Source organism: Miscanthus floridulus, chromosome 3, assembly GCF_019320115.1.
Source record: "Miscanthus floridulus cultivar M001 chromosome 3, ASM1932011v1, whole genome shotgun sequence".
Taxonomy (NCBI): Eukaryota; Viridiplantae; Streptophyta; class Magnoliopsida; order Poales; family Poaceae; genus Miscanthus; species Miscanthus floridulus.
Genome location: NC_089582.1, coordinates 50668143 through 50739515, shown reverse-complemented (window position 1 = coordinate 50739515; position 71373 = coordinate 50668143). Strand labels below are relative to the sequence as shown.

General features: G+C 46.1%; 4 protein-coding genes and 1 pseudogene across 7 annotated transcripts; 1 reads left to right on the top strand and 4 right to left on the bottom strand.

Annotated features, from left to right (window-relative positions):
* Positions 1-5422: 5422 nt before the first annotated feature.
* Positions 5423-12122, bottom strand: LOC136543733 (pre-mRNA-processing ATP-dependent RNA helicase prp5-like). Its single transcript, XM_066536105.1, has 5 exons — positions 12015-12122; positions 7143-7211; positions 6447-7054; positions 5774-6269; positions 5423-5488 (listed from the first exon to the last, which is right to left on the bottom strand). Exons 1-5 carry the CDS (start codon positions 12120-12122, stop codon positions 5423-5425), a joined length of 1347 nt encoding a protein of 448 aa, XP_066392202.1.
* A 20398-nt stretch (positions 12123-32520) lies between these two features.
* Positions 32521-40444, bottom strand: LOC136543732 (DEAD-box ATP-dependent RNA helicase 5). The gene is made up of 9 exons (XM_066536104.1): positions 40409-40444; positions 38315-38393; positions 37778-37863; positions 37567-37691; positions 35784-35852; positions 35608-35701; positions 34731-34895; positions 34563-34655; positions 32521-32613 (listed from the first exon to the last, which is right to left on the bottom strand). The coding sequence occupies exons 1-9, from the start codon at positions 40442-40444 to the stop codon at positions 32521-32523; spliced, it is 840 nt and encodes a 279-aa protein (XP_066392201.1).
* A 3916-nt stretch (positions 40445-44360) lies between these two features.
* Positions 44361-46923, bottom strand: LOC136541636 (DEAD-box ATP-dependent RNA helicase 5-like). Of its 2 annotated transcripts, none has more exons than XM_066533626.1 (5): positions 46447-46923; positions 46214-46341; positions 45527-45634; positions 45163-45243; positions 44361-44647 (listed from the first exon to the last, which is right to left on the bottom strand). In XM_066533626.1, exons 1-5 carry the CDS (start codon positions 46871-46873, stop codon positions 44450-44452), a joined length of 942 nt encoding a protein of 313 aa, XP_066389723.1. In that variant the 5' UTR covers positions 46874-46923; the 3' UTR covers positions 44361-44449. The 2 variants fall into 2 exon arrangements, with proteins under 2 accessions (XP_066389723.1, XP_066389722.1); XM_066533625.1 differs by having other exon boundaries at positions 44361-44622.
* Positions 46924-54537: 7614 nt separating this feature from the next.
* On the top strand, positions 54538-57142 carry LOC136545696 (anaphase-promoting complex subunit 5-like; annotated as a pseudogene).
* Positions 57143-61336: 4194 nt separating this feature from the next.
* Positions 61337-67221, bottom strand: LOC136545695 (putative E3 ubiquitin-protein ligase RF4). Of its 3 annotated transcripts, none has more exons than XM_066537689.1 (3): positions 67117-67221; positions 62910-64864; positions 61337-62034 (listed from the first exon to the last, which is right to left on the bottom strand). In XM_066537689.1, the coding sequence occupies exons 2-3, from the start codon at positions 64845-64847 to the stop codon at positions 61594-61596; spliced, it is 2379 nt and encodes a 792-aa protein (XP_066393786.1). In that variant the 5' UTR covers positions 64848-64864; positions 67117-67221; the 3' UTR covers positions 61337-61593. The 3 variants fall into 3 exon arrangements, with proteins under 3 accessions (XP_066393786.1, XP_066393787.1, XP_066393785.1); XM_066537690.1 differs by having other exon boundaries at positions 62910-64943; positions 67117-67209; XM_066537688.1 differs by having other exon boundaries at positions 62910-66210; positions 67117-67189.
* Positions 67222-71373: the final 4152 nt, after the last annotated feature.

Here is a 71373-nt window from a genome sequence, read left to right as displayed (position 1 = left end):
TTAAGTGTTTAAATGTGAATAGGTAACAAGGATGGTCCCATGCTATACTTGCCTTAACTTGCTTTTTCCCCAAAGCAATATGCTCAAAAGCCTTTAGTATTCCACTTTCAATCTTCTGCTTCCAATTCTTAGCTTCTAGTCTTTAGAGAACTGCTTCTTAATCGCCATGTAAACCTCACTGATTGACTGAACCATATATCACCACACAAACATCCATACATGGCATACACATAAGAATATATGAGAACAATACATCAATCATAGAAAAATAAGTAAAAGAGTTTGAAACACGATTCTACGCATCATTATGGACACACAGTCATGAGATGCACGCTAATCGAAGCTACGGTTCAAAAGTTACAACTACCGAGAGATTTGCTTAATACGTGGAAAAGAAAACTATAGGCTCCATTTATGTTAACTATATGAATTCATATATCAAAGATATTCTATAAATAATATAGATTAAATTAAGTCAATTTTAGATTTATATTATAAAACAAAAGTAAAACAAATCATATTTTACGTATAAAACCCAGTTGCATGACATTAATCAAGATATGGTTTAAACTATGATTTTTATGAAATAGTAATGTAGTAAACATCATTACTAATATGTAGATCTCGACGTTATGAAACAAACGCAACTTGAACGGACTATTTCGGAGTTGAAATGAATATGTTATGATTTAAACAAGTTTTCCTTTAATTAAATAATAGATTAAATCTACCCATGAATTTGAAATATTGGAAATATGCCTAACAGTTGTATAAACATGTATAAAATGTAAATACGGTCCTAACGCAATTCGAACGGGTCAAATTAGACTTAAAACACAAAAGTTACGCATGAAATAAGATTTAGTGGCATTTTTGTAAATAACTCGAACTCATTTTTGAATTAAAACAATTAAAATCTGAATTTACACGATCATTGGACTGGGTGTACTATTTCTAGAAATTACAGGGTCCTAAACGAATAAAATCAGGGCTGAAAAACAATTATTTTGAACTGAGTTGGATTGTGGGTTGATTACTTGGAAATCCGGGGGCTAATCTGTAAAACATCTGTGGCTTGACTATGGTTGACTCGGTTGCTGACCAGGTGAACACGTGGTGCTGCATGAGTGGTGCGGTTCACCATGTGGCATGGGCCAGCGCTGACTTGGTGCGGTAGGCCGGGTCTACAGGTCCATGGTGGACCGAACCGTTACCTTCTAATCCTGGCCGTCTGTGCTAGATCCGACGGTAAGAGGCGCACAGGAGAACCTCCGGTGGCTGCAGAGCGGCTCCGACAAGCCTGCCATTGCCGGCGGTGACGGTGACCTACAATACGGCGTTGCAGTGCGCAAAACGATGAACGGAGGGCACGGGAAGATGGAGAAGCTCACCCTGAGTCTATCAGCGAAGGTCACGACGTCCGGGAGGGCTCTGAGGAGGCGGGTCGTCAATGGCAGTGAACTAGAGAGACATAGTACATGCGGGTGACGATGTATCCGGGCAACCCATGACCAAAATGATGAATTAATGATACCTACGGCTGCGTCGGGTCGTGGTGGAGCTCCGAGAGGGGTCGGCGATGGCATTTGCGCTCGGGAGGGGTGGATTCACCAGCGGCGGTGAGCTTGAGCGTGGACGAATGGAGGAAGGGGCAAAGGGGAGGGCTCGGCTTGGGTTTTATAGGCTTGGAGAGGCGTGGAAAAAGGAAGGGAGCGGGGGCGCGGACGGATTGATTACCTTCCATGCGGGTGCGGCGGTCGATAGCTTGCCATCGGGGCAGCGCCATTGGCGGGACGACGGAAGGAAAGAGGCACGGGGAAGAAGGAAAGGGAAGAAGAAGGGAATGGGGCCGGCTGATGGGTGGGCCAGCGGGGTAGTGAGAGGGAGAACGGACGCGCACGTGCAGTGCGGGTGTAGGCCGAGCGGGCAGCGTTGGTGGGCTGCGTCGCGGGCGTGGGCGCTTGCGCGTTCGGGTGACGCGCGGGGCAAGCCGAGCAGATCGGGCCAGCATGGGATGGGCTGCGTGGAGCAGGCCGGGCGCACTGGAAGGAAGGGGGAGTGTGGCTGGGCCGACAGAGAGGAAGGGAGCGGGCCAAATCTAGGGCTGGGCTGAAAAGGAAGGAATGAATTTCTTTTCCAAATCTTTTTTTTCTATTTTGTTTTCAAAGCCAATTCAAATGTAAACCAGTTGCAAATTCGAATAGAGTTGTGAACATACTTTTCATCTCAAATATAAATGAGCAATTTTGGTAAGTTTCCAAAAATAAACTTTCCCATATTTTTTAAATCCTCTTATTTTCAAAATTTCTTTTCTTTTATTTCAAAGCCATTTTTAATTTCATTTCAAAAGCATTTTAACCATTTTGACTTTTCAATTAAAACCACTCAACCAATAAAATCAAATGCAATGGCATGTATGCATCAAACATGTTGCTACCTTATAATGAATTTTAATTTAATGAAAATTTTTATTTTCCTATATTTCATGTGCACAAAAATTCCAACTTAAATAATTTTAACTCTATTTCAAAAGAGGCAATTTTTAGGGTGTTACACCCGTTCCTTGATTGCCTCATTCGAGGAGAGCTTCCTGTAGACAGGACCGAAGCCCGATGGCTTGCGCGATGAGCCAAAACTTACGCCCTCAGCAACGACGAGTTGTACAAGCGAAGCCCATCTGGCGTCCTCCAATGGTGCATCACCACCGAAGCAGGCCAAGCCCTACTTTGGGGCTTGCACGCGGGAGCCTGCAGGCACCATGCAGCACCTCGGACGCTCGTCGAAAATGCCTTCCGCTAAGGGTTCTACTGGCCAACGGCGGTTGCTGACACCACCAAGCTGGTACGCTCCTGCGAGGGATGCCAGTACTATGCGCGGTAGACGCACCTCCCGGCCCAAGCCCTCCAAACCATCCCCATTATATGGCCATTTGCCGTGTGGGGGATGGACATGGTTGGGCCTCTGCAGAAGGCCCCCGGAGGCTATACCCATTTACTGGTAGCTATTGACAAGTTCTCCAAGTGGGTCGAGGCTCGTCCGATCACTCAAATCAAATCCGAGCAAGCGGTGCTGTTCTTCACTTATATCATCCATAGGTTCGGGGTTCCAAACACCATCATCACTGACAATGGGACACAATTCACCGGCCACAAGTTTCTGACGTTCTACGATGACCACCACATCTGTGTGGCCTGGTCGGCCGTAGGACACCCTAGGACAAATGGCCAAGTAGAACGTGCCAACGGCATGATCCTACAGGATCTCAAGCCAAGAATATACAACCGGTTGAAGAAATTTGGCAAGAAATGGCTTGCCGAACTCCCGTCGGTCATCTAGAGACTGAGGAACACTCCGAGCCGAGCCACGGGGTTCACACCGTTCTTCCTAGTCTATAGAGCTGAGGCCATCCTCCCCACTGACTTGGAGTACAGTTCCCCAAGGCTACAGGCCTACAACGAGCAAAGCAACCGCACTGCCCGCGAGGACGCCCTCGACCAACTGGAGGAAGCCTGAGACTTTGCGCTGCTACACTCAGCCAAGTACTAGCAAGCCCTACGACGCTATCAAGCCTAGCGCATTCAAAGCCAAGACCTGAAAGTGGGTGACCTGGTGCTTAGACTGAGGCAGAGCAATAAGAGCTGCCACAAGCTGACCCCACCATGGGAAGGGTCGTACATTGTCGCCCAAGTGCTAAAGCCTAGGACCTACAAGCTAGCCAACGAGAAGGGCGAAATCCTCACCAACGCTTGGAACATAGAACAGCTACGTCGCTTCTACCCTTAAATTCCCAAGCATTGTATACATTGTTTCTCGAAATACAATAAAGAAGCGTTCTTTAGTTCTAATTTTTTGAGAAACCCCCCGAGCCCATCGATGGGGGATCGGCGTTACGAAAACGCTATAAGGGAGACTCGGCTCTACCTCTGCAGAGGTGCCCACCGCGGGGCTCAAACAAGACTCGGCTCTGCCTCTGCAGAACCGAGCCTCTCTCGGGGGCTAGAAGCCCCCCCTAAGTCCCAGACACCATTTTTTAGTCGTTTTTTGAAAAAAATTCTACGCCAAACTCTCTCACGTACTCTGACAAATCAATTGTAAAAAACCTAAGGACCAAAAGTCTGTCTCAGGGCCAAAAGGCTAGCCGAGCCTTGAGACGGCCTATGCCTCTGGGCTACGGCAACTCCCTCACCACCTTTTGCTCGAAGGGCAGCTTAGGCTCCGAGGAAGTTTTTTGCAAGAGATATGTTCAAAGACAAGACAGAGGGCAGAGGCTCAGAAATACAATAAAAACAATTAAAAAGCATATACACACAAGTACTTTAAAAGGCCTCGACGGCCACAAGCGTCATGGTACAATGATGTAAGTCCTAATCTATTTGCATGGCCCCTTTGGCCCAGGTCAAAACTCAGGGTCGCTAGCGTCGGCAGTCGGCGTAGGAGGAACCACCTCCTCTTCGAACAACCTGGCCAGTGCCGTGCCAGGGGCCTCAGCCGCCTCCACCAGCTTCATGACCTCCTCCTCGGCCTTCTCGTCATCCTCAGCCATGACGTAACCATCGCTGATGGCCTCGAGGTCGATGCTGGCATAGTGCAAGGAGATGACGGCCAGGGCGCGCTTGATGCCCATATGCAGCGCCCCCCCAGAGCCACTCGTGGACTCGGCCGCTCAACGCGATCAAGCGGCTCCCGAGGGAGCTGCCCAACTCGACCCCCCCCCTCAACCTCTAGGGCCTCGCAGGTGGTACGGGCGGTGCTCTACAGCGTGTTGTGCTCCTAGATCTCGGCCTCGAGCACCGCTTGCGCTGTGACGGAGGCCTCAGCTGCCTGGGAGGCCTCCTTCTTCAACCCTGCACCAAGACAAGCGGGATGGGGTTAAGCACGAAAGAAAACAAACCAAACAGGGGCGCAAGCCTATGAGACTCACCCTCGGCTTTCTCCCTCCAATTTTGGACCTCGACCCGAGAGGCCTCGACCGCCTTGGAAGCCTCCCTCTCTAGCTCTACGTCACGTCGGGGAGTTAGGGGTCGAACGCAAGAAAAACAAATAAAACAAGGGGCGCGGCTCAACAGGACTCACCCTCGGCCTTTTCCTTCCAGGCTAAGGCCTTGACCACCTTGATAGCCTCTGCCAGGGCACCTTTTGTCAGCAGGTGCACGCCCTGCTCTGCCTCTAGCTACTCGGCGACGGCATTGGCAGAGGCTGCCTCTTGTTCGGCCAAGGACCTAAAGGTGTCCCGCTCGCCGGCCACCTGAGTCAACTCCTCCTCTAGCTCCTGGATCCATGCTGCCAAAGGGGTGGCCTGCTCCCGAGCCATGGCCACCTCGGCCTTCATGTCAGCACAGTGAAGACGGAGGTCCTCCACCTCTGCGTTCCACGCTGACAGAAGCTCATTAGCTTTGGCGAGCAGGTCCTTCTGCTGCCGGAGCTAGTCCCAGATGTCCCTCTCCCACCGGAGGAACATTGACTTCTCGAGGGACCAGGCCTCGAGCTCCTGGACAGGCAGAACAAACGTCAAGTACTATGAGAAAACTTGGGAAAAAGATGACACAACACAAGAAAAGAAAGCACGTACCTGGGCAACGCCGGGCAGGTTGTCAGCCACGACGGACAGCGCTGTCCGCAGTGACTGCTCTGCCAGCTAGCGGAATTGCTTGAGGGAGCCCTAGTGCCCTCCCTCATTGGCATCCTCGAGGGTGAATAGAGGCTCCCCCTTAGGGTTGTCCTGGCTCCACCACAAGGCACGCGAGCTATCCCACCCACGGGGCTCGGGTCATACCCGGACGAGGGCCGAGCTCCCCTCGCCAGAAGTCAGAGCTGGCTGCTCCATGGTGCTGGTCACCTCAGCGTCCGCTACCTCCTTCCCCTGAGAAATATCGTCGGAGGAGATTGAATGAACCTCCACCTCCCGGGCGCTCTCCTGCGACGGCAACAGGTCTTGGACCGGGGGTGGTACCAAAGCTTGCCCCGCCTCCGTCTCCACATCCTGGGCTGCCAGCTCCGCCGTGCCAAAGCCGGCCTCTGCCACCTCGGCCTTGGTGGTCCTAGGAGCTCCAACCTCCACCACCTCGGCCTCGGTGGACCTGGGAGCCCCGACGTCCGCCACCTCGGCTTCAGAAGCCCTGGAAGCCCCGGCCTCTGCCACCTCAGCCTCAGAGGTCCTAGGGGCCTCAGCCTCGCCCTCGGTGGCCCCGGCCTCGTAGGGCGTAGGTGCCTCTTCCCCCACCTGCTTCGTGGCCGCCTCGGTAGCCTCTCCTTGGGTGACTAGCTGTGGCCTGTGCGTCCACCACCCATCAGGCGGTGGAGCTGGTGCTCACCTTGAGCGCCTTAAGTGGCGCCAGGGCGGGCGCTTCTGCCTGACGCTTCTAGCTGAAGACAAAACACTCATGAGGTCAGCATACGACCAAAGAACGAGTGGGAGATGCTGCAAACTCCATAGACAAAACACTTACCTTGAACGGGGAAGCAATAGCTTTCGCACCGTGTCCCTCATCCTCGGCAATGGCGGTGGTGGCGGCAGTGGCACGACCCCCGTGTTCACCGATACCGGCCAGCCCTCACCGGACTCCAACACCCCCTCAGCCCTATGCGAAGGTGGTTGAGTCACCCCCACCGTCGCCCGCTCCATCAGGCTGACGGCGCGCTTCCTCGACGCCCGTGTCTCGGGCGTGTCGGCCTCGGCCCCGGGGCGGGCGATCGCTAGCCCTGAGGTGCCCTCTCCTCCTCCTCCTAGAGATGCTAGGCCGCTCGCTGACGCCCCAGGCGCCGTCTCCCTAACGTCAAGGAGGTGGTCTAGGGGACCCCGCCCCGCCTCGCTCTCATAGTCATCGCTCAAAAAATCCATCGACGATGATGATGGAGACGGCTCCTCTGGGAGACCGTCGTGCCCCTGTTGCCGGCGACGTTTCTCCAGCTCGTCACGCTCGAGGCTCTTCCTCTTCCGCCTTGCCTCCTCGGCGTCCTTCCGCTCCTTGTATGCCTCGGCGTGCGCCCTGTTCTCCACTCGCCGCTCTGCGTCCTCGGGAACGGGTGGTGGGGAGGCTCGCACATCCCTCATCCCCTACAGGAATGGGAAACGCAAATAAGGGAACAGATTGAAAATGTAAGGAGTAAGGAGGCCTCGAAGGCCATAGCGACGCGTGACTCACTAGAGAGATGTACCCCCACAACAGGCACATCAGGAACAGGGTCAGATCACTGCTCCTCTGCCGCCCCTCCTGTCGCAGAACCGACCAATTTATAAGAATACAAGTACAATGGCAATCTGCAAGCGGTCACACTGTCATACTTGAACCCATATAAACCCGGTAGTCCGTCGAGTACCACGACGGGTCTCGATAAACGATTTACAACAACCAAGATCGTACATGATTCAACATAGATGCCACATATTACATAAAGTTCACAGATACTTTTCATCATCAGAGTACGAATAAAAGTTATTACAAACCAAGTTTGATAAATAAAGCGGAAGCAAATAAGTTCGAAGATAAAGTTTCCAACATAGTTTGATACAGTGCCAAGCCAGATCACGGTCCACAAAAGCAAAGATAGGAATTATTAAAGAAGCCTGCCCAAGGCTTACTCCTCATCCACGGTGGGATAGAAGCAACTCTTGCAATAACCATGATACACAGTGCTATCTGCAACAATGGGAAAATAAACCCTAAGTACGAGAAGGTACTCAGCTAGACTTACCTGTCATGAACCAGAAATAAAATGACTCCAAGGATTATGCAAGGCTGTATAAGTGGACGTAACTTGACAACATTTTGCGTAAAAGGCAACTGATCCGTTGTACAATTATGATTCCTTTATCAAGTTAATTATAACTATCCATTTCTAGATTAGCAACTATCCTATGCCAAACATGTGGTATATCATTTAGAAGCATAAAATAGTAACCATAGCAGGTATTGCAATTCCATTTCATCCGAACCATCATGTTCCATAACACAGTTACTACGATGTTGGAGCTAGTCAAGTTTCTCACTATCCGGGAGAGACGGCGATTCGAATCGATTTCAACCAGCTGGGAATTTATTCCTAACACAAACCCAGGTCTACTAGCCACGATAGCCTTAGGTCACCTTTGGTACAACTCCGGTACACATTTCGCGGGTCCGTACTACGCCGCACAATCTGGAACACCAAATGCCAGGATGCTCAGGCCAAGCCTGCCCTTGGGCTCAGTCTGATCGTTCCCCAGAAGGAGCGCACAACAGAAAGATTCCCGGCCTGAGTTGAATTACTCGGCTTCGCGGTCGGAACAAGTTATCCGGCTAGCTAAGTGAGAGGCATGCGTTCAATCTTGTCAGAAGTTCCAACAACAGTACGGTCCTTGATCGACATAGACGGGGATAGATCCACACCCAAGACCTCCATGTCTTGTTGCTTCTCTATCGACCTCCCGTCCGGTCTCGATTTACTTTTACCTCATGGTTCTATTCCACGATGGCAGATATAGCCAACCGTGCTTCGGTATCCACCTACATCTCGCAGGTGACAGGATATCACCCGACTTCTACCGGTCTAAGCATGGCTAAGCATTTATTCGATCCTGGACCTATACCGGTTAAAGGTGTAATATTTGGACAAGGAATGTACATGCATCAAGTGGTTTCATTCAACTCTTATAACCTAATGCATCAATCATAAATACGTAAGTAAACATTTGTAAATTACTGGGAGACTTATAATGCTCTGGGGCTTGCCTCGCAGAAAGGAAGTAGGGCGGTGGTTAGGGCACTCCGAACGCTCTTCAGGGCTCTGCTCCACGCCTTCGGGAGCTGCGGCTTGCGGATCCTCTTGCTGGTTCCCTTCCTCTGCTTCTTCGAATTCCAGCAACGTGATCTCTTCCTCCGATCCTAGATGCATGAGTATGGCATAAGTATTACGAATGCATATATGTTAACAAGTGCATCATGTTTATTGAGTAGGTGCATATCTCTTCTCGATTATTACTTAACTACTTCTACAATGCATCGACTATGCCATAAACAGTAGCTACTTGTTTCACTCATAACGGGAGTTCTACAAATCCAAAAACAGTGATCCTAGACTTTCTGGAAAGCTTATCAAATTCTCTACAACTTTGTTATTAACCATTTTTACAGTACACATCAGTTTCAACATGCAACTCATCAAACTCTAGAATCAGTCCGAAAACTATTTAATATGCAATATAAAGTAATAATACTTCTACTTCATGTAATCACTCAAAATTTGACAACATAGGATCTACCAACAGTTTAAGCATACCAAATACATTTAAGATAATATAATGGTGAAGCCCAAACTATTTATTTAATTACCTTTATTATTTTATTTAGATATCTAGGTTAAATAATAAACATATATCAGATATACTTATTAAATTCTCAAAACTTTACAGTGCCTTACTAATGCTATCAAAGGACTACTATAAAAATTTCATGTCATTTTACCAAGTAGAACATCCTATACAAAAATGACAAGGAAGCAAGGCTTGAAATAGCATAAATGGAAAATCCTATTGAAAAGTGTCAAGAAATAGATTTCCTATTTTTCTTAACATCCATATGGTACTAGGATTACCTCCAACAAATTTCATCGATTTTGGACTCATAATTAATTTATGAAAATTCATGCAAGGATTGACTATCCATAAAAGAAAAATCGATAACTATAAATCTACCCATGCACTGGTCCTCAAATTTTTTACCAGAGCTCATATACGCTAAGACTAGCTTACCACAAAATTTCATAATTTTTGGAGCACAGGAACTCTAGATATAAAATAAACAAATTTAAATGCATTCAAAAACACATTTCAAATCTCTATTTAAAAATCCCAAATTTTCTACTGTATATGTTCAGAATATATTTTTACTAAATACTACACTTCCTAGTGAACACTACAATATTTATTTCATAAATTTAGGAGCTACCAAACTGGAGATATGAAAATCACAAAAGAAATCAAAAACTAGAATCAAATGAGTTAGCCTTCAAACACGGAGTCGCTGACCGGTGGGACCCGGTGGTCAGGGGACCCCACATGTCATCGACTCGAAGCTAGGGCAGGCGGCGCTGTACGCTGCTGGCGCTGGCCAGAGCTCGTCGACGGCGAGGTTGCCGGCGGTGACGTCTTCGCACGGTGATCTACGGAGCAGCGCGCGTCGAACAACCTAGGTGACGGCAGTAGAGGGTGAGCGGATCATGCCCTGTCGCCGGTGATGGCGGCACGGCGGAGGTGCTTAGTGGTGCGCCAGTCATCACCGGCCATGGCGAAGCCAGGAGAGGCGCGCAACAGCACCTAGGTGACCGAGCGAACCTATCTAGACGACCTACGCGGCTCGTGAAGCTCCGACGAAGCATGGCCATAGTACGGTGGCGCTGAGGTGAGAGCACGGCGGCGCGGGTTGTCGCGTTCCACGCCGGCGGAGCAACTAATGAAGGTAACGTCCTAGCACTGGCTAATACACGTCCTAACCAAACGCTAACGCTCAAAACCGAAGGAAAAGCGCCGACGAGCCGAGCTGTGGCGAGCTTTCCGTGGAGGCGGCAATGGCGGCCGAGGTTCTGGCGAGAGGGGAAAAACGGAAATACGCCCTCACCAAGGCACAACTGAAGCAGTCAACACATCGAGGCGGTGGTGGTGGATGAGGCGCAACGAATGGCGAGATGGAGATGGCGGTGGTGCGGTGTAGCGCGCACAAGGCAATGGCGGAGGCGGTGCTGTGCTTGGCGGCGTTGCCTGGTGCCGCGGTGAGAGCAAAGGAGGGCGCTGGAGAGGGAGAGAGCGGGCGGGAGTGAGTGAAAAATGGAGCGGGCGCACGCGGGGTGATAATGGCCTGCTCAGGCCTGGCGCTGCCCAGCGGATCAGAGCGGCAGCGACGCGTGGCCAACGCCGCGGACACGCGCCGGCTCTATCCTACCGGTGTCGGCCGCTGACGACTGAATCGATCGGCCGATTCAGCTCAATCAGGTAAGCGAAGCCGGCCTGACGACGAGTTTTCACGGTCGTTTAACTGCAAATCCGTAGCTCCTAAGCGAAAACGATCTACATGATTTTTGTAGCCCGAAGTACCAGCTCCAACTATTGTTCAATAACCTCGTGCTAATTCGCCATCAACACCGAGTTACATCGTACCAAAGGTCGGCTGTCAGTCAGTCAAGGTTCATGACTTAGCAAAAATTTGCTAAGTGTTGAACTTGTTATTTTTCCTGATTTTTGTGATCCAATTTCACACATGTTAGGAGCTGAATCATGCAATGACCCAAAAATAAAAGTTGTTCCTTATGTCAAATACTACAACTTTGCTTTAGTGAACTCCTCCATGCAAGGTCTCTAACACCTAGTTCCAAATTGGTCAAACATGTCACATTTAAAAGATGAAACACATCAAAGCATGGCTTAATGACCAAACTAGCCCTAGCCCTAAATACCAAAGTTGTTCATGATGATACTCTAAACATATTTAAGCAATTTGCAAGGTCATTTAAGCATTTCATGTAGTAGTCACTCATAGAGCTATTTAAAGTAATCACATGAAATATGCCTTAAAGGCTTGATTATGAAAAGTGACTTTCATGAACCATGCCCTAATTGCTAACCCAAGTGTGGTTACACGTTTTTGTGACTCACTTCTACCAAGTACATGTTTTCATTCATGATCATTTGCATATACACATGGAAACATGAAATAATAAGAATGTTGCATATGTTTCAAGAAACACGAGATAACAAGCAATGTTTCATATGTTTCCATCAAATGTTTCAATTGTAAATGATGATTTATGAATGCTTGATGCTCATGCTCATGTTATGCAAGTCAAGTTATGCAAGGCTAACACCCGAGGTGTTACACCTCCACCGTCTCTCTCACCCAACACAGAATCTCCTCATCAGAAAGGGCGACGGCGGACAACTAGATGCCATTGATCGGCTCACCCGGTGTCATCTCAAATAGGCGCTGCCGCTAAGCCATCAGCAGCAGTAGCCTCTAGTGGTGGAAGGCCACCACGACCATGGTCACCGTAAGGCCGCGGCTGCGCAGCCTCTCCAGCGCCCTCAGGAGCGGCTGTAGCTTGGACTGCTCAGCCAACGGGACACCGTACCTCCACCTCTCCGGCTGGCTCTCCATGACCCGCCCGGTATAGGGGGGAAGCCCACCGTCATCATTGCAGAGGTAGAACCAACTATTGTACCAGTGGTGGTTGGACGACGCGAGCTGGACCGGAATGTAGAAGGGCTGTCGGTCTTGGTGCACTTGGAGAGTGCAGCCGTCGGCCCTCAACGCCTTCCGCGTGCCCGTCGTGCCCGATGGCTTGGTGGTGAGGCCTGCCCGAAAGAAGTGGAGCCACAGCTCCTAGTGGGGGGCAATGCCCAGGTACCCCTCGCAAATGGCGATGAAGATGGCCGCCTACGCGATGGAGTTGGGGTTGAAGTTGTGGAGCTCCATGCCATAGTAATGTGGGAGCGCCCGCATGAACCAGTCCGTCGGCAAGCTGAGGCCGCTCTCATGGAAGGCCACGAAGCTCACGATGTAGCCATCGCATGGCCTTGGCTCCGGCTCGTCCCTCGGAGCAATCCACTCTGGTCTGTTGGGGTCGGTGACCGAGCAGAGGAGACCGTCGTCGACGAGCAACTGCAGCGTCGCCGTGGACATGTCGGACGGACCCCAAGGATCCGCCTGGAGGACAACAGCGCCACCGGCCATGGGTGCGGTGGAGAATGTGGCTACGGCAGTAAGACGTGCTCTCGCTATCTCTCTCTCTTCTTTCCTCCCCTTCTCCCTCCTTCTCCTCGGCGCTCTCTTCCTCTGTCCTTAGCAACCGCTCGAGGGCAGAAAGGGCGAACGTAGGCAGAAAAGGTAAGGAGGGGCGGGGCATGGCTCGTCACATATTTATGAGGGAGGAAAGAGGGCAAAACGGGTGAGCGATGAAACTAGGAAAGTTTCCCTCATATCTAGCGTGGTTAATCCGGATCCGACCAAACCGCCCACGCGTCCACCTTTTTCTTATTAACCGCACGCACACAATAATGTCCCATCCACAAATGTCGCGTTGCATCCGACCACAGTGACGGCAGGCGCCGTTCTGCCTCCCCAAGGAACCGCCTCAAAAGGCGCACCTGCCGTCGTCAGCCGATGGGAAGGGAATATCCCCCACCTGATTCCTTTCAGACTAAGGAACTGGGCATCGAGCCCGTTACGGTCTAGGGGTTCGAAGGCTGGGCCCCCGAGGGTCTCAACAGCCACCCCAGGACAAACAGAGTCAGGGGTGACTATGGGTGAGCCCATACATGGCCAAGGCCCAAGCAAGCAATTGCTTGGGATGCCCTAAGTCATGTCCAAGACCGACAGGGAGGTCTCTGAATGGGATCCCACTGTAGGGAGGCACCGAGCCCCTGGGGCCAATCGAACAACCCTGGGACCCACTAGAGAAGCCCTCTGGTACTTTTGGAGTGTGTCTCTAGACCGCTAGCCGACCCCTATCGAATGGGGCATGGGCCTCCACTCGGACTTACCCGATAAACAGCTCACTAGAGGTGTCACTGCTCGCCCACCGAGGGTAGCCTGGCATACTCCACCCCTCCTTCCGAACAAAAAGGATGCATGAGGGCTGCACAAAAAAGACAGGGAAACTCCTGATCACCCTCTTGCTTCGAGCAGAGGCTCAGGGGCTTTTCCTGCAACCAAGCTGAGGCTCAGTGACCCAAACTTGCACTCGGGGGCTCGGCAAACGCGATAAAACCCCTCACTCAACATGAAAAAAGCCCCTAGAGGAATAAATCCACTCCTCCAGGGCCTTGGTGGCTACACCCGGTGGGTGCGCTCACGCGCACCCACCAAAGCCTCGAGTACAAAACACCATCCCGCCAGGAGCTGCCACGAGCCAAGTCTCATCAAAACCTTAGGAAGAGCACTCACACTCTCCTCGAGGCTCGGGGGCTACAGTCGGGTACTATAAAAAGGGGTCCCCTAAGCAAGAACTGAAAAAATCACTTAGACCTTGTAAATATCGAAGCCAAGAGACAACCACTGGCAAACCCCCACCTTATCCGAGGCCCGGCTGGACCGCTCGGCCCACCTCGAACAATATTCGGGCTCACCCGAAGCGGGCTCGGCCCAGAACGAAACCACGAGGCCTTGGACGAGGTACCGGTTTTCCGACTCGTCCGAGGCCCCGTGCCACAAGGCCTCGAACGAGGTACCGGTTCTTCGACTCGCCCGAGGCCCCACGCCACAAGGCCTTGGATGAGGTACCGATTCTCTGACTCGCCCGAGGCCCCGCGCCACGAGGCCTCGGATGAGCACCCAGTTACCGACTCGCTCGAGGCTGGCTCGGCATCAACCCCATCACCGCCGCCTTGATCGACTTCTCTGATGGGACGTCACATCCAACTAACGCGTCCAACCACTCCCACGACGTCAGCCGAACGACGGCACGATACAGCGGAGTGGCCGACGAGACGGGAGTCACATCGACGCCATGCCGTCTAGGACAGGACAGGGCAGGGGTTATTGGCCGCTGTGCTCAGCACTGTGCCCACGGCTAACACCCGTGCTGCACTGTGCTGCCTAACCCCTGCTCCAAGGACAGCGTGGCATGGAAAGTCAAGTTCGGGTCCCTGTAGCCTCAGAATCGATGTACAAGACCAACTGCTCCTTCCGAGCCTCAGCTATCCGCTTTCGGGCTCCTATAGCCTCGAGACTCGCACCCGCTGAGCCCCCCATAATGGTTCAGCCTCTACACCGACTGGGCCTCAGCTCTCTATGTTGTAAGCACTCTAGGACTGGCATGTCGTCCATAGTACACGCCATGCCCTGCGTCAAGCTGCAGGAGCTCCCACATTGTGCACAAGGCCAAGCTCCTGTAGCCTCGGAATCAGCGCACCCACACCGTCGCATCTACCCAGCCTCGGCTCTCTGTGCCGGTCAAACATACGGTGACCAGCATGCCTCCAACAGAAGAAGGCGTGCATGCCACCATAGGAGCTCCCACGTTGCACAAGATCAGGCATGACCGGCGCATCGCTCCAGTGCACCAAGGACAAGACCGCTCCACCGACCATGCCGCCACAGTGACGAGCTGTAGGGCTCGGACATAACGCCTCTGCTCACAAAATGCCACGTAGCAAATACATGTACCGCCCCTATGCCTCCCTTCGACTATAAAAGGGAGTGACCAGGGTCGCTTCTAGGGGGGAGAGGAGACACACACATGCAGGCAATGCACAACGCTCTATAACACACACGCTCCCTCTCTACAAGAGATCAACATCTCAAGCCACCCACGCCACTCTACGCAGAGACTTGGGACTAGCTCCCTCTCTCACTCAGCTTGTAAGCCCCTACTACAAGCACCTCGATGCAAGGAATACAAGATCGCTCTCTCAGACTGGACGTAGGGCACCTATTGCCTGAACCAGTATAAACCTTGTGTCTCTTTGTATCACCATCCGGGATTAGGGGCACGCAGTGCACTTTCACTAGTCGGTTGAGGACCCATCGGTCCAAAACACCGACAGCACTAAACATGTCCTTAGCAAGGATGTATGCCATGCCAATCAACTTTTACCTTGGATTGCTCGAAGGAGAGGCATGTCATATGAGTGGGGGGTGCATCAACACGTATTTGAGAAATCCAATATGTTCAACTCATTCCTTAGCTTGCAAAACCTTTTCTCATCCAATGGCTTGGTGAATATATCAGCAAGTTGATCTTCGGTGCCTACACTCTCAAGGCAAATGTCCCCTTTTGGTGATCTCTTATGAAATGGTGGTGGACATCAATGTGCTTTGTTCTTGCATGTTGAACCGGATTGTTGGTCAACTTGATTGCACTCTCATTGTCACATAGCAATGGCACTTTCTTGAACTTGATTCCAAAATCACTCAAAGTGGCCTTCATCCAAAGTACTTGTGCACAACAACTACCGGCGGATATGTATTCGGCTTCGGCGGTTGATAATACAACACTATTTTGCTTCTTTGATGACCATGAAACAAGTGATCTTTCCAACAATTGATATGTGCTCGAGGTGCTCTTCCTTTCAACCTTGCATCCCGCATAATCCGAGTCGGAGTAACCAACTAGCTCAAACTTTGCTCCTTTAGGATACCATAAACCAACATTTTGTGCATGCTTCAAGTACCTCAAGATTCTCTTAGTAGCCTTCAAATGACCTTCTCTTGGTGAGGCTTGAAATCTTGCACACATGCATACACTAAACATGACATCTGACCTTGATGCGGTCACATAGAGTAGGCTTCCAATCATAGACCGATACAATTTTTGATCCACCATATTTCCACTTACATCACTATCCAAGTTGCCATTGGTTCCCATTGGTGTGCTAATGGCCTTGCTATCACTCATGCCAAACTTCTTGATCATGTCCTTGATATACTTGCCTTGACTCACAAATGTATCATTCTTCAATTGCTTGATTTGAAGACCAAGGAAGTAACTTAACTCTCCAATCATGGGCATCTCAAACTCATTAGCCATCATCTTTCCAAACTCATCACAAAAGTCTTGATTTGTTGATCCAAATATGATGTCATCAACATAGATTTGCAACACAAATAAATCTTTTCTAATCTTCTTGATGAAAAGAGTTATGTCAACCTTGCCCATCATGAACCCTTTAGAGAGTAGGAAGTCCCTCAATCTCTTATACCATGCTATATGTGCTTGCTTCAAGCCATACAATGCCTTCTTCAACTTGTACACATGGTCGGGCTTCTTGTCATCTTCAAAACTGGGAGGTTGCTCAACATATACTTCTTCATTGATGTAACCATTGAGAAATGCACTCTTGACATCCATTTGATAGAGCTTGATGTTATGGGCACAAGCATAGGCTAGCAAGATTCTAATTGCTTCCAATCTAACAACCGGGGCATATGTTTCTCCAAAGTCAAGACCTTCCACTTGTGTATAGCCTTGTGCTACTAATCTTGCTTTGTTCCTTACTACTATCCCATCTTGATCTTGCTTGTTTCTAAAGACCCATTTGGTTCCAATCACATTGTGTCCCTTTAGTCTCTCTACTAATTCCCATACTTGATTTCTTGTGAAGTTATTCAATTCTTTATGCATAGCATTCACCCAATCAACATCCTTCAATGCTTCATCTATCTTCTTTGGTTCAATGGATGACACAAATGAGAAATGCTCACAAAATGAAGCCAATCTAGATCTTGTTTTGGTGTCTTGATCACCAAAACAAAATAGCTCCTACCATTTATACCTTTGCCTTGAGCCTTTTGTTTTTCTCTTTCTTCTTTTCAAGTTCAAGCACTTGATCATCACCATGGCATCACCATCATCATGTCATGATCTCCATTTGCTTCACCACTTGGAATGTGCTACCTATCTCATGATCACTAGATAAACTAGGTTAGCACTTAGGGTTTCATCAATTCACCAAAACCAAACTAGAGCTTTCAACCGCACAAGCTTCTTGCGGGCTTCGACGGAGACCACCACCAAGCCGTCTAGGAGGTGGCAACCTCCAAGAGTAACAAGCACCATCAGCTTGCAACTCGACCACCTAGTGCTACTCGATGCAACCTCACGATGCAATTGCACTAGAAATGCTCTCTCACATAATTAGATGATCACTATCAAGCATATGTGAGATGGAGGGCTCCCAAGCACTCTCAAGCATGGACACAAAGTCCCCCGAGGTGCTCAGCACTAGCCATGGCAGAGACCACCTTCTATTTATAGCCCCATGGGCTAAACTAGCCATTACCCCTTCACTGGGCAAATTTCAGGACGACCGGACGCTCCGGTCAGATTGACCGGACGTAGGACCTCAGCGTCCGGTCAACGGATGCTCGCCACATGTCGCCTTCGTTCAACCTCACTCACTTGATCTCAACGGTCAAGTGATGACCGGATGTAGCTGCTCAAACTGACCGGACATAGCAACCGCAACGTCTGATCGTTTCTAGTAAGGTACCAGTCACGACCGGACATGTCAGGTCGGTCATGATAGGACGCAGTGTCAGCGTTCGGTCCTTCTCCAACTTTTATGTGTTACCTACATCACAATACATTAGCCTGACCGGTCGCACCCTGCCAGCGTCTGGTCACTTTCAGCGCCAGCGTCTGGTCGAAAACCGAAACCACGCACTCACTGCTGCCACTGACCGGACGCAGGACCCCAGTGTCTGGTCACCACATGACTAGTGTTCGGTCCACTCTTTGAGACCCTATCTTTTCTATATAGGGCACCGGTCGCATCGTCGGACTGTCCGCACTCTACGGGTAGACACTCCACCAGTGGAGTTCGAACCCTTGCCTTCGTTCCTTCGCCGAGTTGATCCACATCAACTCCAACTTCATCTCCTTTGTAAATGTGCCAACACCACCATGTGTATGTGTGTTAGCATTTTCACAAAGCTTTTCCAAAGGATTAGCCACTCAACTTGCCACACCACTCAATCCTAGCAATGATGCAAAGTTAGATCACTCGAGTGGCACTTAGATGATGCAAACAAGTTTGCCCCTCTTGATAGTACGGCCATCTATCCTAAACCTGGTCATCAACTTCTCTACACACCTATGACCGGTGAAATGAAATGCCCTAGGTTATACCTTTGCCTTGCGCATTCCATTCCATCTCCTCCAATGTCGATGCAACACATGCACCAACATGATCAACAATGATATGATCCACTTCATACCATCACGTGATCATATTGGTTCATCGATCTTGACTTCACTTGCTTTTCACCATTGCCTTCGTCCATCGGCGCCAAGTCTTGCTCAAGCTTCACCGCCACGCGGTCCATCGCTCCAAAGCCTCCGACTTGCCCTTCACGCTTGCAACTGGTCCATCAAGCCAAGTCTTGTCTTGATCTTCTCCACCTTGATCACATGACTCAATGTCATGTCTCATGTGCAATGAGCTCCTTCATCATCACATGTGTGAGCTTTGCAACATCTCCAAGCCATTTTCACCATCATGGCATATGTTGCTCACACATATGTACATGTGCACTAATCACCTGTGTATCTCACATAAACACAATTAGTCCACCTAGGTTGTCACTCAATTACCAAAACCACACAAGGACCTTTTAATCTCCCCCTTTTTGGTAATTGATGACAACTCTACAAAGATATGGAAATTAAGCTCTTTTGGATTCATGTTGCTTGCCCAAGCAATTTTACCATGTGAAAATGATTTTTGGACAAGTACCACAAACCTGAGATGGTAGTATTAGCTCCCCCTACATATGTGCTAGAGTGTTTGATTTGAAGCTCGCACATATGCATAGATTAAAATTGTGGGAGAGTAATTACTACTAAATGATGCTAAGGTGTATAGAATAAACCTTTGAAGCGTGTATCAATCGGAGTTGCACCTTTAAGTTCATCCTTAGCACCATGGTTAGCTAGATATCACTTAGAAATAAAAGCATTAGATACCTTGTGAGATCAACATTAAAAACAAGGTACTAGCATTACTTGAAAAGCAAACCAAGTGTCTATCTATCATCGTATGCATGCTAGTTATCAAATCATCATTCAAGTTCTACAACTAGCATACACCACACAAGCATGTATATTGAATTTGAAAGCTTATGCAATGCAAGCAAGCACATGAATATGCACATATCAAATGCAATCAATCAAAGTTCATGAGCTTGCTCCCCCTACTTGTGTGCTTCTCTTGTCCAAGAATTTTGATCCATCTCTTTTCTTCAATGTTGCTCCCTCTTTGTCCATGTCCATGTCCAACCTCTACTTCTTTGAGCTTTTATATCTTATCTCTCCCCCTTGTACAATCTCAATCTCAAAGCTTTCATATCTTTGTACAATCTTTCCCCCTTTGTCATCAATTTCCATAAAAGGTGTGCTTCTCATTGATGCAAAGGTATGCATTTGGGGTAGATGGTTGAGGCTTGAATCTTGCATTTTTTATAGACATCACTTGATTGTTGAAATGACACCATTTGTAAATACCATTTGTAACTTGTACCACTTGTATCTTGTGTAGGGCTTCTTGAGATACCACACATAAGATTTTTGATCTTGAGATCAATTTGTGGGACACCTCCCCCTATGTGATAGCATGGGTCATCCATTTGATACACTTGAGCTCTTGTAGGTGAAGGATGCATTCTTCATTTGATGATCACTTAAAGTTGAGGATCACTTATGGAACCATCGTCTTGCATGATTGATATTATGTGTAGATGTGATATCACTTGAAAGAATCTTCTAGTATGGAACCACTTGTTGGATTTATCAATAAAAACCATTTTTTGAACCTTTGCTATCTTTACGAGTACCACTTATAGGATATCACTTATGAGTTGATCTAGACATCACTTGTGAATTCTTGATGAAATACTTGAGTCTAGATACCATTTGAAACAAACAAACTAGATATCCATTTGTATTGTTGTCTTGTGCTTGTACTCTTATCACTATCATGAGCTTCTATGGTTGATTTGAACTAAATTGATTTGCCTAAGCTTCCAAGTCTGGTTTGAATCAATGACAAGCTTCTTCACACCTCTTACAAGGGTTATCGTGCCAATGTTGTACTTGTCACTTGTTGGCAATCCAAATTAAATCAAGTACTTGGGTTTACTTAGCTCATGAACAAATTCATATACTAACCACTAGATCATTTAATCATTCAAGCAATAGTGGTAGGCTATGAAATTAAACGTTTCATTTGTTATGCATGATCCTATGAAGTATGAACTATATGCACTAACGCATACTAGTAAGGGATGAAATGATCATGTACATTACAATGATACCTTTGCTATGTTGGAGTAGAGGATAGTCACATAGATTCCAATTCATTACTCCAATAGCAATGTGAAGTCCAATTATAAGCTTGGTGGAGATCAATAGATACCATTTTGAATTCCATTCTTCACCCATATGAAATGAATACCACTTATGTTCAAGTGCACTTTCTTGTTGTGGTTGGCTTGCTTCGTCTTTTGATCAATGCTTGCATGAGAGAATTATTTGGAATACCACTTCAAATAATATGATTAGCTCTCTTTTGGGTGTTGCTTGCTTTTCTTGATCAACCCTTTTGATTGCTTCAACTAAGCATCTCAAATGTTCCTTGGATCACTACTTCTATGTTAGCCTTTCAAGTACCACACTTGGTTCACCTACACATAGGCGGTAATCCCCTACACTAGGGAGAAGTAACCTCTCTCCAAGAACTATTCTTGACACTCACTTGAAATAACTTGATTTATTGATCCAAGTGAAGGACTTAACTTGATGAGTAACCTTGATTCCTTCTTTAAGTCCTTTTCTTTCTACTTGTTTAAGTCCTTTTCTTTCTACCAAACGATCTCCAATCATATCTAGAACTTAAACTTCATCTTCAACTTGAGTTTGATCTTGATTTTCCAATTTGAGTAGCAAATATATGCAAAGTGCACTCCACAATCAAATGGCCTTGTACTCTTTGCTTGTCATGCTTTTAGATCATCTCAAAACCAAACTTAGGTGCCTCAATTACTTATAAACATGTTTCCAACTTGAGGACCTTTCAATCAAAGTGACTCTAGATCAATCCAACATTTGTCACTTTTCTAGCAGATTTTGTACTCTTCAAAGGAAAATGCATATGTCCCATCCAAATGCCACGAAATTTGGTGGAGATGTGAATAACTAAGTTATCTAGCAGCTGTAAAAATTTTAGCTTCATTTGACTTCTAGATTGCTACCAGATTTCAATTCTTCCACCACTGCTACATGCTAAAAACTGCTGCACTATAGCTGACAAGATCCACTCCAAAACCAAAGCATTTCTTATCCAATCCTCATGAAAATTGTACAGCATCTTATACCATAAGTCTAGAGCATGTACACCAATTTTTATATCAATCCAATAAGTGTTGATTACTCAAACATGGCTAAGATCACAGCTAGCTCAGATTCTCAATTATAGGACAGATTTCAACAATTGAGCTATACTTCATCAAATATGAATCAAACTTGAAACTAACTTGTTTGAATACTTCCATAAGACATATATCCATTCAAACCACTTACTAAAAGTCATCTCATGAATTTATCCAACACAAATCAATCCAACCTTGATTACTAATCAATTATCCATTCAATCAACTTATAGCAAGCAACTTTGCATATTTGTCCATTTCAATCAACTCATATGCACCCAAATGAAATGATCAACAAGAGATATACCTTGGTTGGCTCATGATCATCCAACTTGCAAGCTTCAACTCAATTATTTGCAAACCATCAAATATATCCAATGAATCACCAACAACTTGAATTTGACACTTGTATGTTGTAGCACATTTGGACTTCACTCAATTTGTCATGGCATTGGGATAATGATCATCACTTAGCAATACTTGGCTCAACTACATGATTAACAAGATGAATATCATTTGAACCAAGCCTCCAATGCCGATGGTACCTACAAACAATCATCTACTTTTTGATGGTACCCAAACAACTTTGGGTCCTCTCAAGTTAGGTGCAACATACTTAGTCATAGCCTTAGTATGAATAACGGGATGTTTTGCAATAGCAACCATAGAGGTACCATTACCACCCTTCCTAAGCATAGAATCATCATTAATTGAAATAGGCTTAGGGGTGTTACCTAGGGGACATGAATGTGCCATGTGTCCCCTTTCCTAGCATGAGTAGCACTTTTGCTTTGCTTTTCCACCCCTTCTAGTTTTCTTCTTCTTTATCATCAAATCACCACCATCTTCATGGTTGATCTTGATTTGCTCTTGGGGTGTCTTCTCTTGCTCAATTTGTGGCTTTGGTTGAGGCTCTTCTAGTTGCTTCACCAATTGCTTGGTTGGGCACATTGAGGTAAGATGACCCCAAGTGCGGCACTTGAAGCACTTAGCATGCCTTAGCCTCTCTTCTTCTTTCTTAAACTTGAGCTTTTCTTCATTGGGGCAACCATTTGCAAGATGTCCCACTTCATGGCACTTGAAGCACATGAAATGAGAGAGCTTCTCTTGTTCTTGCTTCTTCATCTCTCTTTTATATCTTCTTTTGCCCCATCTTTTACCCTTGATCTTGCTCTTGTTGAAGCCAATGCCACTTATGTCATTGCGGCTTTCTTGATGATTGACTTTGCTAGTCTTGAAGCCGACGCCACTCTTGTCACCAAAGTTTCTTTGAGTCATCAACATATGCTCAAAGGTGACTTGAGAGTTGTAGCACCTCTCTAACTTGTTGCTCAATTTCTTCACTTGTTCATTGAGCTCGTTGTTCTCCTTCAAAAGGTTAGTCTCATAAGACATAGAAGTAGAACAAGTATCTATATGCGAAGAATATGGCATAGCTAATAAATCATCACAAGAGGTGGATACATGCTTCTTGCCTACATCACAAGGGTTAGCAACAATATGTGATTGATCAATTGACCCATTGTAGGGTCGAGATGGCGGACTAGAGGGGGGGTGAATAGTCCTTTCTAAAATTAATCGTGTCGGCTAACTGAAATAAGTGCGGAATTAGAACTATCGGTCTAGCCAAGACTACACCCCTCTATCTATGTTCTCTAGCACCTTCTAAAGATACTAATTAAGCAACAAAGGTGCCGGCCTACCTAGAGCTCACCTAACCACTTCTAGGAGCAAGGTCACACAAACCTATGCCACTAGTACTTTAAGCAACAAGGGAGCTCCTACACATGCTAGTAAGCAAAAGCACAAAGCCAACTAAGCTCACTAGCAATGCTCAATAACAAGGCAACCAATGCCAAATTAGAGAGCGTAAATACTTAGCTACACAAACTAAGCAAAGTGACTAACAAGATTACACAAACCTAATTAGCCACGCAAGGGAGCTACTTCTATGCTACACAAGCAAGAAGGTAACTAGTAAGCTACACGAGCTAACTAATTACAAGAGCAACTATACAAGCACAATATATATGAAAGTAGTTACAAGCTTGTGTAACGAGGATGCAAACCAACAGGAAGAACAAGGTTGACACGATGATTTTTCTTCCGAGGTTCATGTGCTTGCCAACATGCTACGTCCCCATTGTGTCGACCACTCACTTGGTGGATCGGCGGCTAATTGGCATCACCCGCCAAGCCCGCACGCCGGGCACCGCAAGAACCTACCCCGATAGTGAGGGTAGCTCAATGAGACGCTCAACTAGAGTTGCTCTTCATGTTTCCCACGGGGCGAGCACAATGCCCCTCACAAAGCTATTCTCCGGAGCACCGCACAAGCTTCTTGCGGGCTTCGACGGAGACCACCACCAAGCCATCTAGGAGGTGGCAACCTCCAAGAGTAACAAGCACCACCGGCTTGCAACTCGATCACCTAGTGCCACTCGATGCAACCTCACGATGCAATCGCATTAGAATCGCTCTCTCACACAATCGAATGATCACTTTAAAGTATATGTGAGATGGAGGGCTCCTAAGCACACTACACAAGCCACCAAGGCTCTAGTGTGCTCAGCTACCAGCCCAAGGCCGACCATGGCTTCTATTTATAATCCCACGAACAAATAGAGTCGTCACCCCTTCATTGGGCAAAAGTCGGGACGGCCGGATGCTCCGGTCCGATCGACCGGACGCTGGACCTCAGCGTCCGGTCGTGCGATGCACGCCTCGTGTCCCCTTCTTCAAACATTGTTCATCCGATCTCAACGGTCATTTGACGACCGCACGCTCCAGCTTGAACTGACCGGACACAGCAACCCCAGCGTCCGGTCGTTTCTAGTAAGGTACCAGACATGACCGGACACGTCCGGTCGGTCGTGATCGGACGCAGCACCAGCATCCGGTCACTTCCAGCTACTCTACTCTGCCTACGTCACCATACGTCACCCTGACCGAACACACCCTATCAGCGTCCGATCACTTCCAGCGCCAGCGTCCGGTCAAAGACCGACGCCTACCCGCTGACTGCCACTTCTGATCGGACGCTGGAACCCAGCGTCCGGTCACTACGTGACTAGTGTCCGGTCCACTCTGTGAGACCCTATCTTCTCTATATAGGGCGCTGGTGGCACCGTTGGACTGTCCGCACTCTATGGGCGAACACTCCGTCGGTGGAGTTTCAAACCCTTCTCACCTTTGTTCCAACGCCGAGTTGATCCACATCAACTCCAACTTCATCTCCTTTATAAATGTGCCAACACCACCAAGTGTACACCACTATGTGTATGTGTGTTAGCATTTTCACAATCATTTTTCAAAGGATTAGCCACTCAACTTGCCACGCCACTCAATCCTAGCGACGATGCAAAGTTAGATCACTCAAGTGGCACTAGATGACCGATATGCAAACAAGTTTGCCCCTCTTGATAGTATGGCCATCTATCATAAATTCGGTCACAAACTTCTCTACACACCTATGACCGGTGAAATGAAATGCCCTAGGTTATACCTTTGCCTTGCTCATTCCATTCCATCTCCCCCCAATGTCGATGCAACACATGCACCAACACGATCAACAATGATATGATCCACTTCATATCATCACGTGATCATATTGGTTCATCGATCTTGACTTCACTTGCTTTTCACCGTTGCCTTCGTCCATCGGCGCTATGTCTTGCTCAAGCTTCACCGCCACGTGGTCCATCGCTCCAAAGCCTCCGACTTGCCCTTCACGCTTGCAACCGGTCCATCAAGCCAAGTCTTGTCTTGATCTTCTCCACCTTGATCACATGACTCAATGTCATGTCTCATGTGCAATGAGCTCCTTCATCATCACATGTGTGAGCTTTGCAACATCTCCAAGCCATTTTCACCTTCATGGCATATGTAGCTCACACATATGTACCTATGGACTAATCACCTGTGTATCTCACATAAACACAATTAGTCCACCTAGGTTGTCACTCAATTACCAAAACCACACAAGGACCTTTCACCCATGTGATGAGCTCTCACTATTTTTAAGTTTCTTTGTTAACACTTTAATTAGAGAAGCATGTTGTTCTAATAATTCATCATGAGATGCAAGTAGTGTCTCATGATTCAATTTTAGCTCATCATGTGAAAATTTGAAAGCATCAAGTAATTTCTTATGTTCTTCACAAGTTCTTTAGAAATGAGTTTTTGTTTTCCAATTTCAATGTTTTAGCTTTCTCATTTTCTAAAGACATTGTCATGCTAGCAAGTCTACTAACAAGCTCATCATATGAATCAACATGATCAACCACATTATCATTTGATACCTTGGTGTCACCTTGTGACATGAGACAATGTGGTGTAGTTGGAGAGATTGTAGTAGCATCATCATCATGGCTTGAGCATGAACCAACATCACCATCAAGTGTGCATGGGGTAGCATCATCATTTTCAACACTTGTGGCATCATCATCAACCTTGTCAAGTGAACTTGTAGTGAATCAATCATCATCATCATCACTTGACCATGAGGCGGAGCAATCTTTCTCAATCACCAAATTGTGATCATGCTCGACACACTCATGCGCCTCCTTCTTAGGCTCATCCTCCTTGAATTTGTCATCATCCCATGTGGAGGAATCACCGAAGGTGTCCTTGATGGACTCCCATATCTCACGAGCGGTTCCCGTGTAGTTTACTTGTTTCATCAAATCAAAACTCAATGCATCCATTAGAAAACAAGCATGTGCATCAAGTTTATAGAGAACTCTTTGAGCTTTGGTGAGATTTCTATGGTCCAAGACATGAGTGAGACCACTAGTGACAATCCACCAAAACTTATTTCCCTTTGCACGAAAATGATCAAGCATGTGATTTTTCCAAAGTGCAAAGTTTTGCCATAAAAAATGTGTCTCACAAACATCTAGCCCACTAGACGCCATCCCCTCAGGTCGGTGAAGACCACAAATGAGAGACCTAGCTCTAATACCACTTGTAAGGTCGAGATGACAGACTAGAGGGGGGTGAATAGTCCATTCTAAAATTAATCACGTTGGCTAACCAAAACAAATGCGGAATTAAAACTATCGGTCTAGCCAAGACTACACCCCTCTATTTATGTTCTCTAGCACCTTCCAAAGATACTAATTAAGCAACAAAGGTACCAGACTAGCTAGAGCTCATCTAACCAATTCTAGAAGCAAGGTCACACAAACCTATGCCACTAGTACTTTAAGCAAAAAGAGAGCTCCTACACATGCTAGTAAGCAAAAGCACAAAGCCACCTAAGCTCACTAGCAATGCTCAATAACAAGGCAACCAATGTCAAATTAGAGAGCGCAAATACTTAGCTACACAAACTAAGCAATGTGACTAACAAGGTTACACAAACCAAATTAGCCACGCAAGGGAGCCACTTCTATGCTACACAAGCAAGAAGGTAACTAGTGAGCTACACAAGCTTAACTAAATACAAGAGCAACTACACAAGCACAATGTATATGAAAGTAATTACAAGCTTGTGTAACGAGGATGCAAACCAACGGGAAGAACAAGGTTGACACGGTGATTTTTCTCCCAAGGTTCACGTGCTTGCCAACACGCTAGTCCCTGTTGTGTTGACCGCTCACTTGGTGGTTCGGCGGCTAATTGGCATCACCCGCCAAGCCCGCACGTCGGACACCGCAAGAACCTACCCCAAAAGTGGGGGTAGCTCAATGACACACTTTACTAAAGTTGCTCTTCGCGGCTCCCGCGGGGCGAGCACAATGCCCCTCACAAAGCTCTTCTCCAGAGCACCACACAAGCTTCTTGCGGGCTTCGACGGAGACCACCACCAAGCCATCTAGGAGGTGGCAACCTCCAAGAGTAACAAGCACCACCAGCTTGCAACTCAATCACCTAGTGCCACTTGATGCAACCTCACGATGCAATTGCACTAGAAACGCTCTCTCACACAATTAGATGATCACTATCAAGCATATGTGAGATGGAGGGCTCCCACGCACTCTCAAGCATGGACACAAAGTCCCCCGAGGTGCTCAGCACCAGCCATGGCCGAGACCACCTTCTATTTATAGCCCCATGGGCTAAACTAGCCATTACCCCTTCACTGGGCAAATTTCAGGACGACCGGACGCTTTGGTCAGATTGACAAGACGCAGGACCTCAGCGTCCGGTCAACGGATGCTCGTCATGTGTCGCCTTCGTTCAACCTCAATCACTTGATCTCAACGGTCAAGTGATGACTGGACGTAGCTGCTTAAACTGACCGGACACAGCAACCCCAGCGTCCGGTCGTTTCCAGTAAGGTACCGATCGCGACCAGACACGTCAGGTCGGTCATGATCGAACACAGCGTCAGTGTCTGGTCCTTCTCTAATTTTTTTGTGTTACCTATGTCACCATACGTCAGCCTGACCGAACGCACCCAGCCAGCGTCCGGTCACTTTCAGCGCCAGCGTCTGGTCGAAGACCGAAACCGTGCACTCACTGCTGCCACTGACCGGACGCAGGACCCCAGCGTCTGGTCACCACATGACCAGCGTTCGATCCACTCTGTGAGACCCTGTATTTTCTGTATAGGGCGCTAGTGGCATCATCGGACTGTCCGCACTCTATGGGCGGACACTCCACCGGTGGAGTTCAAACCCTTGCCTCCGTTCCTTCGCCGAGTTGATCCACATCAACTCCAACTTTATCTCCTTTGTAAATGTGCCAACACCACCATGTGTATGTGTGTTAGCATTTTCACAAAGCTTTTCCAAAGAATTAGCCACTCAACTTGCCACGCCACTCAATCCTAGCAACGATGCAAAGTTAGATCACTCGAGTGGCACTTAGATGACCGATATGCAAACAAGTTTGCCCCTCTTGATAGTACGGCCATCTATCCTAAACCCGGTCATCAACTTCTCTCACACCTATGACCGGTGAAATGAAATGCCCTAGGTTATACCTTTGTCTTGCGCATTCCATTCCATCTCCTCCAATGTCGATGCAACATATGCACCAACATGATCAACAATGATATGATCCACTTCATATCATCATGTGATTATATTGGTTCATCGATCTTGACTTCACTTGCTTTTCACCGTTGCCTTCGTCCATCGGCGCCAAGTCTTGCTCAAGCTTCACCGCCACACGGTCCATCGCTTCAAAGCCTCCGACTTGCCCTTCACGCTTGCAACCGGTCCATCAAGCCAAGTCTTGTCTTGATCTTCTCCACCTTGATCACATAACTCAATGTCATGTCTCATGTGCAATGAGCTCCTTCATCATCACATGTGTGAGCTTTGCAACATCTCCAAACCATTTTCACCTTCATGGCATATGTTGCTCACACATATGTACATGTGGACTAATCACCTATGTATCTCACATAAACACAATTAGTCCACCTAGGTTGTCACTCAATTACCAAAACCACACAAGGACCTTTCATACGGTTGCCAAGGTAGACACATGCATATGATTAAATTATTAAAGTGAATAGGAAAAGGATGATCCCATGCTATACTTGTCTTAAACTCTGATCCTTCTTCAAGTCGAAACCTTCAATGAATTGCTTCTCGATTCACCACGTATAGCTCACCGACTGGACATGATCATAAAGCACCACATAAGTATCCATGCAATCATACACGAAGCAAACAATAGAACTAAATTAGAACAGTATGCTCAACATAATAAACAGGAAATAAAGGTTTTAAAGATGTTCTACACGTTACTACGAACACACAGACGCGAAAAGCACTCTAATCGGAGCTATAACGAAAAAGTTATGAATTAAACAAAATTTCCTTTAATAAAATAATAAATTAAATCTAACTTCGAATTTCAAAAGTTGAAAACATGTTTAACAGTAGGATGAACATGTAGATTACGTAATTACGAATCTAACGCAACTTGAACTGATCAAATCAGAGTTAAAACGGAGAAGTTATGGCCTAAAGAAAATAGTGGCAAAACTGTAAATAGATGAAAGCGTATTTTGGATCTAACCGAAGCAATTACGTTTTCAAAAGAAGAAAACGTATTTTGAATCTAACAGAGGAATTCTACGCTTTCTGAAAGAGAAAACGTATTTGAATCTAACCGAAGAAAACTACGCTTTCAAAAGAAGAAAACGTACTCTGGAAATACGCTTTGGACCGCGGGTTCGAATATGGAAAAGTGGAGGAGCTCTTTAACAAAATTGTCGGCCGAACCGGTATCGGCCGATCTGAGCTGTTGGATCAAAGATGGATGATGCAGTTTAGACGGGAGGGGAGAGAGAGAAAAGCCAGTCGGAGAAGATGACCAGGCGCGGTGGTCGGCCATTGCCGGCGATGAGAACTCACCGGAGTTCAACAAAAAAGGGCTTAGGACCTCGGTTCCTTGCGGGAATAGCACGAGGAGAAAGAGAGCGGGATGGCAAACTCACCACGATGCTTTTCGCGGTCGGAGGCGGCACGGAGACGACGTGGGACACGGCGGGGAGGACGGCGAGCACGGTGGTGGCGGCAGCTAGGGTTTCAACGGCGCTGCGACTCGAGGCGAGGGTGACGCGAGCTAAGGTTCTGGGATGGGGCGGCGCGGCACCTGCGGCTCGGTATTTAAGGGGCGAAGCGGCTTGGAGCGCACGGCAACACGGGACGGGGCGGCAGCGGACTCCGACGAAGCAAAGTCCGGGTCGACGACGTGAGGAAGACGACGTGTCTAATAGAACGGGCCCACCTGTAGGCGACTCAAGGCGTGGGAGAGAGAGGGCGTGGGCAATGCGGCTGCGCGGGCTATCGGATGCTGCAGCTGGGCCGGTGCGCGCGGTGGGCCGCGGGGAAAGAAAGGGAGGAAGTGGGCTGGCGGCTTGCTAGCGCGGGCCGCGGGAGAGTGACGGCAGCTGCTGGGCTGCTGGGCCACTGCGGGAGGAAGAAAGCTGGGCCGAGAGAGCTGGATTGGGCCTGCGGGGTAGAGGTGAGGGAGTGGGCTGCGGGGAAGGGAGCAGGCCGAGCTGGGCTCCTCCAGGCCAAAAACAGAGAGAGGAGGGAGAGAGATCCCATTTTTTCCAATGTTTTTCAAATCCATTTTCAAATTCAAATTCAATTCAAATTTAAATTCTTTTGAAATTTTCAAACCCAATCATCACAAATAAATATGCAGCAACATGTATACACAAACTTGTAGCTAGACCTTATATTTGATTTTAATTTCAACAATGTTTTTATTTTTCTAAGTTTAAATGCTCACATAAATACATAAATAAATTAAATTATCTTATTTTAAAATAACGCAAATTTTAGGGTGGCCGGCCTGGACGTGAAGGTCACGCCCAGTAAGCTCGAGTTCACCAGGAGCGCGAAGAAGCTAGCCTTCCAGGTGACCTTCCGCAGCAGGAACGACGACGACGACGACGACGACGCGGCGGCCAAGGGCGCCCTGTCGGGTTCCATAACATGGTCAGATGGAAAGCACAGCCTATTCGGTTAGCTAATTCATATCGTTGCTGATTCGTGAAGAAGTACTGCTGGCTGGTTTATGTGAGAAAAAAAATACTGTTCCAGCTGAAAATTTACAATCGTTTACGACAAGCCACAGCTAAATGAACAGGCTGTTGGTCCGCAGCCCGTTTGTGGTCACCAGCTGAAACATCATGGCACTGCCAGTGTGATATGGCAACCACTGCACTGCTAGTCAAGAGTGGTCAAGAAATGCCGTGATCTCAAATCTAAAGTATACTAAGGATACGATGTTGACAACCACTGCACTGCTAGTGGCAAACTCACAATCATCAAAGATTCTGAAACCGGGTCTTTCAAAACGCCTTGGTGACATGATAATTATGGTTAAACATGTGAATAAACAGGGCCGTCCCACTATAATGTCCAAACTTTAGGACGCAGACCCAGACAGCAGTAACCATGTAACACAGAAGCAACTTGCAGAGTAAGCATCAAGACAGCTGAAACAAAAATAGCGTAAACAATCACAACGTACACTATATGTGATGCATCCCACCACAACAGAGACTAAGGAACACAGCACAAGAAACAAAAATAGGCTTCAAACTCCAACCTGACACTCTTTTAAGTTTATTATATACCTATTGCCACCAAAAACTATGCGGAGCTGAACTCGACGTAGAGCCTGGGGCTAACTTACCAACAGCACCGGTAGGTTCACAATGTGGAAACACAAAGTTGATTCAAACACATGGAGCCAAATCAAAACCCAACACAAAACATAGAACCCAAACATCCAATCCAGCAGAGACTGGAAAACCACCTCTCTCTCTCTCTTTTTACTATAACAAGGAAAACCATATTGTTTTTTCCTATAACCAGCCCATCATTACCATAACCAAGCTGCTTGTACTAAAGACACATTGAATTTAACTACTCTCCACGAGAATGCAGCTCATAATAAGCAGAATGCTGCTAATTATGGTACACACAGCCAAGCTAGTGCTACTGCTGACGGCCCAGAAAAACATAAGCCGAATGCTGCTCATAATAAATAATAAACTAACCTAAAGCATGACAGCTATATTTTGGGATTGCCCATCCGTAGCAGCAATCAGCTTCCAAATGACTCATCTGATTATATCCATAGCATCATCAACCAAGAAATCAAACTTCCATAAGCAGGGATGAAAAAAAAGTAAGCTGTCATTATATCAGTCCTCATCAGAATCACCAAATGTGATCTTCGTGGGTTTAGGAGCATCTGCTGTGATTTCCTTGAAATGAGATCCATATATCTTAGATTCCTGCAAAAAAAAAATGGCAGCCGATAAATTAAAGGCTTTAAAGGCCATTTATCATAAATCACCCTTATGCAAACTACTTCAATGTTTATTCTGTTCGATTGTAGTAAATCGAGCCTTTACTAGCATTTACAGTTCTGAAAAGCATTCTCTGTCTAAACTATAGGGCTTTTTAGGATAACAGCTTTTATAATTTTAAATCAACAGATGATACTAGAGTTCTAGAAATAAACGTTTACTTAGATTAAGATGCATCTGGTTATAAGAAAACATATAGTTCTGAAAACTATTAGTATCACTGAAACTACAGCCCTTTCACTCATCTGGAAAGTCCACCCACCCTAGTACTCCTTTTCATCTCGTGCAGTGTTCTTTTCATTTGTACTGTGTCAGTAGCAAGGAGGCTCGATTTTTTTTTAAAAAGAGTCAAGTAGTAGGCTCTCAAACATTCACAGAACCAAAATTTTGCAATCTGCATTCCCACTCTCTCTTCTCTTTCTACTAGTGTGCTTCCATGTCCACAAGATGGAAACAATGGAAAATATGTTTCCAACATACAAAATCTTTGTTTTTGCATGCACCCCATCCCCATGGTTGTGGTTGCCTAAGTTGTACTGTGACCGGACTCTGCAAGGTAGCATCATCAGTCCCTGCTGTCCACACAGACTAGATCTTGGCTCCCCATAGCAGGACCCCAACTTCCATTTTATATGCATCTAGCTCTATCTAGAGACATGAATTTTGAACAAAGAGATCTTACAGAACAACCAGAGTATATGTTTAAACACCTTTGCTGTCTATGGACGTTTAATATTAGTACCACATGAATTATAGTTATAGTTACAAAAAAGTGGTCTCTAAATACCATGATACTAAGAAACTCACCCGGCCACATCATTTTGGACAGAAAGAGTTATGTATGTTGCATGATATCACATACATGAATCTTTTCATTAATATACATAGCGAATTTTGATGCTGAAAACTTAAAATGTCCATGAACCAACCAAGACCTTCATATTTTTTATATGATGTACACAAGTGTTATGATTTCTAGTTTTCTGTCATTACAAATATCCTTATCCAGTAATTAACATTTTCATAGGGAAGCAAATAGACCGTCTGATATTTCGAAAATGGCAGGGCATGTTCTATCAAAATTGAGATGTGCTAAGAGTCCTATGAGACCCAGGAGTTTAAGTTAGAAACAAAATTCAAAAAAAAGGTCCAAGATTGAGCCATGTTCACTTGCTCGGTGACGCAAAAAAAAGGTGAAATTCAAATGCATTCGCAAGATGCAAAAAAAAAAAAAAAAAAAAAATGGTGAACTGTGCAGGTTGCAGAATCACAATTTACTAATCCCTGAGATTCTCTACGTTTGTCCATGGTCATAGTAGAATTAAGTTTCACAACGTTCGGCAAATGAGAAAAAACAATAGTGTAGCTATTGCAAATATTCCACTCCCAAAACCTAATGCATTGAAAGAACAAAAGTGGTTGTATCATGTTATTTAGTAGGGCTATGGACAGTCATTTCACAAGTATGTATTTGTATTTTACTATTTTTCATGGCAGTCAGGAAGCCAGGTTAGTTCTTGAATTTAGAGAGAGAATAATTTATATCCCTTCTCCCTAATAGTTTTTGTCTTTGTTTTAAAGAGCATCTTAAGCATATTTTAGCAAATGCGACCACCAATTTCCACACATTTGCAGTACATTTGCAACAACAAAAAGGCTCTAAAACTAGACAGGACAATTTCATCAAAGTGATTTCTTGAGAATGCATTCTCTGACTACGTGCATTTTCACATGTATTTCTTTCTGTACTCTTACTGATGTTGCTACTTGCTAGACATCCATACCTACACAATCAGACAATCAGATACGGACAAATTTGGACTAGACATATGAATAGAAGATAATTTCAGACAAAAAAACAGCTAAATACAAACCTTTTTCTTGACATGTGTGCCAAATTTCATAAGGGCTGGAGGAACAACCTGATCAGCCTCCCGCAAAACATTCACAAGTTCACCAGCAAGTGCCTGTAAATTAACATAACATCAACAACCGAAGGCATCAAGTGCAAAAAGGGTATAATGACTTAATGACTCAAGTACCTTGTTTGCTTGAGTGAAAAAGGTATGTGCAACACCCTTCTTGCCAGCACGACCAGTCCTTCCTATCCTGTGGACGTAATCCTCAGTGGTCAAAGGATAACTATAGTTAATGACAACTTCAACATCAGGAATATCAAGTCCACGTGAAGCGACATCTGTAGCAATCTGCATGTATTACAAAAAAAAGAGTGCAAAATGAAACAAACAATAGCATTGTCGTCTAAACTAGAAACACAAATAAGAGAGCTTGGCAGAATGATGTTAAATGCAAGATAAATGGTCCTAAGATGAAAACTTGAATAGTCATAGACGCAAAAACCAAACACAAAAAATCAGAAACCCTCAAATATTCCACGTGATTTCAGAGTGCAATAGATATTTTGAAGAATCTGCATTCTTGCAAAAATGTTTTCATTGGCCTAAGATTCACCACGTCACAAAAGAAAAGTACAATGGTTTTACTGATGTTTCTTCAATGTTTTGAATCACTGAATAAAACACCTAGATTTCATTAAATTGGATCGTTAAATAGTAAAACTGAGATTACAAGGTAGCATAACTAGCTGCTCTAAACTTTCAAGCACAGAATCACAGCGCAATATTCAGTCATGAATCCCATTGGTACATCCTATTACTCTACTAAGCATGCATTTCCTCCACTAGCAAGATTTGCCTTGCCAAATCTTGCCTAGCAAAGCTGGTGTGTCTGTGGGCAAGGTTGGGAAAAGAAACAAAAAATGCCTCAGATGTCTTCAGGTTTAGCTCATAAAGTAAACAGCAAACCAAATCTAAAAAGCAAAGTCCATACATATCTACAATTGGACTATCAGACCTGAATAAATTATAGTATTATACAGAAGTGATAGAAAAAACACACCATTAAAGGGCATTTCCCTTCTTTAAATAAAGATAAAGCTTTTGTTCTATCATGCTGAGCCTTGTCTCCATGGACTGAAACAGCCTTCCATCCCCTTCAGAACATATACAGATTAAAAATATGGAGAAAAATATTGTTCAGTGATTAAATTGAAGAAATGAAAACAAATCTGCTACCTTCTCTGAAGCATTGTTTCCACTCGTGCAGCTTCTTTCTTGTACAGCACAAAAACCAAAACCCTGTTGCTGTTGCATTGAACACAAGTACAACTTCCTAAGATGAGTATTAATAACTATATGGCTCCAAGGATAAAATAAGATCGCCATTAGAACTTCTTTTGTGTAAAAAAAGGGTTTTAGGGGGCAATGATAGAACACAGCTAATGCAAAGATTGGTAGAGTAATATGGAAAACAAAATATCCTATCTAAGATATGCTATAATTTAACCTGCAAATAATGAAAAGAAAAGGCATTGAATAACATTGCTCTGATATGGGCATGATGCATGGAAAGGATGAGGTGGCTTGAAAAGATCATATCAGGATTCAGGACAGTGACAGGGATTGTACTATGTCAGTGTCAGCAGAACAGAACCATGTACACTACGGGGGTGATTGGTTGCCCGAACCAGGGCGTCCGAATGGGCATCCTGCATCCCTCCGTGCACTTACGCCGTGTTTGGTTGCCCTGCTCGCACCTTTTGCCTGCATCTTTTCATTCGTTTGCCCTCCTCCATCCCGCACGCCTCCGTCTTCTGGATTTCTCCTTCCCTCATGGTGCAGGATGACTTGATTCACCCAGGATGCAGGGACCCATACGTCAGACACCCAAAAAACTGATGCATGCATGCAACCAAACACAATCCCGTCTCGTACTAGACCAACAGCAAAGACAACCAAACACGACCACTTGCACAAGCTCAACCCAGCTTCTTTGGTCCTGCATAGCCTGGCCATCCTGGCTCAAGGCTTGGTCTACAACCAATCACGCCCTACATGTATGTGTAACATATTCGAGTGGCTATAATCAAATCGCCAATTGTGTTTCTCCAAATAGCCTTTAGTTCTGAGCGGTACAAAGCAATGTTTGGCATTGGTAGGTAGTTAATGGGAATAGGAAACATTGCCACACGCATCAACCAGTAGTGTTTCCAAGATCTAGGATGCAAATCTAGAGGAAGCAGCAATGATGGCCATCAGTTTTTGGATGCTAATGTAGATGAAGCAAGGCAGACGGGCAAAGATTGAGGTACCACAAGTCCACAACTGTTTGTCGATATGGATATCAAATAAAAACATTTGTGATCTTCTGTAGCAACACCGTGAGAAAACTTGTATTATAGGCACAGAAAATCATTGGTATCAATGCTTGTCACATGTAACTATGTAAGTATGTAACTTCATGTTTAATGTTCAGTTCCACAAAACCACAACTTGCCCCAATCCTGACATGTTGATTCCAATGCAAGCCACTCTCAAGTGAGCCATTAGCATGGTTCAAGTAGGACCAGCATATCAGATCAAGTAGGCTTCTGGAGAACTTAAGGTACATAAAACCTGCAGTTGTGCCGAGACACTTGTGCCACATCCAAAGGCCAAAGCTACCTGGATGTTTTCTGCAACTACAAATTGCAATAATATTTTCATAATTTACACTTGTGAATTAGTTCTAATCCTACTGAGGCACTTCCATAAAAAACATTATTTAGTTTTGTTCTATTCAAACAAATCTTGGAACCACCTACTTATATTGATGAGTTTCAAGCAGACCACCAATTTCACCATTTCTAACCAAATTTCATACGATCAAAAAATCATATAATCAAGTTTCATATATATTTGCATGAGCATTAGTCTATTACCTACCCAAATGCTTAGCTTCCAGTGTGCCAACGGGAATCAGTGCCTTGAGGAAATGAATCTTAAATACAGCAGAAAGTGAAATCTAACTGATATCTACCTTTGTGCTTGATGGTATTTGTCAAGCAAGGCAAGTAATCTTGAATCTCGTGTTCTATCATCCAATACTTCAATAATTTGCATCACGTCATGGTTAGCAGCAAGATCTTCTGATCCAATAACAACCTGCAGTGAGACATTGAAAAGACTGTCAGCCCAGGTACTTGTTTGAAAGCAAAAAAAAAAAAAAAAACAGACAAAAACAGCACAACCTTTATTGGATTTGGATCCATAAACTCCTGGGCTAATTTGTGGACAGCAAGAGGCCAAGTTGCACTGAACATAACCATCTGACGTACTGCATGAGAAATAACACAAATAAGAAATAACATAAACTCCTGGGCTAATATGCGTCATCCTATAGAGAACTGAAGGGTTGGGGTCAAGGATGCAGCAGAGATGCAGAAAAAGGACATATTCATATGATAACACAAATAAGTTAAAATAGAAGGTGCTGTTCAAATAACTATGACACCATCCAAGTTGCGCAGATCACATTACATAGCATCAACAGTAAGATTTATACTTTGTAGCAAGCACATAGTGAAAAAAAAAATAGTGACACCAAGGGCCTTGACAGCTTTAAAATCCACTAAAACCTCATAATCACAGTACAAAGAATCCTAATCTGAATGTTGATTTTCACTCTATTCTGGTAAAAAATATATATATTGCTGCTTCTTCCTAAACAGGTGTGAACACACTGACACGGGCATTGGTAGAGGGAAGAGAAAGCAATGGATACAAACCAGATGATGTTTGGCTCAAAATTGCCCTGACTTCAGGTTCAAAACCCATATCTAGCATCCTATCTGCTTCATCTAGAACCTATGCAAAAAAAAAAACAGTAAGAATATCTATCACACCATAATAAGTCCATCAACAACAGGGAACACAATAATTAATTATTAAAGCATAACCATGAAAGTGTAAGCACAGCAGTAGTCCCAAGAAACATTTGAGGTGATTGATGCCAGAGAATATGCTAATCCATTTTACTACTATCTTATTATCTTGACAGCAGGTTCTTAGACCTAAATCCCTGAACAGAACAGAAAGAGAGGGGTAAGGTAAGGAAGATTGGGATGAATGGCTGTGGGAAATGCTATATTCAACTAATTCGTTACTATTATTAGTATTAATTCTACCAGGTAATTTCCTTTGATTTAAAACGAAGCACCAAATGACACTATGAGTGTGTAACAGGCTACACAGACAAAACAAAAGGAGGTATAATGTAAGGAAGATTGGATTCCATGGCTGTGGGAAGTGCCATGTTCAACTAATTGTTACTGCTTATCAAAGTCTATCAGGTAATTTCCTTGAGATTTAAAATGAAGCATCAAATGATCTCAAGAGTGTGTACCAAGCTTCACAGTTAGCTGATAGGAATTAGGATGCCATACCTAGGTAGAAGGCAAATCGAAGTGCCATGTACCATTCTCAGTGGACGGTTCCCCGTATCAATTTTTTTTAGTCATCTCGCGAACCATATAAATAATTTCAATGGAGCGACAACCTCCAATTGAAAATTGAATGGTACTGTTAACAACAATGTTCCACACAAAATATATTTGATACAAGCAACCAGAACATGCACATTCATAAGCAATCTAAAGCCAAATGGTACACTTGTTTTTCTGGATATGCACATCTTGTGCTTCTAATCTTTCAGGAAAGCTACTGGCGCTTTGCAATAACACAGATGAACAGTAAGTAATCTTTGGTGAGTACTATTTGTGTGCAGAGATGATATATGCATGTTTGGTGTGAACTTTCAAAAATTACTTAAAATCAAGTTTCAACAAAAACAAATAGCACATGAACATCAGCCAAGTACAAGCTCTAGGTAAGCAACTACTACATGAGGGTATTTCAAACCGGCAGTACAATCTCCCATCATTATATTAAGAAAAAACATACACACCCTGTAGAATATAAAGGGTGCAACGAGAAGGATGGGATAAGAGCAGGAAGAAAATACAAAACAAGACAGGAAACGAGTATTACATAAGGGAGTTTCAAGGGGCATGCAATAACTTTTTAAATTCACCTATATTATTATAAGTTATATGTTTAGATTAGACATGAAAGCAAAACTTGTAGATTTGTCTCAGAAAGTACTCTCAAAATGGTCTTTACTTCCCACAATCTCTGTGTGTCCAAGATGTCACTCCAAACGTCCTTTTCATCGATTTAGTATTAATGCCTACTCCCTCCGTCCCAAAATAAGTGACGATTTTGACTTTTACACTTCTTGTTTGACCGTTCGTCTTATTCATTTTTTTGTGTAAATAATAAAATAAATAAGTCAGTATTAAAGTATCTCTAATGATAGAATAAGTCATAACAAAATAAATAATATTTATACAAACTTTTTGAATAAGACAAATGGTCAAACAAGACAGTCTCGAAGTCAAAAACATCACTTATTTTGGGATGGAAGGAGTAGTTTTTTTCTCAATAACACAGAAGAGCTGCATGTCATTCATTAAGATAAAAACTATAAGCTGTACAGGCAAAATGCCCACTCCCAGACACACCCAACACACACACTAAACTATGGAACTACTTTTCACTACAAAACAAGTGGTGTACCTTTCATACAGACAATCTACATAGTTTTAGCATATCATGCCAAACATGAAAAGGTCTGACTTGCTCAAATTTAGAATATCAAATACAAGAGAACCAAGGGATGGTGAATTAGTAATCAAAGTTGCAACTTGGTGACCCTGTTGCTGTCCAGAGCACTGCATTGTGACTGGAGAGAATATATATACCATGCACACCACACTTCATAGACAACAAGAATAGCAAAAAGGAAGGCACAACTGGCTTACCACAAACGAAACCTCATTAAGACAGCAAACACCCATTTCAATAAGGTCTTTCATTCGACCAGGAGTTCCTATGACTATATCCTGCAAGCACAAAACCCCAAAAAAAATGAATAGAGGGGTTAGGCAACAACATGTTTTTACTTACACAAGTTAACTGTCAAATACTGACATGCCAAGGAATAGTTGTATGAACTATATAGTAAAGAAGCATTTCGAGTTTCCATTAAGTGAAATCCATGAAAAAGAATGTGCTACCGTAATGACTTGGAGGTGAACACCGGATCTCGGTCCGAGACCATCGACTGGGGCATGCCATGGAGACGAACAATCTCGGCGAAGAAAGCTTGGGCCACTGACTCCGCGGAATATGGATGAGCAAGCGGAATGAAGTGGGCGTATTTGCTCAATCGATCCACCACCGTGAGGATGACAGATTTGCCTTTCGCCTTGGGAAGGGCCTCCACGAAGTCGAGGCCGATGTCACTCCAGACTGCCGAGGGCACCGGGAGAGGAAGCAGCAACCCGGCAGGGTGGAGATGCTCGGCCTTGTTGCGCTGACACGTGCCGCACGCGCGTACGAAGTCCTGGACGACGGTGCGCATGCCTGGGAAGTGGACATCGCGGCGCAGCCGGTGTAAGGTGCGTTGGACGCCTTCGTGTCCGTCGTCGTGTACCGCGCTGAGAAGCTCCTGAATCAGCGGGGAGCCGGCGTCGAGGTAGATGCGACCGCCGTAGGTGAGGAGCCCGTCCCGCAGGGCCCACGGCTCACCTCGTTTGCCGCTGGTGACCTCGTCCCGGAGGGCCACGAGGGCGGGCGCGCTCTGCTGTGCGCGGCGTAGCTTGTCAAAGAAGTCAAACCGCGGGGCAGAGAGAGCGAGAACCGCGCCGGCCTCCGCGTCGCAGTCCGTGTCCCGGCGGGAGAGAGCGTCGGCGACGGTGTTCTGGGCGCCCGGCTTGTACTCCACCGCGAAATCGAAACCGAGGAGTTTGCCCACCCAGTGATGTTGGGGGATCGTTGCGAGGCGCTGGTCGAGAAGATACTTGAGGCTGTAATGGTCGGTCTTGACTGTGAATCGCCGGCCCCATAGATACGGCCGCCAATGGCGGACGGCGTGCACCAGGCCAATCAGCTCGCGCTCGTATGCGGCGAGGGATCGGTGGCGGGGCGCCATGGTCTTGCTGAAGTACGCCAGGGGATGTTTGTCTTGGAGGAGCACGGCGCCGAAACCGAGAGTGGAGGCATCACACTCGACGATGAACGGCCGATTGAAATCGGGCAGCGCGAGAACCGGCGCCGTTGTTACGGCGGTCTTGAGGGCGGCGAACGCCGCGGCGGCCTCCTCCGTCCAGGAGAACCCGTCCTTCTTCAGGAGTGCCGTCAGCGGGGCGGCGATGGCGCCGTAGTTGAGGACGAAGCGGCGGTAGTAGCCCGCGAGGCCGAGGAAACCGCGGACCGCGCGTGGGGAACGCGGGGTCGGCCAGTCAAGGACGGCCTGCACCTTGGCCGGGTCCATGGCCACGCCCTGCTCGGAGATGATGTGGCCGAGGTAGGAGACCGAGCCGACGCCGAAAGCGCATTTGGAGCGCTTGATGAAGAGACGATGGCGGCGAAGCTCGGTCAAGACGGCGCGGAGGTGGCGCAGGTGGTCCGCCCAAGAGCTGCTGTAAATGAGAATGTCATCAAAGAAAACGAGCACGAACCGGCGAAGGAAGGCGCGCAGCACATCGTTCATCAGGGACTGGAATGTCGCCGGCGCGTTGCACAATCCGAACGGCATGACGAGAAATTCATATAAGCCATCGTGTGTGCGGAACGCAGTCTTGTGGATGTCCTCCGGCTTCATGCGAACTTGGTGGTAGCCGGAACGGAGGTCCAGTTTGGTGAAGAAGCGAGCCCCTTGGAGCTCGTCGAGCAGCTCCTCGACCACCGGAATTGGGAAAGCATCCTTGACGGTGAGCGCGTTCAGCGCGCGGTAGTCGATGCAGAACCTCCACGTGCCGTCGGATTTCTTGACGAGGAGGGCCGGGGACGAGAACGCGGAGTCGCTGCGACGAACAATGCCTTGCTCAATCATCGATGCACATTGTCGCTCGAGCTCATCCTTGTGAGCCACTGGGTAGCGATAGGGCCGGACCGCCACCGGGGCCGCGCCGGGCTTGAGGACGATGGAGTGGTCGCGGCTGCGTGGTGGTGGCAGCCCGGACGGCTCCGCGAAGACGTCGCCGAACGAGTCCAGAAGGCCCTCCAGGAGGGACGCGTCGGTGGTCACGGCATGGGCGAGCGGCGTCTCGGTGCACGCCACCCCTGACCAGCACACGTACCGCCCCTCGTGACGGACGGACAGGGTGTGGGTGACGACATCCCAGGATATAGTCCCCAGGGCCGCCATCCACTGGGTGCCCAGCACCATGTCGTAGCCGGCGAGGGGCATGACGTATAAGTCGACGTCGAACGTCATGCCCTCGATGGAGATCGCTGCCCGCTTGAGGACACCGGGGCAGGTCACCTTTTCGCCGTTGGCGACGGTAGCCGTGAGTCGTGGGCGAGGGTGGATGGGAAGCCCCGTGCGGTGCGCCGCCGTGTCGCCGATGAAGTTATGCGTGGACCCCGTGTCCACCAGGGCGACGAGCGTGGTGGCGCCTAGGGTGACCCGCAGCAGGATGGGGGCGCCCACAGCCACGCCTGCGACCGCGTGAAGTGAGAACAGGGGGGCTTCCTTGGTGTCCTCGGCTACCGCGGCGCCCTCGGCGGCCTCGTCGATCTCGACGCCGTCCACGAAGAAAATGCGTCTGCAAAAACGGTTGTGGCCCCGAGTAAAAGGCTCATTGCAGTTGAAACACAGACCTAGGCGACGCCGTTCGGCCATCTCGTCCGGCGTGAGGCGACGCGGTGGACGGTTGTCGGCGCGGCCCTGCTGCGCTGCGGCGACCGGTGGGGCGGGAAGCGCCAGCACCGGTGGGGGCGCCGGAAGCGCGGCCCGGGGCGCTGGAGGAGGGGGTCCGCGCGGTAGTGCGCGAGGAGGTGGCGGTGCTGGACGTGCAAACTCCATCAGCTCAACTTGACGAGCCAGGCTCATCGCCTCCGCGAGGGTTGCGGGGTGGTGGAGGCGGACGGCATGGCTGAGCGGTGGCAGTAGTCCCCCGGTGAAGAGCTGAACACGCTGCGCCTCCTCGAGGCGGCCCGCGCGCGGTAGCAGCGCCTGGAACCGGTTGGCATATTCCTCCACGGTCCCGGTGCGCCGGCACTCGGCAAGCTCAAACATCGGCGCGGAACGGAGCGGTGGGCCGAATCTCACGTTCAGGAGCTCCTTGAAGTGTGTCCAGTTCGGAGTGCCGTCCTCCTCTTGGATCTGATGGAACCAGAGCTGCGCGACCTCGTCCAGGTGGTACGAGGCGATGTTCACTTTGTCGTCCCCCGTGGTGCGGTGCTGACGGAAGTACGCGTCGCACTTGTTGAGGAAGAGCATGGGGTCCGTCGAGCCATCATAGCGGGGGAAGTCCCACTTCTTGTGCTTGGGGTGGAACTCTTGGCCGCGCCCTCCTTCGTGGCGGCGGTCGTCGCCCGCACCGGAGGATGACTCCGTCTTGTCCTTCATGGCGGCCATGTCGGACTCCACGGTGGTGATCTTGGAGTTCATGGTTTTTAGCATATCCATGATCTCCGCTAGGGTTGGCTCGGCCATGGTGCGCGAGGTGGAGGGGGCGGCTGCGGGTGGCGTCGGTGATGGGATGGTGGCTGGAGGGTTTGAAGAGGTCGGAGATGGCGGCGCGGCGGCGGATGACGGCGAGGATCGATAGGATCGCGATACCAGGTTGTCAAGGGCGTAGTGATCTAGGGTAGGCGGCCCTCGACTACGGAGTTCGTAGTCTCCTGCCGTTGTCTTCCGATCGCGGAGGTTATGCCCCTCACGGCGGCTCGGGCTTGAGAATGATAGAGGGGAAGAGAGTTTAGGGTTTAATCACTGCTTGAATTCTTCATCCCACGGTTTACAGCATATATGGCCATCGGTCCAAACTAACGGGAGCAACAGGCTCCTAGAATTAAGGATGAAAATGAAGGAAACTAATAAATAGTAAATGGTAAATATCTCTTGGAAGATCAGCCACTGATCTGGTCGTGCGCCTGCTGCCCGTCCGCTTGCTCCGCTCCTCCGGTCGCTTCGCGAGCTGCGGCCCTGCGCACGTCCCTTGCGCGTCGTGTACGTGCGTAGGTCCTGCCGTACATGACATAAAGTATCTCTAATGATAGAATAAGTCATAACAAAATAAATAATATTTATACAAACTTTTTGAATAAGACAAATGGTCAAACAAGACAGTCTCGAAGTCAAAAACATCACTTATTTTGGGATGGAAGGAGTAGTTTTTTTCTCAATAACACAGAAGAGCTGCATGTCATTCATTAAGATAAAAACTATAAGCTGTACAGGCAAAATGCCCACTCCCAGACACACCCAACACACACACTAAACTATGGAACTACTTTTCACTACAAAACAAGTGGTGTACCTTTCATACAGACAATCTACATAGTTTTAGCATATCATGCCAAACATGAAAAGGTCTGACTTGCTCAAATTTAGAATATCAAATACAAGAGAACCAAGGGATGGTGAATTAGTAATCAAAGTTGCAACTTGGTGACCCTGTTGCTGTCCAGAGCACTGCATTGTGACTGGAGAGAATATATATACCATGCACACCACACTTCATAGACAACAAGAATAGCAAAAAGGAAGGCACAACTGGCTTACCACAAACGAAACCTCATTAAGACAGCAAACACCCATTTCAATAAGGTCTTTCATTCGACCAGGAGTTCCTATGACTATATCCTGCAAGCACAAAACCCCAAAAAAAATGAATAGAGGGGTTAGGCAACAACATGTTTTTACTTACACAAGTTAACTGTCAAATACTGACATGCCAAGGAATAGTTGTATGAACTATATAGTAAAGAAGCATTTCGAGTTTCCATTAAGTGAAATCCATGAAAAAGAATGTGCTACCGTAATGATTTGGTATGCAACGATATCAGAAGCCCAGAATTTAATCAGTATTCCATACAATTATATGAACCATGGCTGAGAAAAAAAAAAGAAATCAGTGTTATCTTACCACTCCAGATTTAAGGGCAGATACTTGGGGTTCCTTTTTAGTTCCACCATAAAGGCAAACTGATTTTATCCCACATGGTGCACCAGCCTCACTTAGTACATCTGCAATCTGGCACAATACAGAAAAGTGTAAATCATTCTTGTATGTTCACATTCAACCATATTGTTTGTGTTCACGATCAAGCTTACAGATTAATATGAATAGTTTTTCCATTATCCCACACACCAAACAGGAATGACACGTGCATTTTTGTAGAAAAGGGTAAAAGAATTATTATGCCCCTCTTTCCCAAGAAAAAGAATGGCTATCGATGCCAGAATCTTCTTGGAAAAATCAGGCTACAAATTTCAAACAGCAGCAGAAGCTCAAAAACCAACTGGGTGTGATGGTAAGTAATGATTATTACAGAAAAGATTGTCAAATAAGAAAAGCTTCAAAGATTCATCATTCAATAAGTTAGCAGCACGAACAGTGATACAGCTTATTGGGTGCAACATAGTAGAAGCATATGTAATGTAAGTTACCCATGTTTGTTATCTTTAGTGTACAATCCTTGTTCTGCTTGAAAAATGAAGCTAAAGACCTAAAGTAACTTATTTAACACCACAGCAATCAACCAGCATTTACCAAAAAATTGCATGACATGCTCGAGTATTGTAATTAAAAAAGCAACGTTCACTGGCTTACCTGCTGAGCAAGCTCCCTCGTTGGTGATAGCACGAGGCACCGTGGCACGGCCTTCTTCTTCCCTGATTTCCCCCCTACCTTCTTCCTGATGTGCATCAGCGCCGGCACGCCAAAGGCAATTGTCTTCCCTGGCAGTACCCAAATGACGTGATAACAAGATTACCACAAATTTGAACACGGGTAGGCAAAGGAATGACCAAACGGAAAGTAGAAATCAAATAATTTTGCCGTACCGGATCCGGTGGCGGCGATGCCGATAAAGTCGCGGCCGTCGAGGAGGAACGGCCAGGCGTGTGCCTGGATGGGTGACGGCCGCGCGAACGCGCTGCAGCATTCGAGCACCTGGGACGGCAGCTCGGCAGCGGAGAACGACCGAAGCGGCGCGTACTTGGGGTCCTCCGAGCCCTTCCCGGTCACCGCCACGGCCTTCGCAGCGCCGTTCTCCGCCTCCCCTCCTCCTCCTGCGCCGGGTCCATTCTCCACCCGCTTCTTCTTCTTGCTGCTCTTGACGGCCTCCTCTGTCGCCGTCGCCGCCGCCGCCGCCGCCGCCTCGGCTTCGGCCTCGGCTGCCAGCTTCCGCTTCTTGTCATTCTTGCTCTTCTTCTCCTTCTTGCTGCTCCTGGGTGCTTCCGCTTGCTCGGCGTCGAGATTGCGGCCCATGGCGGCGGGGAAGGGGGTGGGGGGTTGGGGCGTGTGTGCGTGTGTGTGTGTGTGTGTGGGTGGGTGGGGGTGGGGGTGGGGGGGCGACGGAGGAGAGCCGGGGAACAGGCGCGGGCGAGGACGGCGGGAAGTGGAACGGGGAGGCTGATTTCTAGGGTTTTAGAGGAGGAACCGAAGCGGCGGCTCGGTGAATCTCAGCCGTCTATTTCTCGATCATGTGATTGCGTTGCATTATGACAGGGTAATCAATCAACAACAAAAACGTATACTCCATCCGTTCTAGTTAAAAGATGAAAATGGACGGGATGAATCCCGTTCCGTCCCCAACCGTATACCGTATTTTTTCACCTATTTTCGTTTTGTGCGGGATAAACGGAAACGGGACCGAAAACGGGACAGGATATATAGGGACCGGGACCGGGACCGAAAATGGTTGAGTGTTTTTTCATCCGTATTGCCGGTTTCCCGTTTTTGACCGAGATATTTCCATTTTTATCCTATACGTTCACCGGAACAAGCGCGGTGGGTGCTGAGCCCAGCTATCCCGTGAGCGGGCGGTCAGCCAGACTTGCTTCTGCGCTGTTTGGCTGCATGCAGAACATAACGTTACTCGTAACTCGTACATGTATGTATTTAAAAAAAAGAGTCAGGTACATGTATGTATATATGTATATGTTACGCAAAAACATCTGTCAAATGTCTCTTTTTTCTATGTGCTATGCGTGAAAGCTGCCTACCATAAAAGGGTTAAGCACAAAAAGATTAAGCATGGATATACACGTGTATTTTAGCAAGTGACGTAAACGCAAACGTATCTGAAAAAAAATGTTACAAAAAATGTTTAAAAATCATCTTAGCATGATATGTCACTTTATCACAAACATAGGAACAATTCACATCATGCATGCAAGTTAGATCTAATTGGATATGGAAATTAGATCTAATTGGAAGATATTTTACCTATTTTGCTAATATATATATTTCTTCATTCTATTACCTCCTAGAAGGTAATATGCGATAAAAATTATCTAAATCGACGGTTCACATTTATTTAGGAGTACCGTAGCAAGCCCTTTGGTTTGTCATACGTGGCATGTAGTTCCGGCTTAAGTTCCCACCTATCATTCGTTTCCGTCTATTTTTCGATCATATTTATCCGTTTTCGCATTACCGTTTATCCCGCTACCGTTTTCGCTCCCGGTTGTCGTCAAAAATTATGAAAATGAAAACGATAGAGCTATTTTCCGTCTGTTTCTGTCCGTTTTCATCCTTAGCTTTAATAGTAAATTAGAAGTCACTAAGACTATGTCAGTCGCCGTGACAATTCAAATTCAGACGTGTGTTGTATCGTTACTCAATAAATGGGAGAAAAATTCGCTGTGGTTTTTACTAAAAGATGTCACCACATGCCATCAAATTGTAACACCCTCGGTGTTATGTCCTAAACCAACTACTAAATCATGTCATGATGTATCATGTTTTTGTGATAATGCATGAGAGAAGGTGTAAAAATAAATTTCTTGGCAGGAAAAATGATTAACACAAATGATACATAAAAAGGATTCAATAGTCATGTTATATCATTTAAGGTTGGAAACCAATTTTTATTAAGCAAAAATACTATAGAACATGTGTGTGATACTTAAATAAAGTTGGAAGTACAAACTTTGTAGATGACAATGCAACTTTAACTTTTGGAAAATAGATGTTGTTAACTAGTGTTTTGGGAGCTCAAAAATTAAATTTGACATTAAGATAAGTTCTTTTCGTTAAGTCGGCAAACACCTGAACTATTGCTAAAATACCATTTTTTGCGAATTATATTGAGGCAAGTTGTCGCTGCCTTGTAGACATGGCGCTCACCTCATCCTTTATTTTACCTACCGTGTTGAGTCTCTGAGCATGTGCCGCTGCCTACCACGCCTGTGTCAACCAACCCCAGTCACTGGATGACGGTGACGCCTCTCTGCTCGCCCTGACTCGCTAGTCACCATGGGAGCTCCCTACTCGAGTGGGACCGCTCCAATTCAAGAGCATCATGCCGAGTCTCTTGGTCGTGTCGTCCATGCACGTATGCTCGTACTTCTACCATCAATTGGGGCCGCCTTATCTTAATCCGCTCAAGCTCATTCGTGTGATCACCCCACAACCGCGCTGAGCGCAGAGCCATCGTTCCTCCTTCCAATCACCAGCTCAAGGCCTCCTAGTCCAATTCCTCATACCGGTGAGTAACTTAGCAAGTTAGCTAGCTATCGCGTTATCATCGAGCCCAGCCTTGATCAGTCAGTGGTCAATTTCGGTCTCTCCTCGCTGCTGGTCATGCGCACCGCCATGATCAGAGGGTTGGGGGTAAGGCGTGTAGGAGTGGTAGCAGTTCAATTGCTCGTAACCCTAAGCTCTCCTTGACTCTCCCTATCTGGAGCTCGCACTGTTTTGGCTAGGGTGCTCGTCGTCGGTGGGGGTGACACGTCGGTGTCCTTCGTAGAGCGCCACCGCCTCGCTTGGTCGCACGTGGCCAGACCGCCGCAGTGCTCCCCAGCTTCAATCGTTAGTAGGGCATGCACCACGGTGAGCTACTGATGCTCCTCCGCCATCTCTACCTTTCCGTGAGGGCGTAGGCTTGCCAGAACAGTCACATCACCACCGTGTATCGTCGCTCGCCGCTGTAGCTCATGACAGTGCGCCTCCGAGTCCCTAACCGCCGAACATCCTTGCGCGGTTAGCTGTAGATGGTGGTCAACCACTTACTTCCGTCGTATCGAGCCTAGTTTGCTCGGCGTAACTTTCGTTGCCGCCAGTGTGCCGCGCCGCCGCGCGCGGGTGCGCCGAGGACCGTCCCATTGCAAAGGCAACACATTCCAAGGTCTTTAATGCAAAGCTTGAGTCTGTAGTAATATTGTTCCGTTGCTCCGCGTGATTATCCAAAAAACCCGAGCCCTTTTTGGCAAAGCCACCATCGCGCGCGGGTGTCCCGGCCTTGGGCTGTTGCTGGGTCGCCGCGACACGTGCGCAGCTGCGCCGCGCTGGGCTGTAGGGCCGAATGGTCGCCACCGGCCCTTTTCCTTTTCTATGCATTTTCTAATTTAGTTTCTAAGGTAAACTTGTAAATTCAGTATAAAATTGTGTAGTTAACCAAAAATTAGGAAACCTATTTTGTTAGGTTCCTAAAATCATGATCTATCTGCTAGTATATTTGGTTCACATAGTTTTATAATATTCTTAGGAGTTATATAATTAAATTGAGATACTTAATATTATCAAAACATAAACTTGTAGGAATTGTTGTGATAAATTGGTGATAGTGTTGGCTCTAAAAATTTTACAGTAAATTCCTAACATTATTAGGTGTTCATTATAATTTTTGTAGATCCATAATAATTAGTTTGCTAAGGTAACTAAATGAGCCTAGTTCGAAAATATATGTTTAAGCAATAAAATGCCGAAACACCTTAAGAGTTTAGGACTAAAACACTTGTTGGAAAATGAAGCCTTACTTGACGAAGTGGATACGTAGACCAGTACGTTAGTCATTAAATCTAGCTCATTAGCTTACGGAGCGTAATCGTATATTTAAGAGTTACGGTTACCGTTGATTAATTGCGTCTCTGTGTTACATCCACGTATATCATAATAGGAACAACGATGGATCATGGAGTCGACTACAGTAGCGGAAAAGATGATGCCTTGATGATCGTGTCACCATGAGGGAATGCTAACTTTTGGTTATATCTTACCCAGGCAAGCCCCTGTGCATAACCCCTATTATTTTGCACTTTATCTTATGCTTGTACATTAAGTTTTAAGAAGTTGAATGAAAACCACTTGCATATATATGTATATATATATCCTTATCCTATGAGTACTACTGGTATGTCAGGATCATGTAGATTGCTAGGCTATAGGATTCGATAGAAGTCGAGTGATTAACTGACACTCGTGAGAGATAGGAAATATATTATTGTTGTTATGATATTACTGTCACATGGAATATATATGAATGATAATTGGAGACCGGGCGAAATGGTACCTTGAATCTGGACTTGGTTAGGCATTCGAGCGAGGCTCGGATTGCACTTGTTCCGCCTGTGTTGATTGAGGGCCGTCCGTTGCCGTGGATGGTAATCAGGTCACAGACTTATTATCCTGAGCACATACTTGCTTATGGGAGCAGGAAGGCTCGTTGCTCTCTTATCATGGGTTCTGGCTCTTTCTGAACCAACTGATTGGAGGCGGGGATGTTAGAGGTCTAAGCACCACACTGAGTCTGGGACTCAGGAGTGGGGGCTTGGAGTCTAAGTTTGGACGAAGATCTGGACCCTTTGACAGGAGAGTGATGGGATGGTCTTGCTTGTGCCTGGGGTACAAGCGGGGCGTATGTTTCGGGGTACCCAGCTGGAATACATTGGTTCATGAATCATCGTGTAATACGGTACGACTTGGCTATAGTCTAGCACCGTAGTAAGAACTGGAATATGAAATATGGTAAAATAGTTCTGATTGCTTACCACCTGCTTAAAAGTAGCACATGTGCTTACATAGAATGGTTAGTTAATAAACTAATGATGACTGCTAATGAAATTGAATATAATGACGCACGTTTAGTAATGCTTCCGTAGATGCAATAACTCACAAGTCAGATAGCCTTGCATATCATTGGAGTCTTTTATTTTTCTCCTGTCGGGTAAGTCTTGCTGAGTACATTTGAGTACTCAGGGTTTTATCCCCCTGTTGCAGGTGATCAGGGGACACTTAGAGCTGACTCTTGTGTGGGGAAACCTCCTGGTGGGCTCAGCACGGATTCCTTTCGCGCTACGGTCGTAGTGTTTATTTATAACCCTCATGAAAGGTTTTTATAAAATTTGTTAGCATCTCTTGTATATAAATGTTCGCTATGTTAATACTCCACCATGTTATTAAATTAATCATGTTTCCTTTGTAACTCTGATAATATTGTAATATTCCGCTGTTATAATAAATTGAGGTATTATCCTAGTACCGTAATAAAGTGATGTAAGAAATGACTTAAGAATATTGTAAGCTTTATTCTCTCATTTATGATCCTGATGAAAAAATGTGGATTTTTTAGTTCTTTCTTGGGATGTGCTCAACTGAACTACGTGGTTTAGTGTCCTCTCTTAGGTACTTAGTGTTTAATGGAAGACAAGTACAAAATAGGAGGCATTAGATTAAACGGTTCTGCCACACAAATACTGGATTTGCAACCAATTAATTTGCTATCACAAACAATCTTCTTCCACCAATCTTCTTGATTACTTTTTATTGTACTCCCTCCGTTCCCAAATAAATACAATTATGAAACAGTATCATATTTTAGTATACCAAATTTAACCAATTATAAATAAAAATATAAATATTTATAATATCAAATAAATATCATTAGATTAATTACAAAATATATTTTCATAATAAATTGGTTTTGAGTCATACATGTGAATACTATTTACCGAGAACTGGCCCGCATACCATAGTTTTGCATTCTTTTAGGGACTACAGCCAATTTGATGTCGCAAGCAAGCAAGGAAACTTATAGCGGTGCATATGTTGAACACAAGATGTACTTCACTCAGTCATCTACTCTGAACTAAACATTTGTAACTTAGCCAGCTTCTGAATTGATGGGCAGGACACAACTAAAACACGTTAGTTTTAACTATCTCAACTTCAGAGTTCAGACCTGCTGCTTTTTTGAAACAGAATAGTACCTCAACTTCATGCATGGTAACAACTAATTCACATATATTTGTGATCGTCATCAATCGATAGACTGCCATCTTAAGAGTACCACGTCGTTTAAAATTCGTCTTGCACTCTTTGATCAAATGTTTTAGACGGAGGATCACCATGAGAACAGCAATCCCTGGAAAGTTTCAGCACCAGCTTCTCGCTGCACCTCACCAGTAATAATGCAAATGTCAACTCGCGAGAAGATATGTGAAGATAACCTCACCCACATCAGACTAGCATATGATGTGGGAACAGAAACAGCAAGCCATCACACATAGCACGCACACATATATTGGGTTTTCCACACCTGATATCTCGCCTATTACCAATGTGCTTCCTCCGACATTCCACGTCATACTTACATATAGCATAGAAGTTTTTTTTCAACCAAGCTAACATTAAAGATATGAAGGCACGCTGAATCGACGGCCTCACAGGGTGTCCACGTACGTTCTGTTTAGTTGGTGCGTTAGATAGAAATTCCACGGTTCAGGTGAGGCGCGTCACAACCGGCCTTTCTCCGTGCATGGATGCATTCAATAAAGCAGGACTTCTCTGGTGATTGTACGTGGCACGCAAATGGACGGTGGCGCGCAGCAGGGGACCGTGGATTCTCGACATACATGACCGGTGTCTCATTAGGCACGGTGGTCGGCACGCATGCGAGTACAATTCACCGACCATGCACTTACACATGCATCCATCGTTTTTGTTTCGGCCCTTTCCACGTTCCAGCCCCGGGAATCCCATCCCCAAACCTCGCCATCATTCAATCGCTGGTGCCTTTTATATTCTTCATGCTACGGACTTCCCTTGCTGCAACACCGTCAGCGGCTCTGCCTCCACCCCACCGCCGGCACTGCCCCCTCCCCTCCTTCTAGTACTGGCGCCGACGAGGGCCCCCTACATCCGGCGGCGGCCACCCTCCCCGTCCCTCCCTCCGGTGACGAGGAGGATCCGTGCAGGGGCGTCGTGGATTGATCCCCTTCGAGCTCCGGCCTTCATCCTCCACCCCATCGATGGCGTCAGCGGCCCTCACACTGCCAGTGGCATCTCTGCGTCTGCGTGCCGTGGTTGGTGGCGGCACAGACGGGCGGATCCCCCGGCTTCCCCCGCAGGAGGCCGGACGCATCGGTGGCGGTGGCCAGCGCTCCGAAGCTGCTCCTCCTCTTCTGCGATGGCGTGCCCAGGACCGCGTGCTCGGCGTTCCCTGGTGGCGTGGTCTCCTCCGGCGGCGGTGTCATCGAATCGCGTTCTCAACCCGGACGACATGGCTCCCCGGTGACCGGCAGTGGCCCTACACGGCTGCACCACAACAGCGATGGCGGGGTCGTCCTGGTTCTCCCCCGGTAGCAAGATCCGGTGTCCTAGGTTTCTGGTGGCCAACAGAGGAGCAGATTCTGTCTTTTCTTTTTACGAATAGCATCTCCCATCCTGGATCTGAAGAGCATCGGCTCTCTCTCTTTCTCTATCTCTCTCTCAACTGCTACTGATGTGCTTGATTTCAGAAAATTTCTTTTCACGATGAATCTGATTGGTTTTTGTGCAAATGTGATGAATCTGATTAGTATAATGATACACAACTCTGCTGTGTGCTCGAGAAAAAAAAAAGAAATCTGCTACTAGTATTTACTATTTATTGTTGTTTGACATTAGGATTTAGGAAGATCTCTTTACCTAGTCGTGTTTAAATTTCTCTGCTTATCCCCCTATGCAGTTCTCCTGTCATAGTTACGTCAATGTTTGAACATGATGCACAACTTCAAACTTACAGTGTAGTTACCATTGTATTCATGCTACTGTTACTATGGCATCTGTCAGTCTTGAAAAGGCTAGATGTGGCTTAAGAACACACTCATGTGCTTCAACTCAGAGCATCCTTGTTTATGAACCTTTTATTCCTTGGTTTGTCAGCATGTCCAAAGGCCACTAGTCTCTTTTGGCCCTAATGCATCTACAAAGCTTAGAACATGTCCTGCAGATGTCATTAAGGTATGCTGCATTTACTCCAAAACATTTTATGCTCATCCTTCAGAGCGGCTGTAAAGTTTGCTTCTATATTAAAGTATTCATAATTTCTCTTGCTCCTTTTTGGCAGAATTTAAGATTAGGTTCCCATGTGTTGACTGACTTTGGAGCAGATGTTCTTTCCACTTCAAATGATAATGGTAGTTTTAGCACTTCGTGGCTTAGGAATCTATCCGCTGTTTCTGATTCATGGCATAGAAGTTCTAAGAACACCAAGAAATTACATATTAATGACTTCGACAATTTCCATTATCATGCACAACCAAGTCCAGTACCTGCACCGATATTGCAATTAGCTGGCTCGGCATATTTGTTGAGAGCCACCGCTTGGGAGCACTATGGGAGGTATGTATCTATTTTCTGTTAATGTCAGGGTTCAGTGTTCATAGTGGTTTGTCATACCGAATTTTTCCCACTTGTACAGTGTTGTATTATGGAAAAGGGTGGGTTAGATAAGCAGCAAACAAGTGTCTTGCAACTAAGAAAGAGCAGGTACTTGATGAACAATTTAATAGCGCTTGACTCATTGTGGGCACTGTTGATTCATATTTTATCTGGTACTAGGAATTATCGGTCTTATGTCTATTTATATTAGTAACAACAGGGTCTGTACATCACTATTTGTTCTATAGTTCTATCATCTATAAAAAATAAGACCTTTTATGATCCTGGTGGTCTGTTGCTTCAATCTCGCCCCCCCCCCCCTCCTCTCCCCTCCCCTATGCTCATATCTATCTTGTTTACTGCCAAATTGTCAGCAATTCTTTTAACTGTCTTTTTATGGTTGTTTTATGTCCCTATTGAATCATATATTAAAGTGGAGTTTCACTCTACCGGTACCATTTCAAGAAAATTAATATTTTCATATTTTGTCAACCCTCTTCACAGTGCTCCAATGGTACGGATGAATGCTCTGGTTTATGCAACCTGCTTTGCGGATGCTGCAAGGTGGGAATGTGCTAAATGCCTAAATTTAGTGTCTTTTCAATAACTTTTCTATTTTTTATATAAATTATGTTGCAACTATTCTTTAACTATTTCACACAGTTTTAAACTTTTTAAATGAAAGTTCTGATGCTTTGTGAACCTGGATTTGTGATGCTATTGTATTTTCTGTTACAGTTCGTTAGAGTTATCACTAGCATATGTAGAGCTAATTCAACAACTGGCAGTGTTCAAAGGATATTCAGGTTAGTTCCTATAATGCAACCACAGTCCACAAATGTGCCATAGCCCATAGGCTGTGTAGTGTCCCAAGAGCCATGTATTTATCGACCTTTTCTTATGGCCTTATGTTATGTGATTGATCTGCAGCTGCATTCTGTGCTCTAAAGCTTGCTGAAAAGAAATTCCCATCGTCAGCAAGTTTGCACATCCAGCTTCTAGGAATACAGATTCTATATGAGCGCGCACTTCATCGATACAAAACTGTTTCTACACTTCGTTTTGTAGTTGCATTTTGCTTCCATAATCTAATGTGTTATTATTTGCGTAAAATTGATCTACTTAGAGGGCATCTAAAAGCCGCACAACAAATCTGTGATGAGTTTGGGGTGTTGTCATCTTCTGTTTCTAGAGTAGACATTGAGCTAAAGACAGAATTTAGTGTACGACGTGCTCGCACTCTCCTTGCTGCAAAACAGTTTAGCCAGGCTGTGCACTTCCTTGCTTATATTTACACAAGAAGTATGCATTTCATCTTATTTGTTTTCCATTCATTAAGAAAAAATGAAATAATGCATTTTCCTTTTATATATTCAAATTGCAAGCACATTGCATGGAAGATATCTCCCTCTTACCTTAGGTTTTACAGGGGTCAGGGCCCTTCCTGATTCTGAGTACACTTTATCATGCCAGTACATGAACTGACAGAATAATATCTGACACTTGACTTTTTCACACAGACTGCAGCTGTGGCCAATTCCCTTTTCTCTACGTGCTACAAGTACAACATGCAGGTTGAGAATGCAAGTATTCTTTTATTACTTGCTGAAATGCATAAAGTAAGTCATCATTTTTTAACTAGAACCTGGTAAAATATTGCAATTCTACACAGAGCAAGCTAACACTTTTTTATTCTAATTCTCCCAGAAATCTGACAATGCGGTCCTTGGGCTTCCTTATGCGTTAGCCAGCCAATCATTTTGAACTTGGATCTGCTTGAAGCCTCAGCTACAACTTGTTATTAGTAGGAAGGCGCACTCTCATGTGCGGGGTGGGGTGTCTTGAATCGCGCTGCTTGGGAAGAGACGATTGATGTATATTGTAACTTTGTAAGATCGATGAAACAACACCATCTCTGCCATGTATGTAAGCATGCCCCGCTGTCAGAGGCTAGCGAGGGCGTGGTGGCCTTTTGGACCTGCATGGTGGCAGGCTACAATGCTACACGTAGATGGAGATGGGGGCGTGGAGTCCTGTGGTCACTGTGTAGTGTGGAGTCTAGGGCAATCAACAAGTTATGACGTAGCATTCAATGTAGTTAGGTCTCATCCTTCCATGACGTTAATCAGATCGAGATGGAGACATCAACCCTTCTTCCTCTGTTCTTATCGAGTTATGTTATTATTGGTGAGTTTCTCTTGAACTCAGAAGAGAAGTTTCCGACACCTGTCGTTAGTGAACTCAAGAGAGAGTAACAGTGTTGGTAATGTGTTTGAATGTAAACAGAACAAGAAGAGAAAATTAGAATGATTGGGCTATATTTTCCATTGACTGATGTTGGATATTTATACATGGTGAACATACGTTTGTTCATTGATTGATTACGTGGGACATTATACTAAACAGATTATTAAATTTAATGCTCAGTGGCTAATCTATGGGCCTAGTTACATTGATTGATGTGCAGCTAAACAAGACCTTGAGTTTCGCAGCTATCACATTGTTTGTACACTAATTCTCCGGCAGGGTTGGTATCGACGCTGTCCAGTAGTATTTCTAAACTAAAACTTGACAACAAATTCTTTTCAAAAAATTAGGACGTTGCCTGCGAAGTTATATAAGTAGCCCTATTACTATGGTTATGTATCCAGGATAGATGGCACTCTGCTAACTTAGGTAGGCTTAATTAAGTTCTCTATAGGTACACTGAACCCGAGCATAGTCCAATAGTATCGACTAGCTACAGGGAGAGGTCGGTGTGCCAAAAATCTAAGAACGGTTGCCCTATATGTTGGCAACAGTAGGAGGACGTGCATTCATGCATATCCTGTTTGTGCATTATAGTGTCCGTATTGCTTGTAGATACGCCAACCATAGGTGTCACGCTATCGTATGGTGCACGCCTGACTCGTTCCAATTCTGGAGTTAATGCTAAACTATGGCTTTGTGCTTCGCGTCGCTTGTGGTTCACGCCTGCCATGACCCGCGTCTCCCTGTACTTTTTTCTGGGCTCTTGTCGGAACCTTGTCTTGCAGCCGTATTAGTCATTAATGGCCTCGGACATCGCTCGCCTCGAACGCGCAAAAAATTCGGTCGATTCATTTATAGTGATCTCGTGTTGAAACCTTGGTGGACCACACGAGGATCAATGGCCGCTCTGCCTTTATAAGCAGGGTCTGGCTTAGCTGTTGGTACCACCACCCGGTGCACTTTAGCTCGCCTAGCTTTTCCTTTTTAGCCAGCTTTTCGCTCAGTCCTTCCTTGCAACCACCGCCAGTGATGGCAGGAGCCTGGGTTAGTAGTTACTGCCTAAACACTGAGGGTTTTCCCAAGATCCTATATGCCACCCTGCAAAAGCTCGGAGCTAAAGATCGTCCTGAGTATGAGGGCCGTGAGTATGAAAAGTATGGCACTGAGCGGTATGAAGTTACCGTCTATATTAGGAATAGTGAAGAGTTCCCCGACATCACTGAAGCCTAGAATGTGATCGCAACCGGGTTTTGCTTCATCGACACCTACTAGGTTGTGGCCCGCAAAGCCTTGCGGTACCTTTGCCAAATCTATGAAGAGCCCATTGCCCGTACCCCCATGAGGTTCTTTCCACCTTTGGAAAAGAATCGACGGCCATGGAGGGCTCACATGGAGGCTTTGCAAAGGTGGGATGCGCAAGAAGATAGTCCTACCGTGGTGCACTTGACCACGTACCTGCTTGCTCTGGATGAGCAGTATGACCGGCAAGCCTCAAAGCTGAGGAAGTGCCTTCGACGAGTCGAGGAAGCCAAGATCTTCTCCAGGATGCTCCAGGTGCAGCTTGCCGAAGCGCATGCCAGTGCGGCAGCCGCTGAGAGTCGAGAGACTGCCATGTCGGAAGCTCTGAAGGAGGATGAAGATCGACATGCCCATCGGTTGGAAGAGGCCTACCTTGTCACCAGGGCCAAGCGGAGGACACTGACTGCTGAATGGCAGGATCCCTTGATCGTGGAGGGGATCCCTATCCACCTGCCAGAAAGAAGGAGAACCGATGTTATAGTACTGCCGGCACCTCCACCCTCGAAAGTGTCAGAAGTAGAACCCTTGATTTCTCTCACTCAGCCGTTGCCAGGAGAGGAGGCAGATCCATAGCCAGGGCGGTAGAAGAATCTACCGAGCCCGGGAATGAAGATGCGAGGTCTAAAGTAGATTAGTTGCCTTGGGATGATGTACCCGTAGTTAGTAGTGTCTTTCGTCGCTGTCCACCGGTATTGTAATCTTTCCGTTGTATTTTATCCGTTGTTGTTGAGGTAGTCCGATCATAGAAAAGGTGAACGATGTGTCGAGAATGGGAGAGTAAGTGCATGTGTGTTGTACTAGCATAAGGATATTTAGAATATGCATTTTATTTATTTCACTGTATTCTTGCGAGCATCTACCTTAAGTCTCGTTAGACGTGCTTAGGGTTTTCGAGCGCGATGTTAAGTGGGTTACAAGAGAAATTACCATTTGGATGCGAGCAGACCAGCCGTGATTAGATAACATAGGACACTATCTCGACTAATTGTGGATGCCCCAGCAGAACACTTGAATCTCTTTAAATCAAATCCATTGTTGGATTTGAAGTCCTTGTCCCTTATTGCGAAAGGAACCCTTGTTTGAATCTTCCCTTGCAATACTCCTCTGATTCTGTGGTCTATGACCCCACCATCTTCATTGCGTGTAAGTTGGTAGTATTTGCCTGGTTAATAGCTTATGGTGCCGCGGTGAAACCGAGGGCCCCTGTGGAGCAGCTACCACATGGTGACGCTGCTCGGCACGTGCTGGTATCGAGGTTGTTGACCAAGCACCTTTACCAAGTTACACCGCCATACCACTTTTGATATAAAATATTTCGGTGTTTGAACGGGAAATCCACAACAGGTTGATAAAATAGTGTTCTCTCAAAGTAAACAAGAGGCGGTGGTTTCGGAGGAAGCATGTATGTTGCGATCTCACTTCATATAAAGGTTGGCGCATATTGTGGACAAGGAAGAGAAGGAAAAAAGAACACCTAGGAAAAGTTAGTCTTGGGTAGTAGGGAGTGCTTAGAAAAGCCTGAGTGGATGTCAGGTCCCAAGCACTGTGCCCAGCTCGACCACGCTACGCACGCTGTGTCGCTGTCACTGCGTGCCCCGCGGACGCTGTCGGTGTCGGGCCCATTAGCACCATGTCCTCGCATGTCCGCGACATCATGCCGCACTCGCCGTCCTCGTGCACTGTGCGCTTTTCCTTTTCCCAGCCTCCGGTCCGCTCTTGATCCTCATCCTCATCCCCGTACCGGACCCCCCTCCCTTCTTTCTTCTTTTGGGGACACGGCTGCCCGCACACCCCCTCGTCGAGCGAACTCTCTCTCCTCTCCTTTATTCCCCCCCTCCACTCGCTTGCGCAGGGAGCGCGCCATGGCCGACTTTATCCCCACATCGTGAATCGATAGTGTATCCCATCCATGTCGTCTCCACTTTCGGTGCGCTGCGCCCCATCTTCGTTCGCCACTATAAGATGCCCTTAGTTCTTGCTCTTCTTCTTCATCCCCATCCCTCTCGAATCCGAAGTAGAGCTACGAGATCCAGTCGTCATTGTGGAACTAGGTTCGTCTGACAGAGGCGATGGTGTAATATGAGAACAAGGGATCTGGTTTTCGAAGAAGTTCAAGTCTACCTTTGGTTAGTTTGGTCTTAGGGTTCACGATGTTTGACTTCTTAGTCTCCTGTTTCTGGATCTGTTGGTTATACGCCATGTTTTAGATAATCATTATCTTGTTGTTTCTCAATTGCCCTCGTCTATCCCGATTTCTGGAGTAAGCCTTGGTTGTACTAGGTTGCTCTTAACTATGTAACTTTAAATCCCAGTGTAATTTAGTGTTCGGCGTCATGTAATCTTTCGTGTAATTTCAGATTTATGAAATATGTTGTAGTTTCACCTAAGGAGAGTGGATCCTAATTCACTCTTTCATAAATCCTCGCGTTAGGAGACGTGCTTGTGGTTGTAGTTTTTGCTCTTTGCACCTATAATATAATCCTAGCCAATGTTGTACTTTGAATATAAGTATGTTAGTTGCTTGAGCCCAACTTCATCAAATACTTCTTTCCACTAACATCTTATTGATTTGCTGACCTAGAATAGACACCATGTAATGACAACCAACTTCGTTTACAACATTGTAATGAAAAAAACCATATTACCTTTCCTTCCCATATTTTCCCATTTAATATACCAAAAAGACCAACCTTTCATAGCAACGCAATGAGAAAACATATTAGACATATAAGTCATATTTCCCAAAAATTTTCCTATACCAAACATATTACCCGTGGCAAAGCGCCGGCAGCAGTGGCTAGTATATATGGTAGCATTCCGATCCTACTTAAAACTAGCATTGCAGAACGAGCATCGTTTCCAACTGTATTTTCCCCCAAAAGCAACCGAGGTCAAGACTCAAAAGATGAGAAACGCAGCTGCACTGCTCTTTGGCTCCAATTCGGTTTTGGACAATGGTTGTTCTAAACAAAGGCAAAAGGTTTCCTATGATTCTTCCAGGATTTACATCCACCTTAACTGTCGGGAAAGCGAGCACAGATCCTACGCTTTATGGGAGATCTGCAGGATGGGCATTCGGTCATGCCCCCATCTCGATGGCGTTGGTTGCAGCCTGCACAAACAACCTGATGCCCGCATGGGAGGAAAACCACTGAAACCTCCTCTTCCAAGCACATGGCGCATTCTTGCTCCCGCTGTACAGAATCGATCACAAAACCTGGACGGCCCATGAAGTTTGTGATGCTCAGAGGCTTGTTTCTGCTAGACATTTCAGCTATCTGCTGTGTCAAATTCTTGATACTGGTCTGCAGCCATTCCTGGTCGTTGCGCACTTTCAGCAACAGATGGCTAGACTTTGCTCTTCCTGATGTCTCAATCCTCTCAAGCTCAGTTCTTTCAAAGTTAACCTGCTTCATAAGTGCATCTATCATCTTCTCTCCTTCCTGGCACCTTTTCTGCAGTGTTTAAGGCCAAAGGTCACAAAGCAGTCTTTGGGCAGGTACATAAACAAGTTAAGGGAAATGAATAAAAAGCTTGGCAACAGCATTAACTTATGGTAGACTGTACAAGCAAAGTAATGTCAAATTTTGAGATTTTTCATCTAAGCGTCAACAAAAGGTTAGTGCTGGTAATCATCCAATCATTGTCCACATAACATGTGTTGGGCAGTTGAAATCAGAAAGTGTGACCAGCATGATGACACAAGAAGTAATAATGCCAAGAGCAGAGCTAAGTGAGGCCCAGAGGGTCCAGATAATCAATGAGCGAACATTATGTATTTATTATGTAGTTGTTGATAAACGTGACATCTCAAGCACATTGGTAGCAAAGACCATAGTATGTGTGTCATTATTTTTGCATCCTAAAGCAAAACAGATAGAACCTGGCAATCCTGAGGTCCCAAATGAGGAAATGCACATTTCTATAAAGTTTGGTAAGACAAGTTCCCAAAGTTAGTTAGGAAAACATAATTGTAGTTTCCTGTCAATATTCATTTTACAGACAGAAAAACGATATCACCAAACAAAACACATACATATATATTATATTATATTGTAGATATAAATGGGCAAACATTTCATATGCAGAAAATCATTCAACACAACATATTTTGAAAAAATAGACAGCCAATCTATCAAACTAAATAGGATTCTAGTGAGTGAAAATTCAGTTGGATTGTTAATAAAATTATCCCATCAGTTCAGAAATCTTGGTCATTTTAGAAAGCATGCAGTAAAGAAAAAAATCTAACACTTTTGACCATTAAGCACTGATTACAAATAAACTGCTTGGTCAATTTGAAGACACAAGGTTGGTCAAATTGGAATACCGTTAATACGTCTTCATGTCTTCTAGCTTGCTCAAGACTTTGCAGAAGCTTGGATAGTTTACTCCTTTCAGCAGCAATCTCCTCCTGCAAAAGGATCTTCTCTGTCTCCATGGACTTCAGTCTGTTCATGGCCTCAGTTTTCTTGCTTAAAATGCTAGCCAAACTTGCATCAGATTGCTCTCCCTGTAGCTGGACAGATTTCTTCTCACGCCTACAAAGCGAAATCTTATCTGTAAGCTCCTGGACAAGGGAATTAACACGATCAAGCTCACAAGAAGTACTGTCTATTGCCCTTTGTGTCTCCTCAAGCCTCTTCCTTGTAAACACATCAGGCCCTTCAAAGTCTGCCTTATCCTTTTTAAGAGAGAAAAGTATAGTCCTTTCATTTACCAGCCTATTTGTTGACTGCATCACCCTCTCATTAGCCCAATCTGTCCAAAGTTGCACCTCCAGCTTTAACTCACCCAAGCGCTGGACTAGTTTTAGAGCCAGCTCCTCTTTTCTATGTTTTGGAACCCAAGTGGTCTGCAAGCCTTCACGTGAGAAATGAAATTCAAAGCCCTCTGCAGGAGTATTTGGGAGAGAGAAGTGTACAACATCAGGTTCCATTCGCTGCCTAGGCTCTGCCTTGCCCATTGCACTAGATGATGAGTTGGAGGAACAGCTAGGAGGATAAGAAAGTGATCCAATTGAAACCACTGCTGGAGAATATCCTCTTTTGACCGAGCAAGGTCCAGAACGAGGTTTAGTTGGAACTAGCATGGATGTTTGTGAGTCCTTTTCACTGGCTACCTCTGAAGTGCCTGCCAAAGTGCTATGCACAGATGCAAGGAATGCCGTTAATGTTTTATTCTCCTTTAGCATTCTTAATGATGTTTTACTTATAATACCCTTGACTTGTGGGATGTTCTTGAAAACTACCAAATCCTTCCCTGAGTCTTTCTGAGATTTAATGGAATTTGTCTTACTACGCTTGCTTTTAGTTTCCTTTTTGTTAACAGCCCTAGGCACTGAAGGAGAATTTTCATCTTGAGCAGAAGGAGCATCTTGGTTTTTCCCTCCAAACTTTTGAAATGAAACTATATAATTTGTCAGAAAATTGCTCCACGTCATTTGTATTGCTTGAGATTGAGGTGGCTCGAATAGTGCAGGCGATTCTGTGGCACTGCAACTATATTGTTCTGATAACTCATTTACACTCTCACGACCTTCACATAAGTCACTCTGACTATGAGCATAGCCTTCTGATTGTCCATTCCCATAACCACTCATGGGAGCAAAAGCTGCACGAGCAATAGATATATCCATGTCACACAGCAGAATGCACCACAATGCATCTCCCAAGGTGAAAAATGGACAATATTTCTTCATCAAACTTGATGCATTGCAAAGAAAATACAAACCCAACATGTGCAGAACTGTGTCAACATTCTCACTGTAGGAACGATCAACCAAATGGTTGCCACTCTGTAGCAATGTGCGTGCATGCTCAGCGATCTTAGTGATAGGTCCATCAAACTGATAACAGAGTGCAGAGTCCACAACAGCATTTACAACAGCATCCTCAGTGTACCCTTGACAGGATAAGATATCAACTGCAGTCTTGAAGAACATGTGCAAGCTATTCAGTGCAACATCTCTTAGGTCATTGCAGCCTACATATCTGAAGCCATCCAGCCCAACAACAACCTCCTCGCTCCAATCCAAATCAATATCCTTAGGGGTCACATGCTCAGCAATGAATGCTTGTACACTTAACCATGACTGCTCCAGTTTCACGCGAATCAAAGATAAATCACCATTGACAGGGCTCGCTTGCATTTCAGCTGCAGTAAAATCTGGACCTAATTTTTTGTCACTACTTTTGTCATCTCTTTCGTCATCTCTTTCTCCAACATGTGAACAGTATGGGTTGCTGCCATTGCCAGCAGCACCCATTGCCAGGGTATGCTTATCTGGCAAAAACCACTGAATAAGGAGAATACAACCAAGAATACAATGAAGCAAGGGAGTAACTTGTAACAACCTGAAGGACTGAATTGTTAGAACAATTAGAAGTTGAAAGCAACAGAGTAACACTACCTGAAGGAATGAACTGTGAGAACAATTAAAGGTAACGACACTTAGCTATGGCAATTAACGTGCACACATGTGGAGCAACAAAGTCACGTGTTTCATTAGTTGATATAACAATGATGTCCATTTCCTTCAATATTTCAGGTGTAAGATAAAACTAAAAAACAACGACATTAAGACATGGTTGTACCAAGCAAATGGGGAACTCTCCTGTTCGGCAGGTATTAAAGCCGGCTGATAAGTCGGCTGAAGCTGATTTGTTGTGAGAGAAAAATACTGTAGATTTTAGCTGATAAGCCAGCTGATAAGTTCAAGCGCTGTCTAGCGCATTGACAAGCGCACAGTTCCCAGATGCCAGATGAAAAAGGTAGGAAATTGAGCTCTTAAGGGCTGCATCAGCCCAAAGGAAACAATATCTGTTTATGCAGTGAGTACAGAATACCCATACTGAACCAAACTAAGGCCCTGTTTAGTTCCTCCTCAAACCCAAAATATTCTGGATTTTGGCCCAGCATTCTGGAAAATGGATCTAAACACCATCCAGGATTTTTTGGAAAAACATACCCATTCTGAATTCTGGATTCTGGAGTCCACAGATCAAAATAAGCCCAAATTTAGCCCAACTGCACGTGCTCTCGCACTCAACTGCTCGCCCGCTCGCTCGCAACTCCTCGGCCGCGAACGCTGTCTCCGGGCCGCCGCCGCCACGCTGCTCGCTCGCAACTCCCCGGCCGCGAACGCTCTCTCGCCCACTCTCTCGCACGCTGTCTCCTCTTCTTCTTCCTCTCCCCCTCTCCTTCTCCTCCCCCTCTCCACCTACACCCACCGGCGGCGGCGCTCAAGATCCGGCGGGGACGGGCGGGACGGTTCCGAGGCCTGCGGGGACGGGCGGCGGGGCGGCTCCAAGGCAGGGCACGTTCGGTGGCGGGCCTGCTCCGGGGCAGCACGTATCCGGCGGCGCGGGCCGGCTCCGGGGAGCGCCGGATCCGGCGGCAGGGCGGCTATGGGGCAGAACGAGGCCGGCGGCGCGGGGCCGTCACCGAGGCTGGGCGGATCTAGCGGCGAGGCCGGCTCCGGCGGCGGTGTGGCGCGGGGGCAGCGGCGGGCGACGCTGTGGGCGCGCCGAATCTGGCGGCGGGGCAGCTACGTGGTGGAGCGGGAAGAAGCACGGAAGAAGAAGAAGCTGATGCCTGGAAGAAGAAGCAGCTGGTGCCATCGACTGTGCCTGGAAGAAGAAGCAGCATGCATGGCAAATCTGTAATATTTGTGTTCCCATTCTTGATTTTGGGTGGAACTAAACAGGTGCATGAGATTTCTTGGATTTTGGATTTGGGGTTTCTAAAAAGTTGGAATTCTGGATTCTGGAAATTGGGAGGAACTAAACAGGGCCTAAAAACAAGGGCTGCTATCTACAAAAACCATTTCTTATTCTGGCAAGAGCAGAGCAATCATGCATAAGAGTGTGATGTAACAACATAATTAAGAAAATTCTATTGAACAATAGTCCTGATTAAATATTCGTATAAGTAGTTGACTACGGAAAGCAAAAGAATTAAGACGTATAGAAAATAATATGCGAAATTCATCACTGTGCAAACAGAGATTATCGTGACAGATGCAGACAACTTGAAGGCAAAGGTAACCTAACCTAACAGGAGTAACAACTGATTCCAGGTGAAACAAAACAAGCATGATCAGCCCAACGCCCAAACCAGCAACTACAAAGTAAGTGCGTATTAGGTGTTCCTTCGCAGCGAAGAGATTAATCTAAATACACACATTTCTACAAAACCTATAATGGCGGAACCCTTACGGAACCGAAAATTGGAGCCCAGTGGCGGACCAAACGCTGGGCATGGGCATCCAAAAAAAAAATCTATCATCTCGCGGAGGAAAATCTAGGTTTGATTGCTTGGGGAAAAAGGTAAGGGAGCCATCCATCTCCCAGAACAAGCGATTCTTATCTTAGAAAAGAAAAAAAGAATCACGCCCAACGAACGAAAAGGGGGGAAAACAAGGGGGCCGTAAAGTTGGGTTCCGCCCGGAGAAAACAAATGGAAACCGCCTCCCGACGAAATGCAGGTAGGGGGAAAGGCGGGAGAGGAGGAGGAGGATCGGCGCCGCGGCTCACCTGCGAGGCTCCAGCCGCGAGGGTTTGGGGTTTCCGCCGGCGCTGCGAGAGGAGAGGGAGCGGGTGGGTTTCGCTGTTTCGGGGGAGACGACAGCCGAGGAGTGTTAATTGCTCTCCTCTCTCTTCTAAACCCTCCTCACTCTCGTGGAGTCGTGGTGGCGTGGAAGATGTGGGTGGGTCATGGGTGCCGCGGTGTGGCCAAGGGTGTGCCTGACGCTGAAGGTGGCCCCTGCCTTCTGGAGTGCCGGCTCCTCTTTTTATTTTTCTTTTCCAGCAGGAACTATGGATGGAGTCGAGAGAATTTTTTTTTTCACAAAGTGTAGCGCCCGGACGTACGCTAGCAGGGGACGGCTGCCGCTTGCGTAAGACTGTGGTAGCAGAATAGAAAGAGTATCTTCTTTCCTGAAAATTTCTTTAAGGTTCTGTTGTTAGAGAAGATATCGAATGGGTATTAAATCCTTTGGCTATAGCGCTACTCAAATATTGAATGGATCTTATATTTTGGGTGTTATTGTTGGAGATAGTCTAATAAATAACCGGGCTTTCAAGCAGCTCGCTCTCATCCGTCGCTCGCGTAGCACGCCCCGTTCATCGCCTCGCACGCGCACCCCACCCTTGTCAGCGGGTCCATCACTCACCACGCCTTGTGACTCTCCAAAGAACATCAATCAATTAAATGTAACATACGTCTAAAACAGATGTAACATTTGGAACATACATTTGCAACATATGTGTGAAACATATACAACATTCAGATAAAACACTTGCAACTTGCAACATGAAAACACTTTCTGCAATATAAGAGACTGAAAACAGATAAAACATTTTTAACAAACCCTTGCAACATACCTCTGAAACGCTTGTAGCATGTGCAACATCCCGATCTATTTTTGCAACATTCATATAAAACATTTGCAACATACTACTTAAACATCTGAAACACTTTTACAACATAGGAGAGGGAGAGGCCGGGCCAGTTGATTCTAACCGTCGGGATAGGAGGACAGTGGTGAGCGGCTACGTGCGAGAACCACCAGCACTTGTGGCGCTCGTGGGTGCCTTGGCTTGGTCGGGGACGACCTGAGGCGCCCTGGCCCGTGTGCCCAGCAGCCATCGGCTAGGGGCAGCGGCGTCCCCCCGCAGTGATAAGGCATTGAAAGCTCTAGTTTGGTTTTGGTGAATTGATGGAACCCTAAGTGCTAACCTAGTTTATCAAAGTAATTATATGATAGGTAGCACTACTTCAAGTAGTGAAGCAAATAAAGATCATGACATGATAATGATGATGCCATGGTGATGATCAAGTGCTTGAACTTGGAAATAAAGAGAAAGAAATTCAAAAAGCTCAAGGCAAATATGAAATTGATATGAGTTTTTTTGTTTTAGTGATCAAGACACTTAGAGAGTGTGATCACATTTAGAATCGATAGTCGTACTATTAAGAGGGGTGATACTCGTATCAAAATGCGGTTATCAAAGTACCACTAGATGCTCTAACTCATTGCATATTTGCATATGCATTTAGGATCTAGTGGAGTGCTAACACCCTTGAAAATATTTGTGAAATTATGCTAACACACATGCACAAAGGTGATACATATTATGTTTAGCACTTGGGAGCAAGGGTTCGAAACTTATTGTGTTTGGCACTTGTGTTTAGCACTTGGGAGCAAGGGTTCGAAATTATGCTAACACACATGCACAAAATGTTTGTGAAATTGTGCTAACACATGCACAAAGAGTGCGGACAGTCCGACGGTGCCACCGGTGCCCTGTACAGAAAAGACAGGGTTTCACAGAGTGCACCGGACGCTGGTCACGTGGTGACCGGACGCTGGGGTCCTACGTCCAGTCAGTGGCACAGTGAAGGCCGCCCTCGGTCTCTTGACCGGACGCAGACGATCGGACTCTGGCTGAACACTGTTCAGCGTCCGATCATGCTGATGTGGCGGTGCACAGAGGAGATGGTGAGTGATCGAACGCTGGGCGAGTCCGGTCGGGCGTAACTAGACGCGTCCGGTCGCGAGTGGAACCTTACTAGAAGTGACCGAACGCTGGGGTCTTGCGTCCGGTCGAGATCAAACTGATACGTCCGATCGCGACTGGTACCTTACTAGAAGTGACCGGATGCTAGGCACTATGCGTCCGGTCCTACACTGTAGTGCATTTGGTCATAGCTTAAATGTACTAATGACCATTGAGATCGGGCGATCAACATTTGAAGCAGGGGCCACGTGGCGTGCATCGTGCGACCGAACGCTGGGGTCCTACGTCCGGTCGATCTAACCGGTGCGTCCGATCGCCCTGAATTTTTAGTGAATAGAGAGACAACGGCTCTATTTCGTGGGGGCTTCTATTTAAGCCCTATGGCCGGCTCAAGCTCACTCTCTTGGCTATTTTTTACATTAACATAGCAACCTTGTGAGCTTAGCAAAAGCCCTCCCACTCATCTCCATCATTGATTCATCATCTTTGTGAGATTGAGAGATAATCCAAGTGCATTGCTTGAGTGATTGCATCTAGAGGCACTTGGTGTTCGTGTTTCGCTATCGGATTTGCTTGTTGCTCTTGGTAGTTGCCACCACCTAGACGGCTTGGTGTAGCGGAGGAGGATTGGCACGAGTTGTTGATTATTCGTGGCCATCTCTCAGTGATTGTGAGGGGACTTGTACCTTCCCCGGCGGAGCATCAAAAGGTAACCCTAGTGGATTGCTCGTGTCATTGAGTTACCTCACTTGTGGATAGGTTCTTGCGGTGTCCAATTGTGTGGATGAGGTTCATGCAACACCTCTTAGCCGTCGAACCATCAAGTGTTGGTCGACATAACGGGGACATAGTGTGTTGGCAAGCACGTGAACCTTGGAAGAAAATTGGTTGTCTCTTGCCCTCTGGTATTCTCCTGGTTATTGAGTTTGTATTCATCTTGTGATTGGTTCACTCCTCTATGCGGCGGTATAATCACTTTACTTACTCATTTACATACCCGTAAACTAGTTGTAGTAAGCTCTTTAGTGTACCTAGAATTGAAAGCTTGCTTATAGCTTAAGTTCATCTAGTGGAGCTCTTTAGTGTAGCAAGTGTGAGAGTTCTTAGTGAGTAGTGACTTAGTAAATTATATGTCTAGTGATCATAGTAACTAGAATTGTTGGATAGGTGGCTTGCAACCCTTATAGAGCTAGAGCAAGTTTGCTTTTCGCTATTTGTCATACTAATCAAATTGCTCTAGTTGGTTTGTAGAATTTTAAATAGGCTATTCACCCCCCTCTAGCCATATTAGGACCTTTTAGGCATCCCGTCGACGCTGGGGATGGGGAACAGGCTTGGGAGGCGGGTCACGAACTGAGGGAGAAGACGGTGTTGTCAGCTTAGGTGGAGGAAGGAAGCAACGGTGGCGCTATGTGATTTTTATGAAGATATGGAGGAGAGGGAGAGACGAGATGGAAGGGAAGAAGATAAGTCTGAGTAGCCACTTGAGGGCGAGGTATCAAATATTTTCACCTGCGGTGGATAATAGTGGACATGGTGAGACCACATAGCATTCAGAGAGACTCTCAGTCCGGACGCTCTAATCATAGCATTACCGATTTTTAGGGTATATAAAGAAAGTGCTCATGAATGAAGGATTCTAAATGCGCTCCATATTATGTGCCAAAATCACCCGTATGATTCTAAACGCCGAGCTTGCCTCTTTGATTTGTTCCCGCAGTGCTATGTCATATGCGCTTTGCACCGAAAACATTCTAGACTTCTATGGTTGCCATGCAAGGAAATCCTCTGTTCTTCTTGTCGTGAGTCAGATTTTGGCGATAGCCTCAGCATTAGCTGGATTGAAGGTGCTATGGATTCGATGGAGGTTCCAATCTATTCCTTCAGAGTAAAATAGTGTTGGGCTATCTCTCCACATGGAGGATGTAATTGAGCCTAGCAAAAACAGCCCACCAGTCCAATGCTTGTGCACTGTTGATCCTGTTCCTAAATCAACAGTTGAGATTGTTTCTTGGGATAGATAAAAAAGGAAAAACCCTAGCCTCCATTCTTTGTAAGAGCTGTTGCTGTGAGAAAGGAGAGAGCAGAACACACACCACAACGTGAGAGAAGAGAGGAAGAAAGAGAAGCAAATCTATCAAACGTGGTTGGATTAGCACCAAACTTGGTGACGAGGACAACCCAGCCATGCACGCTGCTCAAATCCAAAGGATACAAATCAAGGGCCACTTACAAGAAGCCGGGCCAAGAAACTATAAGAGCATGTGAATT

Bases quoted from the DNA above. Each gene is read 5' to 3' on its own strand.
- LOC136543732 (XM_066536104.1), bottom strand. From the start codon at position 40,444: ATGGGTGTTTGCTGTCTTAATGAGGTTTCGTTTGTG. The intron at 35,853-37,566 runs GTAGATATCAGT...TCAATGCAACAG, and splicing joins AAATACCATCAAGCACAAAG to CAACAGGGTTTTGGTTTTTG. The intron at 34,896-35,607 runs GTGTGTTTTTTC...TAATACATGCAG, and splicing joins AAGGGAAATGCCCTTTAATG to ATTGCTACAGATGTCGCTTC.
- LOC136545695 (XM_066537689.1), bottom strand. From the start codon at position 64,847: ATGGGTGCTGCTGGCAATGGCAGCAACCCATACTGTTCACATGTTGGA. The intron at 62,035-62,909 runs GTATTCCAATTT...TAAACACTGCAG, and splicing joins GACATGAAGACGTATTAACG to AAAAGGTGCCAGGAAGGAGA.
- LOC136541636 (XM_066533625.1), bottom strand. From the start codon at position 46,873: ATGGGCCGCAATCTCGACGCCGAGCAAGCGGAAGCACCCAGGAGCAGC. The intron at 46,342-46,446 runs GTACGGCAAAAT...GGGTACTGCCAG, and splicing joins CATCGCCGCCACCGGATCCG to GGAAGACAATTGCCTTTGGC. The intron at 44,623-45,162 runs GTAAGCCAGTTG...CATGTACGGCAG, and splicing joins TTAATGAGGTTTCGTTTGTG to GACCTACGCACGTACACGAC.
- LOC136543733 (XM_066536105.1), bottom strand. From the start codon at position 12,122: ATGGAGAGCCAGCCGGAGAGGTGGAGGTACGGTGTCCCGTTGGCTGAG. The intron at 7,212-12,014 runs GTGACCATGGTC...GTTCTGCGACAG, and splicing joins TGCGCAGCCGCGGCCTTACG to GAGGGGCGGCAGAGGAGCAG. The intron at 5,489-5,773 runs GTATGACCCGAG...CTGCCTGTCCAG, and splicing joins GGAGCTCGGCCCTCGTCCGG to GAGCTCGAGGCCTGGTCCCT.